The sequence below is a fragment of the Macrosteles quadrilineatus genome, unplaced genomic scaffold (assembly GCF_028750875.1).
Source record: "Macrosteles quadrilineatus isolate MER2022 unplaced genomic scaffold, UCM_ALF_1.0 Scaffold_9__3_contigs__length_116548681, whole genome shotgun sequence".
Taxonomy (NCBI): Eukaryota; Metazoa; Arthropoda; class Insecta; order Hemiptera; family Cicadellidae; genus Macrosteles; species Macrosteles quadrilineatus.
The window spans coordinates 5,159,110-5,231,198 of NW_026542602.1; the positions used below are offsets into that span (position 1 = coordinate 5,159,110).

At 34.5% G+C, this 72,089-nt stretch overlaps 1 protein-coding gene across 2 annotated transcripts; it reads right to left on the reverse strand.

Moving 5' to 3' along the window:
- Positions 1–1,985: 1,985 nt before the first annotated feature.
- On the reverse strand, positions 1,986–58,133 carry LOC129002202 (puromycin-sensitive aminopeptidase-like). Of its 2 annotated transcripts, none has more exons than XM_054429840.1 (18): positions 57,685–58,133; positions 47,587–47,825; positions 37,699–37,846; positions 36,998–37,201; positions 35,916–36,000; positions 34,660–34,791; positions 34,116–34,297; positions 33,760–33,864; positions 32,531–32,774; positions 20,891–21,018; positions 20,184–20,324; positions 19,494–19,573; positions 18,967–19,106; positions 17,826–18,025; positions 14,743–14,850; positions 12,753–12,875; positions 11,742–11,950; positions 1,986–3,607 (listed from the first exon to the last, which is right to left on the reverse strand). In XM_054429840.1, the coding sequence occupies exons 1-18, from the start codon at positions 57,805–57,807 to the stop codon at positions 3,604–3,606; spliced, it is 2,595 nt and encodes an 864-aa protein (XP_054285815.1). In that variant the 5' UTR covers positions 57,808–58,133; the 3' UTR covers positions 1,986–3,603. The 2 variants fall into 2 exon arrangements, with proteins under 2 accessions (XP_054285815.1, XP_054285816.1); XM_054429841.1 differs by lacking the exon at positions 37,699–37,846 and adding an exon at positions 37,892–38,036.
- Positions 58,134–72,089: the final 13,956 nt, after the last annotated feature.

A 72,089-nucleotide genomic window follows, 5' to 3' on the forward strand; every position in this document is an offset into this window, starting at 1 on the left:
TGAAGATTCATTGTTGCGGCGACCATAACAGTATATCTTGTAATTGTGAATACATTGAAAAAGTAGATTATTACAAATATTTAGGTGTTTATTTTGACTACCGAATGAGGTGGTCAGAGCATGTAGATTTCTTAAAGAAAAGGATTCGTAAATACATATATGCTTTTAATCAACTGAGTGTCATTTTGGACGAGGAGGACGTAAAGAGAGCTTATTTCGCTTATGTACAATCCTTGATTTCATTTGGTATTATCTGCTGGGGAGCATGCTATCGCACCACCTTGGAACCCTTGAATGTGGTCCAAAGATCAATTTTGAAAGTAGCTTTTAGAAAAAATAAAAGGTACTCCACTGATGCGCTATTCCGTGAGACGGGAGTATTACCAGTCAGACATATTTTCATTCGGTTTCTTCTTAGTCACACATTCAAAAACTCAAACACGATCCTTACAGCAGTCACACATCAACACTACACAAGATATTCACACAATGTTGGAATATCTGTCCCTCAGCTACATAAGTCAGTTCTAACTACCAACTGTTTTTATGTTGCTCAGATTCTATATCGAAATATAATTCAAAAATATAATATTCAACACATTTTTAGTTTACCCTCAATACAGAAATTCAAAAAACAGATCCTTGTTTTACTGCACACGATTACCAATGAAGAGGCCGAAACTTTGATCAGACCTAACCTTACTTGACCCTGACTAAACAATCCTTGACCCTTCGACCCCCTCGCCCTCACAATGTCTCCTGTCTTAGATTGCACTGGCTTTGGTTGTCGTCGCCGACATTCTCTTATCCGCTAAAAGATCAAGTTAAATTAACAAGGCTTAAAAACCTTCCCAATTTTAGTGTGTGCCCTCAATTTGCTTAGACTGATAACAGCCAGGCCTACGCACAGGCACCTGCCCATGTAGGCCTATCCCATAAGTAAGGCAATTTTATTTTATTTTAGAAATATTGTACTGTTAAGTTGTATAGCTACTCTCTGTTTTAGTTTATATTCTTGGGATAAATAAACGTTTTTCATTTTTTTTTTTTCATTCATTTTGACTGGAGTGGCAAGATCTACTGAAGGGTCTGGGGGTCCTCCCCCAGGAAATTTTAAGAAACTGGCTTTAAATCTGTTAGTATTTTAAACTTTCCAAACTATTTTTACAACTATTTTATTTTATTTTTCTGTAAATTACAAGGTCAAAATGTGGCTCGGATTCCACTACTAGACTGAAGGCCCCTTAGTTTCCATTGGCTGCATGGGCTATTAATTTAACAGTTCTGTCTAAGGAACATGTCAGCCTTTGTCAGTAACGAGACTAAAAGATCGCGTCACTCATCTAGATTAATATTTTTCTTAAAATACTTACCTTTGAATGGTCGCCATCTTCAGATAAAAGTATTATAGACATCCCAAAAACCTTGGGCCTTTTCACGCCACGCAGGCTTGGAGGGTACGCCACACCCACCGGCCCGAACCTTGAGATCTTTTCGTTTTTGAGCAGGTCGTTTTGTTCTTGGGATGTCAATAAAGTAGCCTACATTTCAAATCCGAAATGAGATATACCTGTTTGGATTTTAGTGACTTCTGTGAAGATTATGGAGGTGAGTTTGCAGCGGTTTTTAATCCATGAGTTTGACCTTGTTGTTGAAGCCATGTGCATATTGGTCTCCCAATGGACCTGTCTAACGTTTCATTTTGTTACTTGTACTCTGCTTGACATGATTTCTCTGAACCGGTCAAGAGTTGTGGTTGGTATGGATCATGACATTGATTTATTGAAGTCAAATGGGGATGGCACTGACTTCCTCAACCAGATCCAACACAAACACAAATCCAAACAGGCTTTACAACAGCATGGCACTGCTTTTAATTCCAACATTAATTTTATAGATTTACATAATCACCTTATGCAACTGACTAAACTTCTAGGATTTTTAGAAACAAGTAAGTTAACTGTGAATTGAATAAACAACAAACATTTCAAAAGATAAACACAATTTTAATACAAATTTCACAACAAAATAATTTACAAGCAAATCAAAACAGTTCTGCAACACACACTTGTTTGTACTTAATATAAAATAAATAAATATTGGTCAGTCCAACAGAGAAATAAATAGCAGTGCAAAATTTAATGCCTCAAGCGTTGTTAATGATTAAAACCACTGTTTTCGTTGTTGGTTTCTTTCCTGGGTAATAGTCAAATACTAGATTGAACTCTACTTCAAATACTAGGCTAAAAATGACTTTGATTATCAAATTTCGACACACTTAAATCAGACTATGAGATACATAATTCAGTACATTGATTTTGACTATGAATACACTTCCATTTAGGGGCATTTTTGTTTATGATAGAAACTTATTTCTTGGTAACACGGCAAGATTAAATAGGTGGATTATACAAACCTATGACCTTCTAAAAGATGTACATCAACTTACAAAAATTCAGTCTAGATTCACTCTAAGCACACCTAAATCGAGTATAAAATAGAAACTTTGTATAAAAAATATGACTAACATTCAGTCAAAATGCCAAGACCATAAAGAGCTTCTACCAGCGGTTTGAGATAATGTTTAACAACTAAAAAAGAAAGTAGGCCTCTTGATTAAAACAAACTCAAATTTAAAATATAAATTTCCATTAACATTATTAAAATTACTTGCAGTAAAAGCATTTTCTACCTTAGGATTTAAATCAGTTTAGCACAAGTTTTATGGCATGAGAAATGCATTTATAAAGGTTACTAAAGTTGAACAATTTTTATAAAGTACTAGCTGTTACCCACGAGCTTCACCCCGTTGAATTAATAAAACTATTGATACAGTAATACAAACAAATAATAACACTTGATTTCAATAAGGTAATAAATTGAAATAATTAACAAACAAATAAGTACAACTGAGGTATTTTTAACATTAGGTATATGGAAAGTTCTCTTTAGAAAGGAATTACAACCTTAAAGGGCAATTTATGAAATAATGGATAGTTTTGTGCAAGGTTTCTCGTCATGACGAACATTAAGTATATGGTTTATGGGGGGTGTAGTTTTCTCAAAAGTTCATGGGTACTTTGGGATTTATATATGGATTGTTACTTTATTTAGTAAGCTTTAAACAAAAATTACCTAAAAAGTGAACAAATAATGCTATAAAATATATTAAATGATTCAATAGATTTTTATCTTTAAAACTAAACTGAAACTTTGAGCAAAGCAAAACGCAAACATTGTTTTGTTAAAATGCAAGCCTAGGTGAAATCAGCTTAAATTTAAATAAAAGACAATACTTTTAAGATAAATAATACAATACCTTGATCGTTAACAGCTTAAATTTTATTGCACCAATTACATCAACAATACATCAATACAAGTGATTTTTTTGCAGAAATTAGCAAAAGGTACTGTTTCAAGTCTTTTAATTTAGTTTCAGTATTAGGGATGTGAGCAAACCATAGTTATATGAGAGCTGGTAACAAAATTAGAGCAAATCGTGGTGTATTCAAAAATAAAACAAAAAATAATAAAACAACAAGTGCTAAGTTCTGGGTAACTTTACCCTTGCTCCTTTGGTTTCACGCAGCAATGAATGGCGATTCACCTGCGAACAAGACAAACACTCATCAATCAAAAGTGTCCACAATCTTACCTTATTTAGGGTTGGACTTTATGCATGGATACTAATTTAAGTTTTAACATTAACTTTATGATATTGAAGTAGAAATTCTATCTAAAGCTTAGAGTTGAATGAGTTACTGCTGTCTAAAATTTAATTACCTACGACCGTTTTTTAAAGTAGCCGTTTCAGTTCAGTTCTTAGAATTGAAAAGATTCACATACCAGCATTGTTGTTTTACTTCAACACAGGTAATGGACCAATCAAGGATTGTGAGAGAAGAGGTAAAATTGTAATGCTTTGAACATCAACTAATCAGCTGTTTAGACCAATTTTAATTTAATTGTTAATGTGTGGTGCATTAGTGTTTGGTACAATGTTTTGTTTCATCACATAAACATAACTCTAAGTTATGAGTAGTGATTGTTTGTTATTAAAAAGCTGTCGTAGGCTCACAAATTTAATTGTGAGTGGTGCAATTAGCGTTTGGTACAATGTTTTGTTGAATCACTGTCAGCGGCAATGAGAGGTTATAAACAAAAACATAACCTTTAGGGATATTTAGTAATTAAAACACTGTCGTAGGTAAAGTAGTGTGCGCAACTTCCGTAAAGTAGTGTACGCAACTCATGTAAATAGTGTTAACGACACTCGTAGTTTTTAAGGCACTTGCAAATTTTCTCCTCGTGTCGTCAACACTATCTTTATGCAATCGTTGCGTAAACTACTATAATGACGGTTGTAGAAGTTTTTAAGGCTCGTATCTTAAATTTTCTACTTGAGTCGTTAACACTATATCTACGCGATCGTTGCGTAAACTACTATTTCTCCTTTAATTTTTGTTACTGTGAAATAAGAAATGTTATATCCACATAAAATAGAGCACCACTATATCAAAGAATATAACGCAAACGTTTTATTAACAAACCAATAATATAAAGGACTCTGGTACCATATATCATAACAGAAACAAAAGAAAACAAAAAATAATTTTACAACAGCTGTTGCAAAATTAATATTGAAATAAAACGATAAATACACAGCTGGTGTGGCAAAGTTGACGCCATCATATCAGCCTCCCAAGGAAGTCCAGGAAGCTTGAGTTTTACACTTTGACCAGACCGAGTTGTATATAGACCAGGCCGGGGTTGGGGTTGAGTATGCAAAATTATTCGGACGCACTTTCTCTTTTGATTGTTGTCAAGGACACTTAGGACAGTAAGAAAACGCATGTTGCCACGATCTGCGTTGGTCTAGTACCAATATGGCTGCCATCCAAAATGGCGGACCATCTGACTTGACCTTGATCGAGAAAAATTCAAATAACTCCATTGTTTTTCGACTGATTTTGATAATTCTTTTATAGTTGAAAAGAAGAAGAAATTTGCTTTAAGAGTCTCCATTACACTTATAGTGATATCCCGTATTAAAACGTGATAAATTAGATTTTAATAAAGATTTTACTTTTAAAACGGATTAAATATACGTTGAGGTGATTATATTTGAGTTTTTACTGACGAAATATGTCCGAAATCAACCTTGTAGCTGTTTGGGTAACAAAAACGTAATTATCCTTTATCATTTAAAAACCAAAATCTAATAATTTGTAATTTAATAATCCATATATTATTAATGTTATTAATTTACAACTAAACACAATTGGAGAAGATACGTTTTTAAAAAGAGCTATACAAGAAATGTTTCATGTAACAATTGGGTAAACAGCTTTCTTAGGATAATATCGACCCTGCTGAGTACAAATCTGCGTGTTGCCAAATCAAAATTTGAACCGGAAGTGCCGTATCCAAGATGGCGGCCAGACCATGTTTGCCCCATTACTCTTTTGTTATTTGGCCTAAAATATTGGTTTAAAAATCTGCATAGGGGTTTTCTCAGATGCCAAACACATTGCAATACTCAAAATCTACTTACATCAACTTTTAGGGGCATATATTCCAAGATGGCGTCCCAAAACTCTGTTTACGCATATGTCTCTTCTTAGTTGGCCTAAAATAATAGTTTTAACATCTGCATAGGGATTTTCTCAGATGCCAAACACATTGCAATACTCAAAATTACTTACATAAACTTTTAGGGTCATATGTTCCAAGATGACACCCAAGATGGCGTCCTAAACTCTGTTTTCGCATATCTCTCTTATTAGGTGGCTTAAAAAAACTTAATTACAACAACCTTTGAGGTCATATTTTCGAAGATGGCACACAATATGGCCGCCAAAAAACTCTGTTTCCGTATATCTGCCTTGTTTGTTTGTTTGAAATTATTATTTAAACGTCCATAAAGGCTTTTCCTCTGATGCCAAATGGATTGAAACACTCATTATATACTTCCTACGATTGTGTAGGACCTAGGTTCCAACATCGGCCTCCAAAACTTCTGTCCTCGGAAGTCGGAAGAGAACAAGAAATATGAAAAAAGGCCATTTAAGAGAAAATAAATTGTTAACTGCAATATTTAAAAGAAGATATGAACAAAATGAATGAACCATTTAAAAGGGTCAAACATTGTCGAGAACGGTAGCACAATTTGGTGCAAGTCTTTCGATTCTTCTTGCGTGTTTACATTGTAGATAGATATAGTCGGAGAAATATAGGATTCACTGAGTAATTTGAGACCAGAAAGAACTTGGTGACGTATTAACAACCCGAGTTATAAATCTTTTATTAAAAATATATTTCTAAAAAGTTAAATTTAATATTGTTCTGAGGTTCGTAGCTGGCCTTTAACTCGTCTGATTTTAATGATCAAGAGCTCAAATGAAAGTCCTTACATTACTGAATATTTTAAGCCTAGAACGAACTACAAGCGTCAATAAGAACTGGAGATATAAGAAAAATAGTTTTAAAAAAATTATCAAACTACGAAACGTCCATAAGAAATGTATGGTGGAGAGTTTTCGTTTGAATATATCTTCTAAATGAATAAATATATTTAAAAACGGATTTCGGCATTGAAATCAGTGTAAAAATGTAGTTGGTAATGATGTGTCACAACACTATCATTACATTGAAAAAAAATTATCTATGTCCAATATGGCGGATCCAAGATGGCGGCCAAAAACATGTTCCCTATCAAAATGAAGTACTAACCACCCAATAAATACAGGCGGTGGTCCCAAGTCAATATCTCGAAAAATATGCATAACAAATGCATGTGAAATATGTTTTTTTTAATTTGTCCAATGTTGGAAAAAGCCACCATTTTAAATTATGATTTTAGTGGTTTTCTCGTGCACCGATTTGTGGCAACTTTTAGTATGTCATTCTGCAAACTCAACTCTACAAAATAAAACCATAAAACATAAAACGTTTTCTTGAAATTTTTTTAACGATCCCTATGTAAGTTTGTTTAGTTTGCTTGGACTAATACTTGGATAAACAATTACATCCGAGGTATAATTACAATTATAGTATGCCCCTAATAAAGATCGTGTCTTTACCTAACGACATCTTAGGAGTTTTAGTCACCGTACATTACGTGTTGGAGGCAAGGATTCCTGATTTTTCATAACACGAAAAAGAAGATGCGTTTGAAGCGCCCCAAAATTATGATGGAAAATATCCTGAGGAAAGTTCCACTGCCAAAAGATTGTAACAATTTTTAGCACTGAGGAAAACAAATCTTGCCTCGCCCTCTTCATCTCGCAAAAGTCCATCATAATTTTGGGACGTTTGAAGTGGTTGTATCCGGAGATCTCTCACCTGAACAGGTGGGCAAAGACGTAACCAGCAGGGATGAGGCTATACACCTTTTTTGTTGTTATGTAAAAAAACCGCAACCTTAGCCTCCAAAAGGTAATGTACTGTGATTCATAAGATGTCTAAGATGTGAGATTTGAGTCATTCCCAAAAGCCTCCACAGATATCCTAGGGTGTAATTGTTTATGAAAGTGTCTATCTACAAAGTAAACACGCAAGCAGAATCGAAAGACTTGCACCAAATTGTGCTACCGTTCTCGACAATGTTTGACCCTTTTAAATGGTTCATTCATTTTGTTCATATCTTCTTTTAAATATTGCAGTTAACAATTTATTTTCTCTTAAATGGCCTTTTTTCATATTTCTTGTTCTCTTCCGACTTCCGAGGACAGAAGTTTTGGCGGCCGATGTTGGAACCTAGGTCCTACACAATCGTAGGAAGTATATAATGAGTGTTTCAATCCATTTGGCATCAGAGGAAAAGCCTTTATGGACGTTTAAATAATAATTTCAAACAAACAAGGCAGATATACGGAAACAGAGTTTTTTGGCGGCCATATTGTGTGCCATCTTCGAAAATATGACCTCAAAGGTTGTTGTAATTAAGTTTTGAGTATTGAAATGTGTTTGGCATTCCAAGAAAACCCCTATGCAGACGTTTAAATAATTATTTTAAGCCACCTAATAAGAGAGATATGCGAAAACAGAGTTTTAGGACGCCATCTTGGGTGTCATCTTGGAACATATGCCCCTAAAAGTTTATGTAAGTAATTTTGAGTATTGCAATGTGTTTGGCATCTGAGAAAATCCCTATGCAGATGTTAAAACTATTATTTTAGGCCAACTAAGAAGAGACATATGCGTAAACAGAGTTTTGGGACGCCATCTTGGAATATATGCCCCTAAAAGTTGATGTAAGTAGATTTTGAGTATTGCAATGTGTTTGGCATCTGAGAAAACCCCTATGCAGATTTTTAAACCAATATTTTAGGCCAAATAACAAAAGAGTAATGGGGCAAACATGGTCTGGCCGCCATCTTGGATACGGCACTTCCGGTTCAAATTTTGATTTGGCAACACGCAGATTTGTACTCAGCAGGGTCGATATTATCCTAAGAAAGCTGTTTACCCAATTGTTACATGAAACATTTCTTGTATAGCTCTTTTTAAAAACGTATCTTCTCCAATTGTGTTTAGTTGTAAATTAATAACATTAATAATATATGGATTATTAAATTACAAATTATTAGATTTTGGTTTTTAAATGATAAAGGATAATTACGTTTTTGTTACCCAAACAGCTACAAGGTTGATTTCGGACATATTTCGTCAGTAAAAACTCAAATATAATCACCTCAACGTATATTTAATCCGTTTTAAAAGTAAAATCTTTATTAAAATCTAATTTATCACGTTTTAATACGGGATATCACTATAAGTGTAATGGAGACTCTTAAAGCAAATTTCTTCTTCTTTTCAACTATAAAAGAATTATCAAAATCAGTCGAAAAACAATGGAGTTATTTGAATTTTTCTCGATCAAGGTCAAGTCAGATGGTCCGCCATTTTGGATGGCAGCCATATTGGTACTAGACCAACGCAGATCGTGGCAACATGCGTTTTCTTACTGTCCTAAGTGTCCTTGACAACAATCAAAAGAGAAAGTGCATCCGAATAATTTTCCATACTCAACCCCAACCCCAGCCTGGTCTATGGTCTTGGATAAGGATGACAGGTTTGAAAGTTTAATGAATGGGTTTGGAGTTTATATATTTTGAGGGTCTTTGTCTTTGATTGTTGACTGATCACATTTGTCGGGTAACACATATGCTGGCTTCAAATTCTGCAATATTGCTCAGGATTTTATTTCACAAGAAATAACAGGTTATGGTCCATTGTATGGAGGGTGTTGAGCACGCCACACAGAGTCATCTCTAAGAAAAGTATCTTTGCACTTTCTAAGAACACACATGGCGTGAGGCTTGGACAGGTCTGATTGAAGACACTTGTTGACAGAGACATACAACAAAATCAGTAGGACTTTCATGCCTAGGTTTGTTAACAAATTCTCCTGGAAGTCTCGGCTGCTGTCTAAAAACAATTTATACTGTTGATGCTTGAAGATCCTTGCGGCAAGCTTACAAAAGTCATTCTATAAGTTAATTTTTTCAAACAGATAAACTGTGTTCGACAGAAATCAGAGATTGACATCAGCAAACTCAGTCCTTTGACAATACTCAACTGGGTCCATTTTGTCACCTGTGTGAAAATGACGTTTTGCTGAGCAATGTGTGAGAGCAGAATAGTTAATACTTACACATCAAACACACATTTTACTCATACAAGCAACATTTAAATGTAATAATAAATACGTTGATAGTTTTTGTTGTTGTAGTTTTAATTGTTCTTTAGAAATTGATTTTCTCTCTATTTTAACACATTTTAACTCATCAACTATAAGCTTTGACTAAATGTTATAAGTCAAGAAAAAAAGAGATGTACATAGGTAGGTCACTAATATTTTTATTGATTTAAATGTAATAATAAATACGTTGATAGTTTTTGTTGTTGTAGTTTTAATTGTTCTTTAGAAATTGATTTTCTCTCTATTTTAACACATTTTAACTCATCAACTATAAGCTTTGACTAAATGTTATAAGTCAAGAAAAAAAGAGATGTACATAGGTAGGTCACTAATATTTTTATTGATTGACTCTTGGCCCTTAGATCTAGAGAATGGAGAATGCTGAAGTTTTTGGAAATTTCTTAGAAAAATACATCCATACTTCAAGAGGGATTACATATAATTCAAGATTTTCTCATAACGGGATTTATTCCGATGTCAGTGATTTTGTTATGATTGCGAGTGACAATAATGTGTCTCCAATATTGCAAATGTTCCAATTCCGCTGGTATGATGGTTGGAGATGTTGTCTAAGTGACCGCAAGAATAAGAATAAGAATCTCTATTACCCTTTAAACATTTTACAGTGCAATAGGGGTTCTTCATTTGCTACATTTAATATTAAAATGTAATTAAATATTTCACATAAAATCAAATCAATTTATCAAATAAGAAATAAGTTAATACAGCTTGTTTCTAATCTAAAATCTAGTCTACTATAATATACAATCTATGATAATATTGATAGTGCCCCGATCACGGATTACAGTGATCATGACATAGAACAGACTGAAAATTCAGGGCTGTGCGAATCCAGAAATTTTGGTTCAAATCCGAATCCGAATCATAGCTGTACAGATTTTATCGAATCCGGATCGAATCCGAATATTTTAATTAATCCCGAGTCGAATCTGGGTCGAATCCGAATCTCAAATTTACAGCCATTATCGAACCTGGATCGAATCCGAATCTGAAATTTAAAGCTGTTATCGAATCCGAATATTTAAACCTGTTCAGAGTCGAATCCAAATCCGAGGAAAGTCAGCAGTACCAATTTTCACATTTTTAGACCACATTTTCTGGGGCTGAAATAACTTAGGGAATTGCTTAAAAAAATTCTTGAAATGGGCCAAATAAAAGTTATAAAATTTAGGCCTACCTATTTGAAGTTTTGAAACTAAAAAATTGGGCATAAGTTAGACATACCACCTAGGCCTAAGTTACTCGCTAAAAGTGATGGACTACCAATTTGTGTAGTCTAAAACATAGGCCCAGCCTATTATACACCTCGGTGTTAATCCTCCACACAAGCCTATGTCTGCATTACTATTACAAGTAACAACTCACACTGTGAGGTTAAGTTTACTGATAGCCAAGATAGGGTTCAAATGCGACCTACCTAATGTGCCTAAAACCTAACACCAAGTTGGTCAGGTTCCTAACATGAACCAGTCAACAGCAAATCGGAGTGCACAAGTAGTTTTTTAGTGTCTAAAAAATTATATTGAAAATTATATTCAATCAAAATCTAGTAAATTTGAATATAAAATCCCAACTCGGATCTATTTCCAAGAAATTCGAATATCGAATCCGAACCCGGATCTCTTACCAGTAAATTCGAATATCGATTCCGAATCCGAATCCAGTTAGAAACAGTAGATTCGTTCTCGAATCAGAATCGAATCTCTAAAAAGATTCGGATTTGATTCGTTTTTCGAACTATTCGCACAGCCCTGTGAAAATTGATCATTCTTATTGATATTTGGAATAATACTCACACAAGATTAAAGATTAAACTTTTCATTGCACGAGAAAAAAAAAAATTGTTTTGAAAGTCTGGAAGGGAATGCAAATCTTGTCCTGTCCTAAACTTTTTAATTTGTACTAAGTAATGGCTGGAAAACTTCAGTCCCCATAGTTTGCAATGAAAATCAAGCAATAAAGTATAGCCTAACTTTATCCATCCCTACTTAACTGTGAAGTGAAGTATACATACAGTTTGGCAAGATACTCCTGCATGGACACCTTGTCTCTAGCAAGCCACGCCGCGTTCACTCTGATGCTCTCGTAGGTTTGTTGTATGCTGCGCTCACAGCCCGGCGCGTGTCGATCTGCAAAGAACTGTTCAATCTCCTTGGCCTTCTCTTCGCTCGCAAAGTTCTCCGTCGTCCGCTTAACCAGTCTTGACAACGTGCCACCGCCACCCTGGAGGAAAATAAGTCTAACATTATCTAATACAAAAGGTTGCTATATCTTGCTTGTGAAAGTGAAGCTTTAATGATGAATCTGGCAGGTTTGGAATTTCCACTTATGTACAGTGTGACAAACAATCGAAAATTGAAATGCTTTTTCCAATTATAAAACCATTTGCCTTTTATATATTTAGATACTTGTTGTTAATGGTTCAGTGAACTGGAACTCTGAGTAAAGTTCAACAACACTCTTTAAGCAATAACATAGTAGGCCTAGAGCTAATTGGTTTTACTCATTTGGGGGACAACTTTAACTAAAAAAGAATAATAAATTCAAAAGTATTTATCAAACGGATCCAATATTTTAAGGGCTGAATAGCCAAAGGTGGACAGCCCATTAAGAAATAGAAATAAGATATGAACATAAACTGTTTAAGAACTTAAATAAAAGTAAAAAATGATCAAATACTTAAATGATAGCAACCCAAGCTATTGTCGTGTGTAAAGAAATCATGGACACAATTGAAAATTTTTATTTAAATATAGTACGAAAGCAGATGAAGAACACTCGAAAAAGAAGATAGTTGTGACACAAAAAAGATAAGCCTAAGAGAATGGTAAAAGAGATAATTCCTAGAAAAATTAAAATGAGATTGACGAAGGGAAGGAACCCACGGAAGAGTCTTTGAAGGAGATGAATAAATAAGGTTATCAGTGGGTGAAAAAGAGAGAAATGGTGGAATAAGAGCATGAGGAATATACGAGGCTTAGTTGATATCCAGACCTATGAAGACGGCAAGTATTTACTCCATTACCTCATATCTTTTGACAAATGTGTCCCAATTATCCTTGATGAAGTTCCAAGCCAGATCTCGCCCTTGCTTGCTCATACCCACAGAGATGATAAAGTAGATTGTGTCCTGCGCTCGCACATCAGGCTGGAACAGACCAATCAAATCAAGCGAAATAGAAACTTGAAATCTTATCATAAGGTGTCTACTAATTCCCATTACAAATCTGTTTAACTTTTCAGTGACCTAAATATCAATGCTGGCATTTAAATTTTTAAGGTTTCCTTCTTGAAGTGTTTGAAAAAAATATAGCTATATATAGGCCTAACTTACCAAAAGTTCTTTAGAAATATTTACAGGGCTGTGCGAATAGTTCAAAAAACGAATCGAATCCGAATCTTTTTAGAGATTTGATTCGGATTCGAGAACGAATCTACTGTTTCTAACTGGATTCGGATTCGGAATCGATATTCAAATTTACTGGTAAGAGATCCGGGTTCGGATTCGATATTAGAATTTCTTGGAAATAGATCCGAGTTGGGATTCGATATTCAAATTTACTAGATTCTGATTGAATATAATTTTCAATATAATTTTTTAGACACTAAAAAACTACTTTTGCACTCTGATTTGCTGTTGACTGGTTCATGTTAGGAACCTGACCAACTTGGTGTTAGGTTTTAGGCACATTAGTGTAGGTCGCATTTGATCCCTATCTTGGCTATCAGTAAACTTAACCTCACAGTGTTAGTTGTTACAGTAATGCAGACATAGGCTTGTGTGGAGGATTAACACCGAGGTGTATAATAGGCTGGGCCTATGTTTTAGACTACACAAATTGGTAGTCCATCACTTTTAGCGAGTAACTTAGGCCTAGGTGGTATGCCTAACTTATGCCAAATTTTTTAGTTTCAAAACTTCAAATAGGTAGGCCTAAATTTTATAACTTTTTTATTTGGCCCATTTCAAGAATTTTTTTAAGCAATTCCCTAAGTTATTTCAGCCCCAGAAAATGTGGTCTAAAAATGTGAAAATTGGTACTGCTGACTTTCCTCGGATTTGGATTCGACTCTGAACAGGTTTAAATATTCGGATTCGATAACAGCTTTAAATTTCAGATTCGGATTCGATCCAGGTTCGATAATGGCTGTAAATTTGAGATTCGGATTCGACCCAGATTCGGCTCGGGATTAATTAAAATGTTTGGATTCGATCCGGATTCGATAAAATCTGTACAGCTATGATTCGGATTCGAACCAAAATTTCTGGATTCGCACAGCCCTGAATATTTATCATTTTAAGCCAAAATATTTTATCTTAATAAGTGCAACATCCCAGCTACACATTTCCCCTAGTGTAATTTTTTGTTGACATCAAATTTCTAAATATCCCCATTAAAATATTTACATTTGTACATAGAAATAACTTTGATCCTAATTAAGTTTTAATAAGTTCAAGTTATTTATTATTGGAATATAATATACCTAGTTATTTATTATTTGGATATTTATTTGAATGCTATGAAATTACTACAGTAATTCCGAAAAATCATGTTTCCTGAAAAAGTTTATGTGAGGCAATATTTTTTTCAAACTCTATTTTCTTCTTTCATCATTTTTATGTACCTCAAAAGATATTTCACTTTATACCATAACCCATAACATTAAATTGCATTTTGAAAAGAATTGTGAGCAAATAAATAATTTATAATATAAGATTATATATAACATTACATGAGACATCTCCTAAAATCTCAGACTTGCACACCTCACAAATCACTAACTGGAAACCCAATGCCGCTAAATGTCAGCTGCTGTGACAAGTAATTCACAAACAATCTCATCACCTTGTACAGAATGTCTGTTGAAACTCAAAATAGTGCCTGCCTCATAACCATAAGATATGATGGTGTACTACACATACTCTGCGGTGTCACACCACAAAATAAATTAAAGACTAACTTGTGTAAAATCAAAGGATTTTATCCAGTTGATGTTTGCAGATGTTGTCTTACCGACAGAGAGAAATCCAATACTTTGCTGAGTAGTTTTGGGTCCTTGAGGTTACCCAGCGCACTGCTTATTCTAGACTTTTCTTCATGAAGGTCAGCCTCTTTGTACAGCTGAAAACCAATTTACATTAGATAAAGTTTACTTAACAATTAGCTTTTAAAATAAAACAAAAATAATTAATAATCACAACTCAAATCATAATAATAAGGGCAAAAACTTGAAAACAGGACAATTGCTGTCCCCAGCTAATTATCTCTCTTCTGTCATGTATTTCTTACTTCTAATGGTTTTAAATAATTTATCATACTTTACTTTATATAAAAATGTGTAATTTGTATTTGTTTTTGTTGTATTTAATAAAGAAAAGTGTGTTTAAAAAGTTCATGTTGTCTACATTTAATGCAAAAACCCTGTCCCCAAGATTAGAAGTTGGATACAATAACCCTACCTCTTCAGTAGTATTAAGACGATATTGTTGTAATATTTGGTTTTAAATTGATGAATAATGTTAAAAGATTATAAAAATACATCAAACGGACTTTTTAATTAAATATAACGGCAATAGCGGGCGTTAAAAGTCGCGTCCCCAGCCGGGAACGTAATGCTGGGTTCGAGGGTTGGGACCGGTTCTCGTCGGGTCATTGAACCTTCTCGACTTCGGGTGGAACAAGACTTCGCCCTCTCTCGGTTCCTTGTTAGATGTGGGTGTGGTAGGTCAGACGCGATGTGACTCCAGGCTTTGCAGGTTAACAGGTAAGTCGTTTTTTAAAACCTGTTTTGTTAGCGTTAAGTTTTTGCGTAATGCTCGGTACCCTTGATAACTGTGACAATAAGGTGAATAAGTTATTGAAAACTAAGAAAATATAAGTAAAACAAATATTAAATCAAACATAATAGCTTGCAAAGGGAACTATGCCACCATGTTTCGTTTTAGTCAATGACGAGAGTAAAAATGCTAATATCGGTCACGCTAATGTCGGTCACAAAATCTGAGGATCTGAGGTGTGACCAGCATTACTTTTCGTACATTTTGTGACCCAAATTACTTCTCTTATGAGATTTCAATGTCGAGAATTTTTTTTTTCCAGTAACCCACGATATGATTGGTGATTGCTTATATTTATTTTCTTTATGATAAATATTCCGATTGTGGAGACTATATGACAATCTGGGCGGCCAGAGTTTGGCTGCGAGATTAGCGAGAAAATTACGAACCTCGCTCAGTCTGATGTGACCTATCATTAGCAGACGATAAAATCAAAAGGTGACACAGCGTTACTAATATTATGCATTACTGTAATTAACAAATTGCTGACACCTCTGTTGTGATGTTAGTTAATGGATCCAGCTGAAAATTTGTTACCTGCATTACATGTAATGTCAGTCACGTGACCTACATTAGCTGTAATTTGGGTCACTCTTGTAATGGTGGGTCACAAAGTTTTTGTTGCCATATAATAAAAACCACTAATTCAAATGGTCGTTTTATAATTGGAAATTGTACTTATAAGTAAATTATTTGAAAAAAACCAAAAAACAACCTATAATAAGTATTGTGTGTTGGATAAAGGAAAAAGAGAGATCCTGAAATCATGTCCACAAATTTATTACAGTTTTATTTGAGCTTTTAACATCAAATATATTCATAAACTATTATATTTTTCACACTTGACTGTTATTTGGTAACCTAAAAAGCTAATGGAATCATAATTATCATAATTCTTTCAAGCTAACTGTGTCAAAACTTAGGATTTTGTGTGTGACCCACATTACACAAAAACCTGTCCCCAAATTTCTCTTCTAGTAATAATTAATTATATAAATTAATTTCAGACTTAAAAACATTATATTTATGAACTACAAAGACCAAACTTTCAAAAAATATAAGATTTATTAATGTAGGTAAGTATAATTTTTTTCAAATGCTGGGGACAGCAATTGTCCTGTTTTCAAGTTTTTGCCCATAAATGTAATATTGCGGGACATTTCAGGTGCGAAAGAATAAAATCTAAGTCATATGAATGATATTTATTGGCATGTAACGTACAGGTACAAGATGTACATACAGATGTTTTTTCAAGAACAAAACCATCCTTTATTGGTATGGTCCTTAAATGTTTATTTGTACTATTGAAATTGTCCTTATTGAACTATTTTGCCTTCAAATACTACCACAATATTAAATGTATGTAACAATACCTACAGTAGAACGTCGATAATTTAATTGGGACCGGACCCCATCCAGATTATAATCAAATCCGGATTTTCAAGCCTTAAAACTAAAAAACTGTTATATGTTAACAAAACCCTGAGAATTTACCTATATAAACAATAGCAGTAGGTAAATACAAGAAAAAACTTTAATTAGTTCAGTACTGCACTTGATTTAAACTGTAACAAAAAATAATAAACAAAGAAAACAAGACAGTTCATGTACAGTAAACACAGGCACGCAATAAATGATCGACAATACAGTACTAATACAGTACAGTCAAACAATAGGCCTAACTTCTATAAGCCACAAAATGAGCACAAACAGTTAACACGGACACACAACATTATGATCAACCAACGATACTGATGTACGCTTTTAACTGCAAAAACAATAACTAAAAGCAGACGACACAGTGTTTACAACATTCAGTTGCGAGGGGAACTACAACTACAGTAGACTAGACATAAAATGGCCGCCCGATAGATAGTGGTTGTTTGTTGCTGTGACCTTCAGACACCCCTCCCCTCCCGTTCCTGCACACCACACTCCCGCCCCCAGCGCTCCCGCGCAAGTGCAATAACGAGCCACGCACGCAACGCATCAGTCCATTGTTACTGTGTACATATTTTAATTGTCAAGGTAGCAAATCCGGATTATTGACGGTCCGGATTTTTGAAGTCCGGATTATTGACGTTCTACTGTAATTGAAGTTTTAGGTTAAGCCTGGACTCTAATAAAACCCTAAATAAGATTATGGATGATTATGACATTTAACCATGAAAAAACCCGTGGTGGTAGTGAATTAACAGAAAAGGTCTTACTTTAAAAATTTTACAAAAATACCCAATACACCCAATACAGTTTAGTTACCTTGATCATCGTGTCGTACACTTCCTGGCCACCTTCGGACAGTACGGCTCTGTAGACGACGCCACGCAGGTCCGGAGGGATGGGGCTTTCTCCGCTGAGGTGGCGAGCGAACCTTGCCTTGCTCTCGGCTATCACAGCCTGGTCTCCATACGAGGCCAATCTGTTAAGCACCAGCGATCGCAACAGTGTATCCAGATGACCTGAGTAGACAAGTAAATGTTCAACAATGAAGCTATTGACAGCGCAGGAGTCCCTGGGAACCCAGGTTCAATTCCTACCAATCGCCAAAGGAACCAGCAACTGATATATTCTGATCCGGAATATATTTTTCATGAAAATTTCCCAAAGTTTCCGGACCTTTCCATTTCCACTTATCTTATCTTACTAATATTATAAATGTGAAAGTTTGTGTGTTTGTTTGTTTGAAGTTCTATCACGCATTAACTACTGGACGGATTGGGTTGGAATTTGGCATGTTGATAGCTCACATTCCCGATTAATATATAGGCATATTCTTATCCCAAAAATCCTTTCGGGCTCTGGCTCTGCCCCAGTGGCTCTGTAGTTCCCTATGTTAACCTTATGAGTATTCTCAAAGAGAATTAAAGAATTTAGTCAGCTGTTTCAACAAAAAAGTTGGTTCTATTATATACAAAAGCATTAAAAAGTTATAAGGTTTACCAACAGGGTGCAGCACTATATTTATTTTGCATTTATGAAGACAGCTAATTTGAACTAAGCAGCACCAAAAAACTGTGATACGCAATGAGAACTAACCGTCAAAGTAGGATTGTTTAGAGTTATGTTTATGTTATTAACTTCATGAATATTTTGTTATATTTTGCAAATCTTTGATACTTTATTTTTCTCTATTGTTTAGGTGAAGTGGTAGAACAATTATGTCTATGGTAGATGTGTAATACTATAGAATACTGTAAATTTAAAGAAGTAAATTTTATCAAACTATGTCCTCCCTCATTGCAAACGCAAAGCTTGAGTATATCTGCAAAAAACATTTTATACTTATATGCCAACCCCGTACGAAGGACGGGTACTCTGCTAGTATGTAATATAGACTTGTGTGTATTCATAGCACTATTGCAGAGACGCTAAGCAATTTTAATTCAGAAGTTTTACTTACTCTCCTTGGGTTTCGCCTCCCATCCAAGTTTCGGTCCAATGTTCTTTAGAAGTCCAAGTCCATAGAGTTTAAATTTGTCTTCAAAGTCAGTATTGGACAGAAGAACTTGCAGTTTTCCTAGACAATTGGCAATTGTGCACCTAAAACAACAGGACTCAGTAAAAGTTGAGGCTTTTTAAAATCTTACTAAGCCACAAAGCCGTCCAATGTAGTAAATAGTTAATTGGGAAAGCTATTTTGGCATTTGGCAATCTAATACATAGAATGGGTTCTCCAAAGATAATTGAAGGAGTAAAAACCATCAGTAAGTTGACTTCCGGTAATTTGTATTCAAATCAAAACTGAAGCCAAACCATGAGATATATTTCTTCCACACAGCTGAATCCAAAGAGCTGAGCCAGTGAAGCCCAGCTTTGATTAATTTATAAAAACAACAATCCATCACGTACATGACAGATCTATTATATTATTTTTATAATTAATGAGCTATAATATATAAATAAAATAGCCATATTCAATACACTAACCAAACTGTGTAGTTGTCTTCTTGGTCCATGGCTTCCATAAGTTTTAACGCTTCAACAGATTGTGTTTGTCCTGCTTGTACCTTAAGATTACAGAATATAAATAATCACTTTGAAAATTTCTTAATCACATTATCTTACATAAAAATAGTACTTTCGTATTATACAGAGGCCACTTATTTTACAGGGCGCTGCGGCGGTTGTGTTATCATAAATATATTTGTAGGACTTTCCTCGTTTTGTTATGAATCGAACGATACCAGATGAGTCATAAAAAATTTATGATAACCCAACCTAACACAACAGCCGCAGCGCTGTCTAAGAGTGGCCTCTGTATTATTTGTTGAAAGTACCCAACAAATAATAGAGATAGGTTAGTTGAAGGTTTTTACTGGTTTTTACTTTTGTGACTTTCATGATGACTAGAGTAATTATGCAATTACGATCCCATTAATATTTTATTATCACGATAATCGTTTTGTCAGCCACTTTATTTACTAGGGTCACTATGCAATACCAAACCCATTTAACATTTTATCTTATCTTGGAAAGCCTACTGCCATAAAACTGTTTATATAGTTTCATATTAAATAGTGATGGGCGTTTCTGATTTTATTGGTTCAGAACTATAAAATCAAAAATGTTCTCTAAAAATCACTATTTAGTTAGATCTAGTAATCAAATGATTGTTACTAGAGCAAAGAGATCGTCCAGCAGCCCCAGCCTGTCTAAAGGAGGCATGGTCTTGTCTTGTATGGATGGTTTGAACTGTTCCAACATTGAGGCAGGATATTTGGTCCGATAGTAGCCAACTGTGCCTGGATTCAGCTTTACCTGCAAAAATAGTAATAAAGGTTGTAGTTAGTTGTGTATTGTACAATATCTATGGGTTTTCTTACACTGGAATTAATGTTAAATAAATATGTTGATGATTTTTATTTCATTGTTTTTTTAATGCGACAAATTTTGCAGGAAATATAAAAACCGCATGCAAATTTTGTCTATGAAATTTTGAATAGGCCTACGATTATATTTTCTAGGTGAATTTGCGGTATTTAAGATTAAATTTCAAAAAATCACAGCAAAAATCATTCAAACCTTTTCTAACTTATATTGAGCAATAGCTAAACAACAATCCACAAAAAGCACGTTATTTAAAAATATGCCACAGCATAACGCCGTAGACAGAGAAACCGATGTTATAAAATTATCATGTGACGTTGCATGTAACATTAGCCTATAAATAACCCTACACCTAAATCACCCTACCCCTATAAATAAGCCTATAAATAATAGGTACTTTTAAAATATCGGTGGCATTTTAAAACGTGTTTTATTAGTCCCTAAACAAAAACTCAACATCAACTTCGAACATATCATCAAAACATTCAACAACTTACCCAGTCTGTAGGAAAGACATCTTGCAGTGTAACTGTGAGTTCTTTTTCTCTCAATATGGTGGTGAAGCAGGACTCTGAAGGAGAGTTTGACTTGGCAAAACTGATCGGAACAAGCCACAGCGAGTTGTCTACAAATGAGAGAAACCGATTGAGCATCTTATATGGTAACAAACTCAGAAACCTCATCAGCAATAACTTACCCCAGTAACTTACGGTTGATGGTTTAGGGTGTAGGTCTAGACTACACTAGACTGAGTCTAGGCTACACCCTGAACCATCAACTGCGCCGTGATAATAAGTGTTCTTGTATGGCCACACGGTATTATTTATTCGTTAAAATTAGGGGTGTGCGAGTACTCGAATCTTCGAGCTTTTTGGTCGAGCTTTTCATTATTCGGCTCGGCTCGAGGCATTTTGAAAAAGCTCGAAGTTCGAGCCGAGCTTTTAATACTAAGTCAAAACTAAAAAAACACTTTATCTAACACAGCTATTCGTATCGTAATATACAACGCAGTGCGAGTGCGTGATTGGCTCGTCGCTATGACGACACATGGTTGCCGTGACAACCCTGTGCGCACTGAGCACTGCGCCTTGTGTGGGAGGGGAGATTATACCAACAAACTATTTCAGGAATTCTATTTTGGGACCGATGAAAGATAAGGAAGAAACAAAAAGTGGTCACGTGTGCAAATGTAGTGGGCGACACAATAAGGCTGTAAACGAGTATCGTCATGCCGTTGTTCCTTGTTTGTTTACTTTTTCAGATTCCTTATCAAACGCCCCTATCTGCTATCTCTCTTTCTCTCTCTCTGTCCAGCATCTGGTGCTTTGCGGGGATACTTGTTTGTATGGTCACTTGTGGGAACTCTCCCATTTTTAGTGTTAGAAAGAATCTAGTGAGAGAAGATTGTTAGATAAAATTTTAGCAGTTGTTTTTTGTGGCCCTCTCTCAAAAATTCGTCCATTTACCAAGTGCCGATTTTTGTCCTTGTGGGGCTATAACGGTCACAATGAGAGAGGATTTACGAGGATATGTGAGAGGAATTAGTGGGGATATAAGAGAGAACATTCAGAGGATATAACGGTCATTGTAAGAGAGGGCATAGTGAGGATATGTGAGAGGGATATGTGGGGATATAAGAGAGGAATTTATAAGGATATAAGAGAGGAGCATGTGGGGATATAAGAGAGGAATTTATAAGGATATGAGAGAGGGGCATGTGGGGATAAATGAGAGGGTTTTGTGAGGATATATGAGGGGGACTTGTGGGAATATAAGAGAGGACTTTATGGCGATATGAGAAAAGAGTTGATAGTTCTACAGTTACTTGGGTTTGTGCGATGGTGATTATCCAGGAGACACAAGAGAGGGCGTTATGAGGATATGAGAGCGGATCTTGTGGAGATATACAAGATAGATATTTGTGGGGTTATGTAGGCCTATAAATAGTTTTTGAGAATGTTAGACGGTGAAATAGGATATCAAGTAACTTTCAATGGATATAAGAGAGGGATTTGTGGGACTGTAAGAGAGGACTTTACGGCGATATCTCAGAGGGTTTTGTGGAGGTATGAGAATGAAATTAGGAGGACACGTAAAAACAGTTCATGCTAAATGTTTAAGGGTAATATAATTAATTGAATGGTCTTAAGAAATGATTTAAACACTAGACTAATGATTTATCACGCTTTATTTTCATCAATTTTACAGTATGGAATAGAGCTTTGGGGCGTCACCTCTGATTCGTATCAACTTTTTAAACTTCATAAAAGAATACTTAGAATAATGTCTTTCAAACCCGTAAAACATTCTTGCAAACAACTTTTTAAAGAACTAAAAATTCTAACCGTCCCTAATTTGTATATTCTTAAATGTTTATTGTATGTGAAATCAAATTTCGAAAAACCCCTCAGTGAAAATAATTGGCACAATTATAACACTAGATTTAATAAAGATTTTCAATATCCTATACACAGATTAAATGTTGTGGAAAGGACACCTTCTTATATGGGTAAAAGATGTTTTAACTATTTGCATGGGTTCTACGAATCGATAATAGGATTAGTATCTTTTAAGGAAACATTGTTAAGTTTTTGTTGGAAAAGAATTATTATAGTATAGATCTGTTTCTCAAAGACAAATCAATGTGTATTGTTTGTTTTTTTTTGCTATGTATTTATTTTTACCAATAAGCTAGTTTATCTTAGTATAGTTTGACAATGTCGGCTGTGCCAGAGCATTTGAAAAAACGTTATGTGACAATAAAGATGACTTTGACTTTGTATAAGTATAAGCAATGGTTTAAATAAAAAAAAAAAAAAATACCATGTATACATACATGAATATTCATGTCCGTACCCCCGTCATTGATATTATTTATGTGAGGCAAATGTTGACACCACTTTACCTGGAATATATTCTTATATTCCTTAGACAACGTTATAACTGAAGATTTAATTTTAAGTTTTATAAAATTTCGGATAAATGTATTCTAATGTGCATACAATTTTTTCAATAGTAACATATTTTCATCATTTTTATGTTGATATTATATAATTTCATATGCAGGTTAAAATACGCACCATGTGAGATCCCTGTCTCAGGTAGTGATATAATGCTATTCATAAAAGTCGTCACTTCAAGTTGATACCGCAGCATAGTGTTATCATTCATTGTGGTGTTGAGCTTAACTTGTTGATGATATCGTACTTCCAAAACTAACTTAATAATAAACTTAATATAATATCTTTGAAAATCTTACTTTGGACGATCTTTACTTGTTGTAATTAAACGATTACAATAGGCTCGCATTCAAGCATGGCCGCCTCCAAAGAAGGAAATATATGGTCTTCGAGCTTGCAACACAGCAATCCCAGTCATCCCACCAAGAGGTTACCTCCCGCTATCTCCGAGTCCCGCCACCTCCGTGTCCCGCCATCTCCGAATTTCAGAGTGACCCCGATAATCCTTGGTTACTATTTGCGTTAAGACTTTCCGTCCTAACTTAACCTAACCTAACCTACAGTGCGTTCAAACAGCCGTGGCACCTGACCGATTAGGAGACTCCATAAAGACCCTTGGGGTCTCCCAATCCATCAGGTGCCACGGCTGTTTGAACGCACTGTAACCTAACCTAACCTAACCCACGGGTTAAATTTTCATTAAATCTCCCATCCACGGGGCTTCGCAGCCGTGACTACCAACGCAGGCAGTGACGGGATTATAAGGGTCACTCAAGAATTCGGAGGTGGCGGGACAGATTTGGGTTCGGAGGTGGTGGAACGCGGAGATAGGGAGCACACGCAACAAGACACCATCAGGTGCTTTTTTCTGCAACCCATATTTCTGTGGATATTTTTGCAGGAAACTCACATCGAACCAGCTGGAAAGAATTTTTGTGGTGTTGCTAATTCTAGATGGCGTGAGGGCCTAAAAGTTCAATTTTTGATGGCTTCAAAAGTAACATTACTTGATTTATCTATTCTTGTTTCTAATAAATTTAAGTGTCTATTTTTTCCAGTATAGCAAAGAATGGCCTTTTTTATTACTATGGAGTGTATAGCAGTAGCTGTAACTAGAGTTATAACAGTTTTTATAATTAATATTGCAACATTCAATAAACATAAAAAACTGGATTTAATAATAAATATTTATACTACGTCAAATTTTGAAATATATAATTACGTTTTTAATATTAAAACAATAATCATCAACTACTTTTTATACTTATGTAATTTACTGGTTTATGTCGTTAACTTCTTTTGTTTTTGAAGTAATTTGTTAAACTGCATAGACAAATACGACATCATGAAAAATACAAGGTAACTAGACTGTTTATTCAAACCGTCTGAAAACATGTTGATAATGATTGATATATTACCAGATTACTCTCTAAGGATTAAAATAAAACAGTTTCTTTCAAAAATCATTATTGTTTCAAAAATTACATTATTAATTAAGTATAATATATAGTACAAATAGTGTAGTATATTATTAAATAAATTACTTAAACACTGTGGCATGAAAATATACTGACAAACAATACAGTAATGTAAATTGAACTTAACCTAAAAATTGGGAATAAAGTATAATCATCTTACTATAGTAAAAATAAGTAAAAATTTTCGGTGTAGCCCTTCATAAAGTAACTATAGAATTTACCGGTAGAAATTTAACAGAAGAATTAAGTTTCAATTATTAAACTGTATAAATAATAACTTTAAAAAAATCTAAGGGCACAAAACAATAACCTTAATAACGTAGTGTTTCTTGTCTGTATTGGGCAACGCTCACATTAATTATTCAGATGTCTTTTGGGGTTAGTAAAACGTTACGCATGTTTGTTGTGAACTGTTTGTATATTTCATCGTTTGACAAGCCCCAAAAACATCTTGAGGACCGAGGCGATTATTGCTTAATGTAAGAAGAAATAATTCTCTCCTCTAAAAGACACGTTTAGAATAAAACCTAAAATGGTAGTGGTAGAAAATGGCCATACAAACATAAAACATATAAATCATAAAACCCTAAGGCAATAAGCCAAAAAACCTTTGTAAATAACAGTAAACATTACATTGGGTTTTTAAATTCATAAACAAATTCAACTCATACAATGCAGCACCACTAAATACGACAGATAATACCAACATGTTTAAACTGGCATTATAAATAAACCAAAACATAATACAACACAGAAAACACAACTAATGTGATAGTTTAAACATTACTGTTGGTGTATAAATTCATTAACGAATCATACATTGGAGGACTATGAAAAACGACAGAGAATACCAACATGTTTAAACTGGCATTATGGATCAGTTAAAAATGATAGTTAAAAATTCCGAATTGTCATAACATCGTCCGTCGTGACTCGCGGTAATAACGACACTCCGATTGCAGTGTACATTACATAACAAATTTGATAACGAAAATTACAAAAATATGACGGCAAATAAATATCAACATTACAATGGTTGTGCCTATTGAAAAATTCTCTAGACAATATATTTATTACGTAAGCCGATTATTTGCGTCAAAATTGTAGGCGACTGAGAAGTCCTAGAATGACGGGAGAGGGCTCAAATTAAAGGTCACAATACCGAGACGGCAAAAAATAGTGAAATTCCCAAAATTTTAACACAAAATTACATATGACGTAAATTGTTCTCCATAAGAATAGCATTAGAAGTAATTTAATGCTGGTTTTTGTTTACTACAATAGGCTACGGCTGATCGAGGCCTGAAAGAGGCCTCGTGCTTGTGGCAAAAAATACAATACATATAAAACTCTTGTCCCCATGTAGAATGTAGCTCGTAAAATTGTGTTGTGTTGGAGATTCAATGGAGTTCAAATACTTTTAAAATTAAAAACTTTGCTCCGTTTATGTTTTACTAGCTTTGTGCCCGTTCTACGTACGGGGATCTTATCTTAGTTGAAACCTTCTTATATTAAGAACAGCAGTTGGTTCGCATAGTTTCAGATATCTGCATAACAAATATTTGCATAATTCAGCTACCAATGCGTCCAAGGCAAAAGAACCAGAACCAAAAACTAACGTTTACAGTAAAAAAAAAAATAATATTAAATAGACCAATTACCCTATATGCGTTAATCAAGGTTATTGATCTCTTATTGGTTCTGGATTTTCTCGTAAAAGGTTATCGGCAATCAATGTTATTTCCCATTAATTGCTTTATTTGTAAACAACTTTTAAGTAAACTTATCGGTGTCAGTTTGAAAAAAAAAACAACCTTATACAAAAAACTTTTTGTCATTTAATAGATTACGTATTCTCTAAACAATGATTGATATATTTATTAACATTAGAAGGAAACGTGACAAAAATCACACAACGTTGGGTTTTTGGACGTTTGTAATTGTATTTCTTAAGTAGGTAGGCCGTGTATTCTAGGGAAAAGTACCGGTTATCAAGGATCGTCGTCAAAAAGTTTGTTATGAATAATTGGGTAGGTGTACGTACCCAAGGGATGGGCTATGGGCCTATTGGCTGTATGGTCCAGCGATTGCATCACACGGTGAGTATGAACTATTGACTATTAAAGTCAATGGTATAGGAACAAAAAGTGACAAATTGGAAAATCGAGTTTAGCATCATCCGTAAACCTCAGTTACAATCACCAACTGCAGTTGTGATTTTTTACTTTACACTCATTGAAGCGCCGTCAATGAATGGAAACCTTGTTTCTAATTTATTGGTGTCGATCATTAATAAATTAGTTTCCCAGCCGTAAACAAAACTGATTCAAGGTCTTCTTTCTGGTTATAAAAACTCAAGAACAATCTTATACAAAAAGAATCTCTGGTTCCTGACCTGGATGATGCCTAGTTATTTAATTTCATTTACACACTACTTTATTGCACTTGCGATTAATTAAATCGGTTATGCAAGAAAAACGTTTTTAATCTCACTTGGTTGGGATTTGCTTTTAAAATGTAATCGAAAATGGTTACGGTATTTGTAAACAACATTTGTAAACATATTAATGACAGCTAGAAAAATAATCTTGATCCGAACAGCTGTTCGTTATTTCATAGATGATTATGTGATAAAAATTGGACGAAAACTTAACAAAAATCACACAAAACTGCATTTTTGAACGTCAGTAATTTTATTTACAAAGTAGTGAGGCCATATATTAATGGCTAAAGACACTCTCGCCAATCCAGTGAATACATTAAAATGACTTGGATCTTGATAGGTACTCTCGTTTTCCTGGAAAGGATAGCGTAAAATGCCATCTTGAGTGTTACAGACGGACAGCAGACAGACAGACGGACAGAAATAAAGAGATAAGACTCGTTTCTGCTTCTTTAATCTTCCCAATTTTAGTGTGTGCCCTTAGTCAAATTTAGGCAAAGTAAGGAAAATTTTATCTTAAAAAGGTTGTACTCTAATGCTGTATAGCTACTCTCTGTTTTAGTTTATTATTCTTGGGATAAATAAAAGTTTTTTATTTAGTTTTTTCATTTCATAATATATAAAACGTAAAAATAACCTAAAAATATATTATTCTGAGCAATGTACAGAAAAAAAACAAATTTTTTATGTATATTTTAGATAGATTGGACGTTTTTCTTTAAGCTCTAATAATATACCAATAATAATTATATACCAATAATGATTTTAAAGGACAGAAATATATTATCCATTCAGTTTTTCAGTTATATAAAAGGTTTAATAAAATAGTAATTATGCGTAAAAATTTGGATTTTTACACCACGCCACGCTTCATGATGTCTGTTCAGCAGCAGCACAACGAACTCAGAGAACAATAACTGTACACAATTACAGCCACGTGCTTCTCAAAGAGTGTCATGTCTGGCACTGAAGACACAAACCATCCCCACAATGTACCATTTGGTAAAATTCTCTCTCTAAAATTTAAACGAACCAATCAGAATTGACATCCTCATAGGGACCGCAGATATTCTCTTATATCCCCACAGTTGATCATGAGGTACAGTTCTCTCTCTAAATTCAAAAAGGACCAATCAGGCCTCGTATCCCCATAAGGACCAAAGCTTTACTCTCTTTTCGGAGAGAGAAAACCGGCATCAGCGCAGCTCTGGTGGCCGCAAAGGCGAACTAAGTGTAAGGATCATAAGGTGCCATGTGGGGATATTTTCGTTTTGCGTTGAAAGTGGGCAATTTATGCATTATTTTGAACAAATAATCCATTCCAGCCAAAAAAAAGGCCTGGTCCTTATTGGGATATCCCCAGAAGGACCAATAGTCCCACAAGTATACTTCAGGACGAGCGTATAGCCGCATAAGTGACCAGATAATCGTTCTCCCTCTCTCTCTCTCTCTCTCTCTCTCTCTCTCTAACAATGTACTGATTAAACAGATTGTGGTTGACGACTTTTCTACTTATAAGATTCCCTGCGGTTATTTTAGTTCAATCAAACCCATAACCTTTCTAATGTTTATCAAAATAATTAATTAATCTGTTTTGTATTTTATTCCCTACCAACCCCTATTTACCATCTATATTTTATAGAATAAAATGTTTGTTTATAAAGTTTGACTGGTCACACAATTTTGTACCTATTTTATTTTGTTTAAAAGTAGGGGTGTACGGATATCTGAAAAATCGGGTAACCGGGCCCAAATTCAATATCCGACACTATCCGTTATATATCCGGCTTTTTCGGATAGACAATATATTTTGACGTTTTGGACAGAAAACTAAATCTCCATAGCCACCATTAGTTTCCCAGGACAAAATTACAGCAATACGTTTCCAACGACCTAACAGCAAACGGCAAAGAAGCCGTATGATGCAATACTGATAACTAGTTTAGTCCTTATCGGCTGTTTTGCTTTACGATTAGATTCGTCTGGAACGAACGGACATAAAGCAGAAAAGAACTACCATGGTCAAATGAAAGTCAACTCGTGCTTGTCTCCCTCTTGATACTAGGGGCGCTGCGTAATAGTTTTTTTTACAGTACTGTTTCAAATTCAAAGTAGAAAAATCTAGCCTACTACTGTGAAGTTACGTAAACAATACATTTAATGTTTCCCAAAAAAAAGTGAGAAAAGAAACAATAGAAAGGCAACACAATAGAAGGGTGGGAGGGGTTGGGCAATGACCTCGAAAGGAGCGCGGGTATAGTGAGTCAAGTAGGACCGGAGGGGGAAGGGGTGGGTAAGACCTTGAAGCTATATATAGACTTGCACTACTTCCCTAAACCTAAAGGACTGGCCGGCGAGTGGTATTCCAATCACAGGACAAGATACGTTGTGTTTCAGGTATTCATTGCCCGGTTTGACTTTGGATTGTCTTACTGTGTAGAAACTTTGAATAATAAAAAATAAAGTTAGAACTAACCACGATTATTTAGCATTGATTGTGTACATATTAAATGATTAAACTATAGGGACCATGGATATATACAAACTTTTGTTGTGATTGTAATTTCAACATCAAAATACAATATTGCACAATCGTGATATTTTAGGTCATCGACCTTTATTATGCATCCGGTATTGCTGTTTCGGAAGAGAAGCACGTTGATAAATTATAAATTGATATTCCCGTAGTTAAAAAGAATTATTTTGTAAACCTATAAAACAAAATCATAAAATCTTACATAAAGATAACAATAACGGAGATTGTAAAAAAGGTATAAAGATAACACGTTATTCTTTCTCTTTGTTCTTATATTTCTTGGGTTTCCCTTCATCACGCATTCAACAAGTTGCCATGGTTACTAATCACCCATGTCGTTATCAGCTTTTGTGACATAGCGCACAGCAGGGGGGTAAAACTTGACGAAAATCGGTTAATTTTTACCTATTATTTAATTACCAATGAATGTACTACTTTATTGGTATTTGGTACTGTATTTTAATAATCGGTCAAAATGGCCGATTTTTGTCAAATTTTACACCAAATTTATTGAAATTTCAAGGTGAATATTAATAAAACAATTATTACCAAACATTTGTATTCATTTAAAAGATTGATTTGTGGTATTGGATTCCCCACTGAGTGCAGCCGAGCGGCACTAATGAGGGTCGGACCTTCTTGGGGGTGAACAATAGACGGCTTATCAGACCCTCCCCTCCCCCGTGGTCTGGAGAAAGCTTGTAAACAAACTATGTCACAAGCGACTTGACATTAGGCTGCTTCAACTATAATTTTGTCAAATGAACTGTGATGTTTCAAAATCAAAAACAATAATTTGGGACCAGACTGCTTAACAATAATGGACTGCAATTATTGTTGAACATACAATCCATTTTTAACAAACTAAGATTATACGATTCAAATACAATTATAAAAATTATCTTGGTATTATACTTGGGGTAATGAAGTTATGTAGGCTAGTGTAATTCTCAGTTCATCAAGGTTCTACTGAATTATGTTTGGCAGTGAATAAGTGTAGAATGCAATTTATTAATTCAGGGATACACACCTTTTACACAGTTATAAAGTCGTTAATTAATAGAAATAGTTAATTCTGGAAAATTAAAAATAGTGATCGCATTCATAAACCTGTTGTCAAAACAGCAACACGGGTGTAAGGGTTTATTGTTTTAGATGCAAGGGTGTTTCAAGGACAAAGTACAGTGTTGGGCCTCCCGGCTTAGGGGGGGAGGGGGGTGGTGAGACTGTGTGAAGGGGAGGAAACTGGTTTTGGCTATTTATTGATTAGTTCCCTGACCCTTCTAGATAACAAAATTGAGTGACAGTATTAAATCATCGTGTACTTTATTTCATTTCTTGTTTACTTTGTGTGTTATTCTATTAATTTTAGTGTTTTGGTCTATTTCCTCTATGTCAATTATATCTTTTTTAATATATAAGTTTACTTTTTACTTGTCTCTCCACCTTTTTGGATCCAAACCAACCATATTCTTTTTTTGATTAATACGATTCATAAAACAAAAATATTTTGTGCATGGAAAACAAAAAGAATAATCACGTGTTTTACAATTTATTTTGTATTTATTTATACAAAATAGAATTAAATATTCATAGTAGTTACAATATACATTATGTAATCGAGTTGCTAGTTGTTTTGTCATCATTCAATGTCGCGTCGCTGTTCTGTTCAAGAATCAAGAAGAATCAAGAATATTTATTTGCCATTAAATAACAGAACGTTACTGTTATGAAAGACAATCTGATTGTCTCAGTCTGCACTGCATATCTCGTCAGGCCTTCAATCGATATCCTTTTATTTCTTGCATCTTAATTTAGTTCAGTTCAGTTCTTATCGTGATTATCTACTATTTGATGTCTTGACAATTCTCAATGTTTTTAAACATATTAAAATAACATTGTGTTTATTTAAAAATTGACAGAACATTATTATTATTATGCACTTTTTAAGAAAAAAAGTTTAATAACTTAGATAAGGTAGGTAACGCTAGGAAAAGCTCGGCTCGAAAAAGCTCGAGCTCGAAAATTTTTTAAAAAGCTCGGCTCGGCTCGGCTCGAGGTTGAAAATCACTATTCGCACACCCCTAGTTAAAATGTTTACTTGTGAATCGTGTATATTTTTAAAGACTTTATGACGACCTCCTAGGAGTGACAACACGTCTTAAGGCTTGACAATGACACCTTGAGTGTTGAAACCGGTCGCCATCCAGACGACCAAGGATTACAATGGCAACAAAAAGTTATCCATGCTCTATAATATTGTTAAGTAATCCTGAAGGCAACACCTCAAAAATGAAATAAAAGGTTGACCATTAATTAAGGTTTCCACCGAGGTCTTGTCAGAGCCAAGCAAGCTATTTAAAATCCAAGACCAATGTCACTTTTACTTCATTCACTACTATTGTAGCTGGGTTCTCCCGTTGGGATGATTAGTCTCGTCATAAAAAAAAAACTTTGTTTAAAAGTCAATTATGGCCCACACCAAGTATGAGTAAAATTCCTTGTGTGCTGATTGGCTTGTTTCAGACTCTCCATGATCTGCAGGCAAAAGACTGACAGCGGTGGGCCAATACCATGGAAAACACATCATGCACATGTTAATACCGCCTCCTCTCTCCGCCCATGTTTAACCTTAGTTGCTTCAGACCTTTTAAACAGTGGCTTGGCTTTCTTCACAACACAAGTTCTCCAACTATACAGATAATTATATTTCCACTCACCTGGCTGTGCCTGGTTCGGATCGGCTCTGAACTTGACCTGAGACACTTTGAATGTGCGAGAGTTGCCTTCCTGTCCCACAACCTCAACAGAGATGACAGGGAAGCCCATCTGTTTGGTCCATGTAGACATGACGTCACCCACCGGCTTCTTGCTGGCTTCCTCCAGCGCAGCCCACAGGTCCTCAGTAAACGTGTTGCCATACTGATGCCTCGTCAGGTACAGGTGCATGCCCTTACGGAAGTCCTACAAATGAAGATAATGTTGTGAAGAATAGAATACACAACAGAGGGAGGAGAGGTAGGGAGGAAATAAGAAAAAGATATATGAAGAAAGAAGAAAGTAAGGAGGAAAGAAAAGAATGAAGGAAGGAAGACAGAAAGGAAATCCCTTTCATTGTTTAAACATTAGGTTGCACAGGCACAAAAACACCTAGATCGTTCGTAGCCCTTGTATGCTTGTGGATGGTTCCTAAGCCATAAACAATTTGAGGTTTTACACTCTTAAGCAGGGATGTGCAAGTGGCTCGCTTAAAAGCTTGAGTAAGTGACCATCAAGTCCAAAAATTGAGCACAACCTTTATTCTAGCGATTGTAAGTGTCTGCAAAGATTGAGCAATCGGAAATTTATTATCTCCCTACAATCATGGAAGAATAAGTCTCCATGATGTTTACAATTGGACCACGATTGAACGTGACTAAACAGTTTATGTTGTACCTAAATTCAAACAATTTAAAATATTGGTATAGTAAAAATAACAGACTTTACATGGAAAAAAATCTAATTTTCTCATTATTGAAGTTTTAGACGGTGGACATGATTAGCAATATGATCAACATGACTCTAGTCATTGAAATAAAACATGACCACTAAATATCGACGATGTTTATTTAACTAGGCTATGTTAATGAATGTTTTAGAAAATTTTTTCCCATACACATTATAGCCTACAGTTAATATTCCATTTACATGGTTGATGAATCCTGAGCTAAATTTAAAGAATTTAATAAAATAAATAAATAAATGGATCATCAATTTTACATTGAGACACACATTATTTCATTAAACAGGTACATCAGGTTACAATCACGTTAATTAGGTTTACAAGATTTCTTTGGTTAAGTTTTTGTTTACGTTTCAAAATTCAAAATTTTCGGTTTCGAAGATCACTAGTGTATTAGGCCTACTAATAATGGTAGATTATGAGTTCAAAATACAATTTTGTACATACTTCACCTCCAATGTAGTGATAAAGCATTCTGATAACAGAGGCTCCTTTGTTATAAGAGATGTCATCAAAAATCTCTTCAATTTCATTTGGGTGACCAACAGGAACCTGCAAGAATGTAAAATCCTGTTAGAGGAAGAAATTTTCACTATATATTCATATTCACAGTATAATTATCAACTTGTTGATATACTTTGTGACACTATTCATGTATATATTTCTAATGTACTTGATGAATAAAGATAATTTGAATTGAATTGAATTGAATTGTTTGTTGCAATTATTGCAGAACACATCTGCAAAGAAAACCCGAGTGAGAAATTATCACTTTTGCCGTGATTTCCAAGGAGTCAACAAACCTCAATAGGATGAGAGTTATTGAGACAGTCCAGTTGGAGCGCAGGTATGTACATGTCGGTGACAAACTGTGTCCAAATGTCGTACTCTGGGAACAGATGGGCGACACAAAGGAACTCAACAAATGAGGCGTAACCTTCGTTGAGCCACAAGTGAGTCCACCACTCCATAGTAACTAGGTTGCCTGGGAAACAAACACAAGGTGAGAGGAATAGTAGTGAGCAAAGTAAAACAAACAACCACTTTGTATGACAACTGTTGAAAAAAAATTTTATTTAGCTTATTTTATTTAATCACTTGTCGTGTACGTGTGTGTATTACATTGTAGGCGTCATCCGCTCTTAGAGGAGGTATTAAGAGTCACAAAACGATACTAAGGTAAGTTAACCTCTTATTTATATGTTAAGTGATTCGTGACTACACAAAAATGAAATTACCTTGTAGGCTTGAATTTAGATAAGTAGGCCTATAAACTTTAATCCAAATTCAATCAAACCTTACTGAGCACAATTGTAATGCTAAGAAGTCTCACACTTGGATATTTACCAAACCACTGATGAGCCAACTCATGTCCGACGACTAAAGCGATGAACTGTTTACGAACAGTGGAAGTATTCTCTGGGTCTACCAATAGACAGACCTCCCTGTACGTCACTAGACCCCAGTTCTCCATGGCTCCTAGAAACAGAAAACACAACAGATAAAACTAAGGCAGAATACTGAAAATCTGTAATGCGTTCTGTAAAGGAGTTGTAATCTCAGATTATGTTAAACCGCTGTTGAAGGGTCATCAGCTCCAAAAATATTTGTTCAGATACCAAGTTAAGTTGATAAAAAAACACAAGTCCAAGCTACCGTGATCCTTTGATTGTTACAACTTTGTTTAAGCCTTTACCAGAAAAAAAAAACTACTATGCTATGTTGAAGCAAAAGGATATGACACATATTTCTTAAATTTGTATTTTTCTACCTCATTGGCACTTTTAAATTTTTGTAGGGGAACAGGCAAAACAATGGTCTTGTTACTATATACAGTGGAACCTCCTTAATCCTAACTAATTAGGACCGCAGGTTGTTCGGACTAGTGAATAATTCAGATTACAGAACATATTGTTGTTGTTACATAACAATAGCTAAAATAGATGTTAATTGTTTTGGGAAAATTGAAAAATGCTTTATAAAGTAAAATACAGTATTAATTTAATACAGTAGTAAACATAGTGAATAAACAGTACTGTACATTACAATGGAAACAATTACGTTGTGTATATAAAAAAATACAGTATACAATAAAGAACCACTGTACTGTGTATAGAGTACAGCAATGAGGCGTTCTGATTAGTGGACGTTCGGACTACGGGGGTTCGGATTAAAAAGGTTCTACTGTAATGTCATTAATGTCAAACTTTTGTTAGATGGCATTATTAATTGATAGCACATTGATAAATGAAACTTGGGTCTACGTTCTAGATACACTACGCTTGGGATAAAACCCAAGACCTCCAGATTCAGAGGTGAGCACTATACATATGTTTTACGTATATTTTAAAAGTTCAATTTGCATATTAATTAATTGTAAGTTTAATGTACTGTAGGAAAAACATAAATTGTGATATTTATGGAGAAACATTTGCTAGCTAATTATTGTCGATGTATTTAATTAAAACTTAGCGTGTTTTAAGAATAACTAAAGCAGATTCAATAACACCTTCTTAAACATATTTTTTTTATTAGTCTGAATTGGTAAGATACCCAACAGTATAATTAAGTTAATAGTTTCCAGGAGGAAAATAAATATTTACCAGCAGAAAAATCAGAAATGGCAATCAGGTCCATCTTTGGCAGAGGGTAAGCGATGTTGAAGTAGTCCTTGTAATATGGCAACACCTACAAACAAGTTTATTATGTAAATAGGCCTAAACATTTTTTAATTAAACAATACAACACTCTCACCTTATACAATGCATAGAGGGGAGTCTATTTCCGGCGCACCCCCTAATCATAAGAGTTTAGGACGGCTTTCCCAAATGTGTTTGAATAACACTCTATATAAAAATACCACTGGCATTGACATGGGAAAAAATACCCCTGTAGCAGCAAAGTTTTAAATGAAAATATTTTGATCACAATAATTCATGGTTCACTGGGTTGAAGCGGACTTGGGCTGGTACTAAAACTCATATTTAATCACTGATGAACTTAGCAGTGAATATTTGCCTAGGCCTACACAGTAAAACATAATTTCTGTGTATTTACTCTCCTGTTTTGTATTAAAGAGGTTTATGAAAAAGGAAATAAGATTTTAGAATCGACACAAACTAAAGCGTGAACAAACTAATGTGCTATACTTTATTAGGTTTGCTACAATAAAGAATCATTAGAATATGCCGTATGTAAGATTTTAAAGCATAAATGGAATTAAAAAATTGGCGCATTGTATTCAAGGTTATAAAATAAGACTGAAATATTAAAAAAAAAAAATTTGTAACTTTGTTAGCAAAGTTTTTCCTTATGAAAATAAAATCACTTTCAATTTCAACACTAGGCCTAGACATGCAATTTTTACTATGAAAACCCCTAGTCAACAGTTTAGTTAACATTTAAGTACAGTTATCGTATCTTACCCTTTAAGCTGCCAGGATTATCTATCAATTTAACTATGAGTATTTTTAAAGATTTTCCCCCTCATCTTATGAAGAAGAAATATCCATATTAGACATAGAAGTTTAGGTTAAAAATAACACAATGCATGATCAAATGAGTAACTCACAAATAATCTACCCATCAACTGATTACTTTGGATGGATTTGAGTCACTCATTATGGCCAATTCAGCAAAAATGCAGTCTACCTTTGGGGCTTTGCTGTATGTTAATGTTGCTTACCTTAGTGGCAACATGCAGAGCAAACCTTCCTTGCTCCTTCTTCCCCACTGGGGTATAAACTCTCACTTTGACTCCGTCACTCGAAGTGTCTTCTATGTAGTCAAAGTCTCCAACGACCACTGCTACTAGATAAGTCGACATTATCGGGGTCGTTCCAAACTTAACAATTCTCTCCTCTCCTTCAATCCTGTCTTCAATTTCTGGCTAAAAGACAAAATAACTCATTGGCAAAACAAAATTTATTTCAAAACTAAAAAGACGAAACATGGTTTGAAATATTTTATGCACAATATTTTATGTTGAATTTAATTCACAGATTAATTTAGCCATGCAGCAGAAATGTTATTGTTATTAGTAAGCCTACTAATGTAAATGTCTATTACTCTATCCAATGTGAAAAAGATGAATTTTTTAAACAAATTAAATAATTCTGACTGTCCTGAGTTCAAAAACAACGTTATGAGTCAGAATGCACCTCTTAGACGTGTATGGTTTGGTTAAGGACATCGTCATTGGCATTAGAAATAGTCAAGTCTAACAATTCCAATGCGCAGTAGGCTAGCGCCAAGGAGCGTGTCTTGCAGTCTCTGCAACACGTATCTCCCCAAATTGTCAAACTTGGATTCCAGGTTACAGATATCTCTGTTAGATTTATGTTTTTCAGTAATAAAGGATCAAAGATTATATAGATACCAGCTCACCATATTGGACAAGGCAACTTTCTGTTGTGGTACGGCGAGGGTTATGTCAAAAGTGGCTTTTATTGCAGGCTCGTCCCAACAAGGGAAGCACCTCCGAGCGTCCGTCGACTCAAACTGCGTGACGGCCGCGTACCTCTCTTCCTCGCCCCTGCAACAAACACAAAACATACACGACGTTTACAGTGTTACCTACCATGTTGGAAATGACAGTACGAGAGATCACTGGAGCAGCCACAGTTATGTCAAAAGTCGCTTTTATTGCCGGCTCATCCCAACAAGGGAACATCTTCCTAGCGTGAGTGGAGCAGAGAAAAGTGACCGCAGCATAGCCTTCGGGTCTAGTAAACAAATGTTTGCAAATTACTCGGTACCATTGTTTAGATACAGGGGCGTTTCAAAATGACAGAGCAGAATATTTATTGCAATGAAGTAGGCCTATGATTTACGTGGTATTGAAGAACAAAGAATTGAATTTCACTGTTCTATCAGCTGATTGACAATTATTTCCTAATGTTGTTTATTTCCATTACAGTCAATTTGAAAAGCGTTGATTCCAAAAAATCATCTTGTGTTATGGAGTTTTGGAAACATGAGTCAATGATTCAAGTGCAAAGAAAGTTTTCAAAAGGCACTTTATGAATGACACAGGAGCTTCCTGGAAAATGGCCATGTACGTAACACAATAAAACCAACACCGGATGACCTCGGGCATCTGATGAGAATAAACACACACTAGACATCTGAAAAGGCTCTTCTATACAGGGTGTTTTTTTAAAAACTTGCATCTTTATTTATGTAAAAACCGCAATAGATAGAAATATGCAGTTTGCGGGAATCATCTATTGAAGTAGGGGGCCCAATTGTTTTGAATTCAACGTTACATTCACATTCCCCCCCTTTCCCCCCTGCCCTCAACTTATTTTTTTTAAATAGCAAGGTACCCCTTGTGACATATTAAATGAAAGAGCATGAAAAAAGAAAATGTTTGATGAAAAAAAATTAAAAATCGGTTCATAAATTTGCGAGATATTTCCCCCCCCTTCCCCGGAACTTGATAATTTTTTTAATAGCAAAGTACCCCTTGTGACATATGAAAGAGCATGAAAAAAGAAAAATCTATGACCTAAGAAAATAAGGTTATGGTACTCTTCATAAATGTTCAAATCAATTAACACGTTGAATGTAGCTGCGTGATGGCCGACTGCAGCCGGTGGTCCAAACATCTAATGCGCTGCATGTGTCTTGTGGCCAACCGCTAAGAGTTCTTAAAGGTCAGTTAGTTGTTATTGCATGTTTTTGTGTTTATTTCAATAAAAGTTGTTACTTAGTACGCCTACTAGGTTTTTTTGGGTGATTTGGTGTATAGGTTATAAAAAGTAAAATTAGTGAAAGTAACTTATTTCTTACGATGTTAAATATATACTTTTTGAGTAAACTTACAAACAATAATAACATAATCATGAAATAGGCCCTGGCCAGCCTCAACACCTTCCCTCCACTCACCCCATCACACTACCAGTTACAGCATAGTGAAAATATCAAGTGCAAAAGTGGTAGTGAAAAGCAGAGTACAAGTGATACCCAGGGTAATAATGATCTGCCAAAGACTCCCATTTCTGGCAGCAATGAGAATGATTTTTTATAGATAGGAAATAATTATTGTCAAAAAAGATACATTCAATTGATAATGAAATACACATAAATAATAGTCAAAATAACATGGATGATGTTCATTTAACTAACAAAAAACGACTGGAAAGTCAAACTTTTATGAATTTGGATTTTGAAAACCCACTAGACATCTCTGAAAATGTATCTTTTTTGCCAAATGACTGTTTGAGGTGTAAAGATAGTACTGTAAATAATGTGAAAATGTTCAAAAATAACCCCTCCTCTCCTATTGTAACAAACAAACATTCCTCTAACGTTTTAATTCTCTATCAAAATATCCAGCATTTTTCATCTCGTACTTTATTCCTTGAAATCATTTTAGACAAACTAAAGCCCCATTTTGTTATTCTTAGTGAACACAAGCTCAATAATGATGAAATTAATTTTGCACACATTTCTAACTATAATGTTGTAAGCTATTACTGTAGGAAAACCTACTTAGGTGGAGGTGTTATGATTCTTTCTCTTGACTGTAACCATATTAAAGTAAAAAAATTATAATTCCTGCAGTTGAAAATTTGGTTAAGGATAAGTATTTTGAATGTTGTATGATTGAGGCGAGAGTTAATGATTTCATATTTTTATTGGTTGGTTTGTATAGAACTCCAGGATCTGTATACGAAAATATTTTTCTTGAAAAATTAAATAGTTTGTTAGGCCTTATTTTTGAAAAATATGAAAGAGTAATTGTGGCTGGAGACATTAATATTAATGTTAAGTTTTCCAAGGGCTATCAGATATTCAATAATATTTTAAATGAATATAATATGCAATATTTGGTAGACTTTCCTACTAGAATAACATTAGAGGGTGAAAGTGGTATTGATAATATATTTACTACAATTCCTAAAAACAATCTTTTAGTATCAGGCCTAATAACTGAGCTCTCTGATCATGACGCTCAACTCTTAGAAATTCGGGACATCTCTTCTAAACAAAAGTTTAACAAACCTACTATTAAATCTAGTAGAAAATTCCTTCCTGAAAATTTAACCAAATTCAAAAATTATCTTGCACAGGAAACGTGGACTGATTTATATTTAGCGACTGTAGAGGAAAAATATGATGTATTTTTTAATATCCTTATGTTTTATTTTGATAGTTGCTTTCTTAAGTTAAAGTCTCGTGCCTGTTCAAAATAAAAATACCCCCGCCGCAGCAAACCTGCCGACTAAGCGAATTTCCATTTGTCTGAATTGATTTTCAGTTAAATATATTTTAATAACATTAGGTTTAACGAGTACCTAGGTTTGCTGCTACAAGGAAACTAACAAAGTGTGTTTTTTAATAAATATTGATAGCTTAGTACAAAATAAATAAATTTGCCAAATTTGATCAAAATATATCCATAAACAAGCAAACTACAACATTTGACAATATTCTCCATAAGAATAACATAGGAATTTTGAATTTACAATTTTTTTAATTTTCTCCATTACTAACAATCGAACAAAAATACTTTTATATACTAAATTATTTGTTTTTTTAATCTCTTTAAAAAGGTCTAAAGAGAAATCGGGAAATTTTGTGTTTTGAGGGTCAAAAGTGAGAAAAACAAATTTTTACCCCATAAAACCCCCTGTAAAGCCCCGTTCCCATGGTCCGATTGTGCTGGTTCGCGAACTCATTCAAGTTTATCCCGCTTTACACCTTTAAACAAAATTTCATCAAAATCGGACAAAAATTACTCAAGTTATCGCGTTCACGGACGTATATATATATATATATATATATATACATATATAAAAATTTGAACGAATGGTGTTTTTGGCCTCTGGGGACATCAAAATGAAAAAGTAAATCGGTCCCGGGTCTAGGTCTTACTGTGCCACCTACGGTAATAGCTACTTCCCTATAGGGAAATTCGCTAAAATTGGATAACTCAGGAACTTAAGTTAGCTAAAGATGAAATAATACTATTAAGCCGAGAAATTAGGGTAAATAAGGATAAGTTTTTAATAAAAAAGCTAAAAGACCTGAAAAGAAGCTACGCAGCCCAATTAAATAGTGCTAAACGACATTATATCGAAAGCAATATAAGAAATGCCAGTAATGTCTCAAAAACTACTTGGAATATTATTAATAGGGAACTAAACAGAAACCGAGTACGTGAAAATGAAATCCAATTAAAAATTGGCAACTTTGAATACACTGAACCCGATGATATATGCGAAATATTTAATGATCATTTTGTAAGTTTGGTAGATAGGATTGGGGACTTGTCTTTGGGAGCTCTTGGTGCAATCTCAAATCCTGCAAATTCAGTAAAATTTTATTTAAAGCCTGTTGATGAAGCTGAAGTAGACAAGATTCTTTCTTCTTTTGAAAACAAGTTTACTTGTGGTTTTGATGAAATTCCTATGCCTGTTTCAAAAAGTGCTAAAGATGTTTTAGCTAAACCATTGGCTCATTTAATCAACTCTTCTTTAATTTCAGGAATATTTCCAAGTAAATTAAAAATCTCTAAAATTAAAACATTACATAAATCTGGTAGAAATAAGGACCCTTCTAATTACAGACCATTATCTATTTTGCCATGCTTATCAAAAATCTATGAGCGTGCCATGCATTCACGATTAATGAATTTCTTAGAAAATAATAGCTTATTTGATACTGAGCAACATGGATTCAGGCCCGGTAAATCTGTTGTCACTGCAACAATTGATTTGATAGAAACTATAATTGATGCTATTGATAAGGGTGAGAGCACTGTCAGGGTGTTTATGGATATTAGTAAAGCATTTGATAGTGTCTGCCATTCAACATTAATTTCAATTTTAAAAAGTTTTGGTTTTGCTAACAATGCTTTAAATTGGTTTCAATCTTACCTTGAAAACAGATTACAATATGTGGAAATTAATCATATAAATAATTTCAACCAATTAAGAAATGTAAAATCCTCTTTGAGGTGTATCAAATATGGTGTACCTCAAGGTTCGATTCTTGGTCCCATTTTATTTTTTTGTTATATTAAAGGTCTGCCAACAGCATTAACAGATAATATGGCAAAATTGTGTCTATATGCTGATGATGCAAATTTGTTAGTTTCTGGTAAATGTTTTAATAAAATACAAGAGTCGGCCCAAAAAAATCTGTTATCTATAAAAAACTACTTAAACTTCAATAAATTATTTCTCAACTTTAATAAAACCAATTGTATGTCATTCAGTACAGCACAAAAGAAAAATCCAGAATTCTGTATTTAAGTAAATGATCTCCAAATTACTCAGGTAAAGGTAACACAATTTTTGGGTTTATTGCTTGATGGAAATTTATCATGGTCACTCCATACGGATAAATTGTTACATAAAATTTCCTCGGGTTTATTTGCCTTAAGAAATCTGTCAAAATTTTGTTCCCTTGAGATAATGCTTAAGGTTTACCATGCACATATCACCTCACACATTACATTTGGTATTGAGTTATATGGAGCTACAAGTAATCAAAATTTACAAAGTATTCTAATCCTTCAAAAAAGGGCAATAAGAACCATGTTAAATCTGGATGATAAAGAATCGGCCAAAAATTGTTTTCCTAAATTAAAAATTCTAACCGTTTACAGCTCATATATATTGCACACTATTATGCATGTGAGGGCTTCTGAAGACAAGGTGCCACTGCTGGGGGATAATCATAGGTATAATACTAGGCATAAAAATTATCCATCCGTAACACAACACAAACTGGAGTTTTATAACAAGAAACCAACAGCTGCAGGTATTAAGTTTTTGTACCATCTACCAAAAGAAATATTTGATATAAAAAACATTAGGTCTTAAAAAAAAAAACTTAAATTATTACTAAATGATGGAGCATTTTACTCATTTGAAGAGTTTTACAACATGTAATTACATTAATTAAATATCCTGTTTTAGGCCTATTTAGTTTAACCAAGTATTTTTAATCAGTAATAAGCTGTTTTGACGCCATTCTGTATTTATGCATATATTTCATGTAGGTATATAATGTATAAATCCTGAATAAAGCTTTTCTGATTCTGATTCTAATAGTATTCTAGTAGGTAAACGATAAAGATTAACACCTGTAGGCCTGTTTACTCTATCAAAGTATTAAATTTATTGAAATACACATATTGTCATTCACTTCATACTTTTAAGGATAAAAGTACAAAGAGAATAAGTGTGTGGTCAATCATTCAGCTAGTGAAGGTAAGTTATAGGTTAGTATTTATTATACAACTGTTACGCAAGTACAATTGCACGTGCAAGTAACTTAGTAGAAATTGCAACATGTGTACCAAGGTCAAAAGTCCCTCTTATTTTCTAATTCCCTGTTTAATTTGCATTTGAAAATATTTATGCTAATATTATACAGTACTGTATTTGCATTTACTGGGCATAAGTTTTATTTCAGAGAGGCTACCTTGTTAACCAAGCGTGAACACTGAACAGGGATTTAGTGTTGGTAATTAAGGATGAAATTGATTAAATATTTCCCTATTAATAGGTATAATTAATTAAGGCACCTAAAAATAACAAAACAGTGATGTGAATGTTTAATACGGTTTCAGATTCAACTTCAAAGTGGTTTTCAATTTAAACCAGATTCAGTTTTAGTTAAACATGTATTTCTTTAACTAGGCTTATAGAGTTTTCTTAAGGGAGTTTGTCATCTATATATATAATACGCTAAGCCGATTTTTGTGAACAGAACTACTCCCTCATTTTTGGACCGATTTTGATGATTAAAGTGTCAAAAAAATTGGCCTGATCTGTAGTTTTGCAAAGTGTTTTTCGTTTTTTGATATCTTTATTAGTTTGGTCAGGATCTTCCATCAAAGTTGGGTTTTCTCCCATAAGATTAACATGGAGGAATCTAAATATTTATTGGAAACTTTGTCTCCATTAATTTGAGAGAACGGCTGGGCGTAGAAACTTGGTAGAGGTGTCCAAAGAAAGGCCTTGGTCTGTAGATGAGTTATCAAAAGAAAAACGAGGTTAATTCGCTTAGGGCTCTGCCCCAGAAGCCTTTAAAGATCCCTCCACAGATTTGTTTACACTTTGGTCATGTGGATGATACTTTTTAATAAAACAGCTGTTATTTTTAAAATTGTGTTTTAATTAACACACATTTATTGGGAGTTACTGAATTGTCCAAAAGAAGTATTTGCAATGTTATTTTCTGATTTTTAAATTGATTTTTCTCTGTATCATTTGTGTTGCAATATAAAGTTCCATTACGAGATGAGTGGAAAATCATTTTATCACAATAACTCCTACAATTGTATCTTATTGAACTATCTTATATCTATTTTACGGGTTGGTGTCTGCCTTTTTCACACCTTTTCCCTATATTTTATCATATTATTTTAGACAGTTCATCATGAGATTATTGTCATACATGCTTTCCATCATTGGAAAAATCTTCGATTGTGTATTACAATACAAAATAATACAAGTGCAGAAGAGCACGGTGCCCATTTGAGCCGTGTCCATATTTTGTTAAATTAATAGTGGTTTACAGCAACTGGATAAAACATTTTACAATATTTATGTAGAAATATGTGCATATTTAGAAAGTAATTAAGCTGGAAAACTGCAATATACTGCAGACTTTTCAGAGAGGTTACTTCGATGTATTCATTAAGCTTAGTGAAAACATAATATAGATATGTGTAAAAATAAGAACTTGAACTCTTAGAGAGCCTTTGAATGTTATTAGACTAACGAAAAGGGTTGTGCATGTTTACTAGCGCTACTCAGCAACAAAAACCATTTAATTTATCTCTAAAATATATATTCTTAAAGTGCACTGAGCAGCAACCTAAAAAATCTATGTAACTTACCCATATAATATAGTTACAAAATGCTCATACTCGCATTGTGACATTTATAATTCGGCTTTACATTTCTCCAACAGAAAATTCATCTACGGAAGAATTTTATTGTGCTCTTACTATGTCATTTGCATTATTTGTTGCCAATGAAGCTGCATGACCATATAAATGAGGAGGCCCCTAACAGTTCAAGAATAAAAGCCAACCTCACTTCAAGTATATTTCACTACACCTAACATTCCGTAGATTATATTGACAACTTTATGTAACTGATAAGGCTGAGACAACTAACTGACATCCCCCATGTCAAGGAATTCCAGCTATAACAGTAACACCACAACCAATTTCTCAAAACTGTGCTAGAGTGTTATTAATCGGCACAGAAGTACGATATGAACTGACGCGACGTGACGAAGGAAAAATCAAACTTACACCGTAACGGATATACCTCCCTTTGAAGTTAGAACGTGTCATCCCAACAGACAGATTTTTTTGTTCAAATAAAATCATAGATTAATCTGTATTACACTGATGAAATCACGGAAGTGTTTAACTACAAAAGATTCACCAATACGATTTTAATACTATTTAAAGGTTCTTCCAAAGGAAGAGATACCAGATAGCATACTAACAACTACGATGACGTAGCCTACAGTATGGGAAATATTTTATATTTTATTCATTGAATGATCAACCATATTTTGTAACTAACGAAATTAATATCATTATTGTTTTTACACTTATCAATGCTAAATGCTCAAAATATGTATAATTTCACTCAATTTATCGCAGTTAGATGAATTAGCGTAAGCCTCGAAAGTAACCGTCGATTTCGACGGGTTTCACCTAGTTTTAAAATATTACAGGTTATTCAACATTTTGTTAATTTGCTCTAAATAACTATATAGCCTATCTAAATGTGTTTGTAAATAATTTAAAGAACATAGGTTGTGCTCTTTAAGTAATGAATTCCTGTAAAATACAATGGGAAGTTGTCATAAAAACAAGAATTATTTAGACAGGGGACTGATAAAAGTAGTGTTAAGAAGCCACAGAAGAGCTATTATGATAAGATAACTACAAGTTATGATGGGGCTTATCTGCTGAATAAATAAGAAGTAAAAACTAACTTAAATTTTAAAAATAACTCTAAAACATAGATCAAAATGATAATAAACGGTATAAGTAAACTGACATATACTTTTCCCATAAGCTTGTATTCAAACAACCTTTATCATGGGTAAGCGGTGGGAGTAACTATGATATTCTAGGGATAAATCACAAAAGTTGCATTAACTTGTGAAATGTAATTGTTACAGCAATGGTTGCACTATTTTTTATAAGAATTATAAGGACCATAACACATTAATTTTGATCAAAACCGGCTTTATTCCTAAAATCTTATATTTTGTTACCGGTACTTTATGTGGTTGTTTTGGGAAATTACATAAGATGAATACCGGTAACTTTGGAAACTGTAATTTTTACAGAAATGAAATTTGCAAAATTTTGTTCAGAATTTATAGAACTATAGGCCTAACATAATACTCAAGTTTTATCAAAATTGTTCGGGCTGTTTTTGAGAAAATCAGTTTTTTTAAGTTTTTATGAAAAAATCACCATATAGCCTAAAAAAAGGAATTAAAAAAAAAACGCCCGCAGATATATTTGTCATGGCTTAGTACCTACGTACCAAATTTCATCAAAATCGGTCGACAGGTGTGGTCTGTAGCCAGCTCTGTACACACACACACACACACACACACACCGTAGACATTACTTTGATTAACACTTTTTTGGGTTTAGGGGGACCCAAAACGGATATATCCACTCAAAAGTCAAAACTAAAACTCAAAAAGTTTTGAGTTACTATGTACAGGCGGAGAAAGTAAAAATGGATTTGCCTATTGTAACTTAAGTCAAGTTACTGTGTAGTGTCAAACATACTGCATCATGTTTTCCAGAAATGTATTTAAAAACATTTATCTTATAAAACACTAACACAGCCTTTAGAACAACATTTTTTTTTTTAATAGGTAGCGACTTAAACAGTTTTAAATATACGTTTTTGATTAACTTTTCAGGTTTAACAGATCTATGAATAAAATACTTGACACCTGAAACTACTGTGTAACAATCCATTGATTAAGATTAAACAGACCAAATTAAATAAAACTGAAAGAAGTCTGGTGAGTACGGTAATTTAAGTTTAAACCTACTATTAAATTAATCAAGCAACGAGAAAGACTTAATTTTTAGTAGCCCTTGCGTTAGGGCAATAGGCCAAGTTAAATACAACTATGACATTAAATTTAAGTTAACCATTGCCTAAAATTATAGGCCTAAATCAGTCTCAACTCAACATGTTTTAATAATAAAGAAAATTATACGTCTATAATCGTAAATTAACCAAAACTTACAAAGTATATTTGCTCCTGTAGAAGCCAACCATTTTGTCATTGAGAGTTCCGCTGAAATGAGTCTCCAAAACGGCTTCTCCGGCAGCGAGAGATTGTCCGAACTCCAAAGTAAGCGTTTCATTTTCTACAGAAATCTGTCGCTTCGGTGTCAACAAAGATCCGTCTGCAGTGGTCAATACCGCATGAGAAACATCTAACTCAGCAGCATTCAAGACTATTTTGTTTGTAGGTTCATTTATCTGGGAAAACATGTTAAGAATCAGTTTCTAATAATTTATTATGGTAAATATTTCATTTGTCACATTCTTGCAAACAGCTTAAGTTAACTTGTGACACACCTTTATTAACAAGACTAGAGTAATCACTCCATTATTAGATGCCTTATTAATATTATATTGGCCTACCTAATAGGTAGTAGGTAGCCTACCCTCTCAAATAGATGAATGGGAATGTTATGCCCATGCGCTACAAAAGGTAGGCCTATCCATGGACCTATTGCGAGAATTTCACAAGATCCAAAAATATAATAAGTTCACAAGGTCTAAAGGATGTTTTTTTTAGTTAAAAAATTTAAAGATCATTTACCAGTTTAAAATAGGCCTAAATATTTACATTGTGAGTTAACTTATGAAAGAGACTGTCGAATACTTTTTGGACCTCGTGAAAATAGTGAATGTGAGAAGATCAAAAAGTAGGAAACATTTTCTCTCACAAATTGAAGGCGTTGTTTATTATTTTTATCCGTGGCTGGGAACACGATAGGCTTGGCTGTCCCAACTTAACACGACAAAACATTAGTCTACACGTTTACCAACTATATAGCCTAGTTCGGCCGCTTAGAAAACGACCTGCGTGCTAATGCTAAACCAATGCTGGAGGAGGTCGCTTTCTAAGCGGCCGAACTGTAGTAGGCCTACTGATGTTTAATTAACTTACTAATTACCAATTGTTACTAAATTACTAATGTTACGTAGGCCTACTAATTGTTGAACATCTTGAATTTTGATCAAATTTGCATACAACTTAGGCAAAGTTACTAGTAAGTTACGGTAGTACCTATTTTAAGCTCTGAAGTATTTTAAGATACCGGTAGCCTAGTCTTAAAAAAAATTCAAAATTGCATTTAAGGCCTATGTTAAAGAATGTAGGTTGCACTTTAGTTTACGTCCTACATTCTACATAAATTTAAACATTAACTACCAGCTGATTATGAAATGAAACTGATCTAAACTAACCTTACCTTAACCAAACATGAAGTATGTGAGTAAATGTAGGACCTTTTTAAACTACGTAACGTCATAAACAAAAAGAATTAGGCCTAAATAGGGCTATAGACCGTCAGCCGTGCAGTGGTTACCACAGGTTCTGGCACACACTGCTGGGAGCGCCGTGTAGTTACGTAGCGCATAGGCCGTAACTACATGGCGCTCCCAGCGGTGAGCCAGAACCCATGGTAACCGCAGCACAGCTGACGGTCTATATTTAATTCTTTTTGTCCATGCTAACGTGCAGCCAGAATGTAATCTAGCAAGTAGGCTACACTATAGGCCTAACAATTTTAATGTGGGATGATGATGAGATCAGCAGTTATGATAAAAATACTTGACGATGGTTCACTGTTTCCAAGCATTTTGGGGCAAACAACGTGTAAGTACTAGGTAACAGGAGCTCCGCTCAATCCCTAAGTTAAGCTAATCTAGGCCTTTGAAGTTAACTTACCGGTAGTCCAAGAATAACTTAAACTTAATAGGTACCGGTGTTTAATAATGAATACCCTAGTAACTTATAGGTATATATTGTCCTATGAACATTTGGCAATATATTTTAGATCTAGGCCTACAACGCGATATCGTGAATTTTAATTTTAGATGTCTACTCACAGTTTTTTTACGTTAAATCCAAATACCCCTGCCGCAGCAAACCTGCCGACTAAGCGAATTTCCATTTGTCTGAATTGATTTTCAGTTAAATATATTTTAATACCATTAGGTTTAACGAGTACCTAGGTTTGCTGCTACAAGGAAACTAATAAATTGGATGTTACCGGTCTCCAAACATTGGAACTGAAATGGTTTTCCTGGAAAAACTTAACAACCTACTCAGACTGCACTCGACAAGAGCTGACCAAATCGTAATTTTGGGTGATGCCAACTTTAATATCTTGAAGCCGGAAGAACCAGGAGTAAAACATCTTAAAAACATTCTAGCTGAACATGGCTGCTACATTTAATACTTTTCAATGAAATGGCGACCATACAAAGTAGGTATTTTAAGCCAAGTATTTACCACATTCCAGTGACAAGGAGAACACCGACCTCAACCTCAAGTATAGATGGATGGTACTCCAATATCCAAAATTATGAAATTGAGACTAAAGCGTATAACACGACAATATCTGATCACCACTATCTGGTCTGCAAAGTAAAAAACAAAAATAAACCACACCAAGCAACATATAAATACACCAGGAATTTGTCTAGGGTGAAATTGGCTGAACTGAGGGATCAACTGAAACAAGTTGATTGGGAACCAGTCTTCCCACCAACAACAGTGGAGGCTAAATACAACAACTTTATAGAAATTATTCTACTTAACATGGACCACGTAATGCCAAAAGAGCCTAAAAAAATCAACAATTCAAATAAACATGTCTTCTGGGACAGTGAGCTAATTAACCAAAAAAACACTTTATGTGCAGCGCAGGATCAATATCATAAAACAGGATCACTAGAGGACAAGTGCAAATTCCAAGAACTGAAGAAGAGGTATGATTTTGAGGTAAAAAGTAGAAGACAAAAGCACACCAAAGATAGAATCACACAAGCCGAAAACAAAACAAGAGAATTGTGGAGGACAGTGAACAAGGAAAGAAGCAAATCATGTAACCAAACAAACCAGATTACCCTAGTCAACAATAGTAAAACTATCACAGATCCATACCATGTCAGTAACATTTTTAACAAATTATTTGTTCAACAAAGTAACCAACAGCATACAGGCACAGGTGCACCACAAAAGGAAAGCAATACAGGCCTACCCCCGCTTTCAATGTTCAAAACCATCTCAGAACTCGAACTCGACAAACTCTGGAACAAAATAAAGTCCAACAACTCAGCTGGTTATGACGACCTGTCTGGGAAAATCCTCAAATTTTGCAAAACCGAACTTCTAAAACCAGTCCACCACATAATAAATTCGTCCATACAGCAAGCCGTTGTCCCCGGTAAAATGAAAATTGCCAAAATTTACCCAGTATTTAAAAAGGGCGAAAGGTTGGACCCCAATAATTATAGGCCTATCTCAAACCTACCCACCATCTCCAAACTGCTTGAAAGGACAATCCATAATCAGCTAATAGCCTACTTGGAAGACAACAACCTACTTTCCCCTTGCCAGCATGGGTTTAGGAAGGGATTTAGCACAAACACATCAATAGCTAAGCTATGCAAGGACAAATAGCATCTGGGAAGGTAAAAAAAGTAGTGATGGGCCGATTCCGATTCTCGATTCCAAAATACTCTCGATTCCGCCGGAATCGAATCGAGCAATCGATTCGAATCTCCGTGGGTTTGGGATCGATTCCGACTCTCTTCGATTCTTTGATAAAATTGGTTAAAATAGGCTAAGCCATAAACGTCATATAAAGCAACAAAGAAACAAAATAAATTCAGATTGCTAATGATTTGCTTGCAACTCTGAGCAAACAACAAGTCCTGGTCGTATCGTCACTAACTCAGCAAGACTAGAGCGAGCGTATTGCAAAAATAATAGATGCGAACTCAATACAGATAGAAGCCTACAATGAGAAACAGTTAACAGATGGGAATTGGAGATTCGGGCAAACTGGACTGGAGCGAGTAAGCATTGCGTCACAGCTCACAAGACATACAAGGAAAGGGATGAGCATCGATTTAGATCAACCAGTAGTACCAAGGCTACTAACCACGAATACTAGAAAAGTAGAAAAATACCGGTATGGATCATAAACATAAACAAATGACATTTTTGCCCGAAAATACACATTATTTCACATTGCTTAAATTGAACTGCCAAAACATATGTTCAACGCTATTCGTAGAGGATTCGGGCCAACAACGTCATTTGTTTATGTTTATGATCCATACCGGTATTTTTCTAGTATTGGTGCTACTAACTGAATCATTGCATCGCTACATCGATGTTATCAGTAACCGATAACATCGTTGTGAAAACATCGATGTTTTTGGGACTAAGACATAGATTTTTTTCTTCAATTTTTCGTCTGGTCTCTGTACTCTCCAGTAGGCCTAACGGAAAGCATCGATATCTCAATTACACTTGGTCAAAAACATCGATGTGAAAAACAACGAAAATCTATAGAAAAACATCGGTGATGCGAAAACATCTACTATCGATGCTCATCCCTAAACAGAGCTGAGTAAGCTGCCAATTACTTACCAAACTTAGCTTACTACCATTAGGCCCGCCGCACATTGAAGCGAGGCTAGGTGCAGGCGAGGCGCGGCTATTCTGTAATACACGTATTTAAATGGAGCACCGCACATTGAGCAGAGGCTGCGCGCAGCCTTCGCACAGCACAGCTGCAGCCTCTGTCAGGCCTCTGCGGCGTTGTAGTTGGAATACAGTTTTCCTGCACCTCACTCGCGCCTGCGTTGGGTTTCTAGTGTTTTGTGAGTGAAAGATATAGCAATTGAGCATTTAATTCAGATGGCTATATGTTGTTGAGCTTTGCATTCCTTTCCAATAATGCCACTTTCAATCAAGTTATGGATATCATCAAACTGTTATTATGTGTTCACACGAAAATATTCTCTAAAAGGCCGGTCTGGCAGTTCAGTAGTTAAAACTCCATGGCTTATAATCTTTATTTCATGCAAACACGTTTCCAAAAACATTTTTTTACATTTTTCGGATAGCGAATAGAGTCAAAATAAATTATTAATTTCACAATCAGAATCAGTAAAGGTCCAAAGAATATTTCTCTACTCGCGACAGTAGGACCAAAGCTAGGAAACCTCTGTCCCGCCTCGCTTCAATGTGCGGTGACACGAAAAAGTCCTCGCTCCCGCCTGCACCTACCCTGCACCTCGCCTGCTCCTTGCCTAGCTCCAATGTGCGGCGGGCCTTACTACCAAACAAATGAGCTTACTACCATTTATTACCAAAGTATAACAAAACACTTCGTATTCGGTCCCGAAACGTCACTACTCAACGAGACTAGAGCGAGCGTCCTATAGCCTAAAAGCGACTTGGGCTTGGGCTTGGGAATATAATTTTGTACAGTGAATTGGAAGGTTTTAACTACCTATAAATGTTCAAGTGCGCGAAATTGTAAATAAACTTGTTTAGTGTTGCAATCAACGGGTAAATCTTCGAACACTGGGTATTTTAATGGCCGATAGGCAGAGTAGTTTTGCAGGTTCCGTTATTGACTTTTTCTACTTACTTTTGTTGTGAATCGTGTGACTTAAATGCAGATCAGATACCAAATATTAATATTATTGATCTATTGCTTAAGCTGTATAATTAATTATGTTTTTGTTTCAACTAGGCCTACTCCTAGAAGTTTATATAAGGTTAGGTTAGTTTGTATATAAATTAAAAATCAAGAATTGGATAGGGGCTGATTTTTTATAATGATAATGAATGATTTTTTATAGGACATATAAAAGTTATTTTATAATATTCTATGGCTAGTATTTTACAATAACCTTGTAAATGTGTATTGAATGTGTGACATTCTAAATTCTACATATAGATAACATGCTTGGTAAGCTTGTACTGATTTCACAATTTTAAACACATTCATAAAACATAATTGAATTTGGAATCGGAATCGAGTCCGGAATCGAGATTCGAATCTTAAATTTAAGAATCGGAATCGGAATCGGAATCGAGAAATTTTGGAATTGGCCCATCACTAAAAAAAAGTGCAACAGGAATTTTTCTAGACCTGCAAAAAGCATTTGATAACTTAGACTGGAATATTTTTATGAGCAAACTGCAACAATTAAGCATTACAGACAAAGCCCAGCGTTGGATTGTAGACTACCTTACAGACAGACTCCAGTTTGTAGAAATTCAGCACCAGCAGAAAAACACTGTTTCAAGCATTAAGTCAAGTTTGAGGAAGACTACCAGAGGCGTTCCACAGGGCTCGATAGTCGGTCCACTGTTTTTCCTGATATCAACAGCCTACCAGAATCATTCAACGGCAACATAAATTGTATATTATTTGCAGATGACACAACCATAGTAGTACCCACCAACCATCATATTGACAATAGTAACCTAGTAAACTCAACAATTGACAGCGCAACCACTACGTGCAATTCTATGAAACTTAACATCAACAAAGCTAAGACTGTCCTCGTAAACTTTACTCCTAGCAACAAAAACGAATCTGGTGGCAATTGGCATGACCTCAGCATACCCCTATCACGCTCAACAAAGTTCCTCGGAATATATGTCGATCAAAATCTCAGCTGGCAGGACCACGTTGACTACCTCTGTGGGAAACTATCTTCTGCACACCACGTTGTTCGAAGAATTAGAGCCATCGCCAATGAACCTACAGCATTAATAGCCTACCACTCCCTCTTTTGTTCACATTTGCGTTATGGGATTGCTGCATGGGGATCCACAGCGGACAGGAACATGGAACGCATCCTCACCATCCAAAAGAAGACCATAAGGACAATCTTTCAACTGCCAAATCATGAACACTGCAAGCCGATTTTCAGAGAACACAAAATCCTTACAGTTATATCCCTGTACCTGTTGGAATCCATCACACTTGCAAAACAATCGACACCTACCCTGAGATCAGAACAACATTCATACAACCTCCGCAACACACATAACATAGACCTGCCACAACATCGATTGCAGAAATTCAACAATAGTCCTCACTACTCTGGCTCTTACTTCTTCAATTTATTACCACCACAACTCAAAACCATCAAAAAACCTGTCACCTTTAATAGTAAACTAAAACAATAGAGAGATAGGCCATACTACACAGTCTTCGAATTTATTGTGGAGCACACTTTCCAACACCTGAGACATGAATAGGCCTACAAACCCATCATTCCCCTGAAGTTTGATCAGGAAGAAGTTTGACGATTCCTTGATCCCTGGATTGTGGAGAAGACACAGGATGGTAAATGGTAAAAATGGTAAAGTGTGTTTTTGAGTAAAATATTGATAGCTTAGTACAAAATAAATAAATTTGCCAAGTTTGATCAAAATATATTCATAAACAAGCAAACTACAACATTTGACAATATTCTCCATAAGAATAACATGGGAATTTTAAATTTACAATTCTTGTAATTTTCTCTGTTACTAATAATCAAACAAAAATACTTTTATATAGGCCTAATAAATTATTTGTTTTTTAAGCTCTTTAAAGGTCTAAAGAGAAATTGGGAAATTTTGTGTTTTGAGGGTCAAAAGTGAGAAAAACCAATTTTTACCCCATAAAACCCCCCGTAAAGCCCCGTTCCCATGGTCCGATCGTGCTGGTTCGGGAACTCATTCAAGTTTATCCCGCTTTACACCTTTAAACAAAATTTCATCAAAATCTGACAAAAATTACTCAAGTTCACGGACGTATATATATAAAAATTTGAACGAATAGTGTTTTTGGCCTCTGGGGACATCAAAATGAAAAAGTAAATCGGTCCTGGGTCTAGGTCTTACCGTGCCACCTACGGTAACTTAATAGCTACTTCCCTATATAACTTAGGGAAATTCGCTAAAATGCAATAAGTTTTTGTCTGAGAGATTCCTATGTAAGTGGCCGTAAAATGAAGGTTAATATCACGAATCGGCTGCACTTTACTTTAGGTCCTACACTCATTCAAATGAAAATATCGATCGATATAAATCGATTGTTTCATTCGATATATCGTTTGGTTAGTTAGGTATAAGGTTAACCTAACCTAACTAACCAAACAATATATCGATATTTTCATTCGAATGAGTGTAGGACCTAAAGTAAAGTGCAGCCCACAAATCTAAGGTTCATTGAGCGGTACTGATGGTAGCCTAATATGGCGTGGTCTGGACGGGTCCGTTTGTGGACTGAGGACTGAGAGAGGAGGAGAGCAAACAGCTGTTTGTACTCAACTTTAAGGTTAATGCGGAATGAAATCAATTCGTTTTGAAACCAAATAACTTAAGTTTAATCGGTTCTTATTTATTTACTGCTTGAGATTCATTTATGATCTGAGACGCAGTGAGCGTATCACGCCTTACTACATTAATTCTAAACTATTAAAGCTATGTGACCTTAGATCAATTAAAATTCTTTTGCTAACCTATTCAATAATAAAAACAAATTTTCCAAAATATTTTGTACCGTAGATGATTTTAGATTTGTAGCTGAAGAAAGTGTTAGATTTTCACGCTATGCTTCATTGACTTTGCGTATGCCTCATCATAGGACTGCAGTTTACGATAGAGCGTTTGTTGTGACCGCTTGCCGACTTTGGAATGACCTCCCCTTAGCCATCAAATCCCTTGACAACCGTTCCCGGTTTGTGGCAGCGCTAAAAAATATGTATTTTGAACGTTATGGCCATGGTTGGTTTGTCCTAGGGGCTTGTACGCGTGGTTGGTCACTGACAGATGTGCTTGGTGTGTGTGTGTGTGTGTGAGAGAGAGAGAGAGAGGAAGATTATTTTTGTACAGTTTAAAATGTAAGTTATTTTCTTTTGTTAAAGTTTCTGTATCCATGATTTAGATTTTGTTTTTGTTGTATATTAATGTAGGCCTAAGGCCCCTATTACAAGAGGTAGCCTGGCGACGTCGCCAGCGGCAGTAGCTGGCGACGCACTGGCCACCAAACCTATAACCAGTTGAGTAGCCAGTTGAGTAGCCAGAATTTTACCGCCGTGGCGCCGTTGTTGTGAGTGCTTGTCTTGCACTTGTACTTGTTATGAGCGGTGTTTACAGTGAATAATGAGTGATTATAAGTATCTTCTCCTTCTGTTACTTCTGAAGAAAAGGAGGCAAAGGAAGAGAAAAATGTACGTTCATCCAATGCTTAGTGCAAGAGAATCAAAAGGGTTATATTACACCCTTTTTGATGAGCTCTGTGCGGACAATAAAAAATGTTTCAATTAGCCTATTTTCGTATGTCACAATCCAGTTTCTTCGAGTCATAAATAAGGGGGTTGGTAAATTAAGGGTTTTGAAGTGAGGTTAGATTAGGTTGGTAAAGGTTTGGTTGAGCCGACTCATTAATTTATGCTAGGCCTACTTCCAGACTGTTTTTGCACAGTTAAGTGGGCGAAACACAATGAAATAAAGATATCAAAATGCGTGTGAATAACTCAACTCAACAAAACTGAAGCTTAATAGGTTATTAATTATTTAACTGTAGGCTACTCACTTAGGAATCTCTCCGACAAAAACTGATTGAATTTTTGGATTCAGCGTGAAAATTACTGTAGCCTAAGTACCGGTAGACATGTAAAAATTACATGATATCGCGTTGTAGACATATCAAATAATTACCGAACATTATAACTTAACTTACTTGCATTAGGAATCGTCAGTTAGGGCTAAGCTAGGCTAACTTAGGCCTACAGATTCTGCAAGAAAGATCACAAAGCTAACTTAGGCCTACTAACAATCAACATGCTTCTACAAAACTCTCAACGGTTCTAAAAAAGTAAGTTTAGGATAGGCCTACCCCTAAATAAATAAATACCAAAGACTTAGGCCTAATGTGACTAAAGCCTCGTTTACATTGGTCAAGTTACTTGACTCCAGTAAACTTGATTCAAGTAACTTGACCAATGTAAACCCCGCTTAAGCCCTATGTAAGCCTAGCATAACCTTCATACAGTAGGCCTAGGCTATGCTAGGCCGATCACTAACATTTTCCAAAATCGCAAACGTTAACTACCCCTAACTTGGGCCTACCTTAACTTAAGGCCTTCAAGTTAGGTTAAATCCAAAAGCTTATTATAGGCTAGTCCTGCATTCCCAATTATTTTGTCATCATAAGTTAGGGTGACAATTTCATCCTAAAGTTAGGATTTACCTATACCTACACAAGCTTAGAAATGTTTATTTTGTACATACCACAATTTTCACTTTCTCTTTTCCTTCAAATGTAAACTTTGATAAGTTAGGTCTCAAGAATAAATCATAATTCTTAGGAGTCACCGTTTTGGGAAGCCGCTCGAAAAATTTCTTTTCTGGCATGATTCTTTGATTCTGTGTATGAATTGATCGACGCACAATATCACTGGTTGACTTAATAGTACAATTTAAGTCGTCACTAGAGGTGAAGATGTGCACTGCTGGAATAAATTCTTGTAGAAGTGAAGTTAACCTAGGTTTACACCGCCGGGCAGAAGGACTACAAGAAGACTTCAACCCTTGCCGCAGTACTGTTGTTGTTCCACTGACACGTATTCTACTTTCTTGCTCCGGCAGAATATAACGGAACCAACAAAAGCCGTCCGTAAATAAAACCGGTTTCTTACAGCTCTTGATAATGCCGGCAACAAAAACAGCGAACTTAAATGTTGTCATGTGAACAGGTACAAAACAAAAAATGCTGTCTCATCTTTCAGATGATTGATGTCGCCAGCGTTGACAACTTTGGAGTCTTTGGTGGAGTCGTTTGGCAAAAAACAAGCCAATTAAGGCAATTCCGTTACATGTAAACATGGAACCATGGATTACTAATTACAAGCATTTTCTTAATCAATGATTTTAAAATGTAATTTGTATTACAATAATTGTATGCAGCTAACGTAGATCATAAAAAATCTTAATACAATAGGTGAAGAAGATTCGTCAAGTTAATATGACTAAAATAAAATTATAGGTAAAATTTCCCACAACTGACTAAGTAAAAGCATGTAAAAGTAAATTCTCGTGATTGACTGGCTTATAATATGTGTTGATATGTGTTATATGTGTTGCACCTTGTTTAAACTGAAATTAATAATGTAGCAATGCCAAAAAAACAATAAACCTACCGCAGCAAACCTGCAGACTATGCAATTAAATTTCAATTGTGAGATTGGATTTGTACTGAAATATTTACATAAAAAAGTATTTAATTATTTCCCATTTAAATAACACGAGATTAAATGGTACTTACGTATTATACGGAGGCCACTTATTTTACAGCGCGCTGCGGCGGTTAGGTTAGGTTGGGTTATCATAAGTTTTTATGACTCATCTCGTTTAGTTCGATTCATAACGAAACTAGGAAAGTTCTACAAACATATTTATGATAACCCAACTTAACCCAACAGCCGCAGCGCGCTGTAAAATAAGTGGCCTCCGTATAATACGTAAGTACCGATTAAATCTAATGGTTAATTATAAGGACTAAATTCGAGTGCCTAAAAAAGACAATTAAAATTCGAGCTGGTGTGCTGCTACGGTTGAGAATGTATTTTTATAACCAACATAACATATTTAGCAAAATTTTATCAACATTGCACATTAAATACATTTTAAACAAAATAAAATACTTTTTACATTAAATCAAATACTTTTCCATAATCAGGCAAACTACAACATATTTCTTTTTATCCATAAGAATAACATGGAAATGTTGAATAGTACTTTACATACTTTTTTAAATTTTATTTGTAACGTCCAGTTTTACAACAATTATGCTTCAATATTATGTTTTTAAGCTCTACACGATGGTTGTATTTCAAATTGGATATTTTTATATGCTTTTAAGGGTGAAAAATAAACAGTTTTTGAAAATTTCAAAACCCCAAAATACCCCATTCCTATGGCCTGAAGTTGCTGGTTCTGGAACTCATTAAAGTTTATCCCACCCTACAACTTCAAGCCAAATTTAATAATAATCGGACATAATATTATATATACATGAAGGAATGTTTTAGCCTTTAGGGACATCAAAATGAAAAAGTAAATCGGTCCCGGGCCCAGGTCTTACGGTGCCAACTATGGCAATAGCTACTTCCCTTTATAGGGTAATTTGCTAATTTTTCATGTTTACTCATTGTTCTTAAATTATTGTGGACGGACTCATCAGTTTTGATGTTTATTTGTTTTCACGTCCAGTGCCTTTGGATGACTGAAATCTGTCATCGCATGCTGATTGGTTCCTGGAATCTGGAACCCAATTTCAGCTGTCTCTAGTAGACATTTCTGAATTTCGATATGACTAATCAAAGTCATTTTAAACTTAATAAATGTCTACTAGAGACAGCTGAAATTGGGTTCCAGATTCCAGGAACCAATCAGCATGCGATGACAGATTTCAGTCATCCAAAGGCACTGGACGTGAAAACAAATAAACATCAAAACTGATTTTCATGTTTGTTTTTCCGCTGCTATCAACACGTTTAGTTTAGGAGTCACCAAGAAGCCGGTCCTGCTAGAGGACTTTCACTTTTTGTCAATGTTCCCAGCCGTCTGCTGTAGGGTATACCGTTAGGTAGAGAGGGAACCCTTCAGCCTCAGACTAACCCTGACCTTCACTATAATAGTGCACCAAACAAAATAAATTACAGGAGGAGTAGATAAATACGTTTCTCTGATAGTAAAGTGTTTTGTTGGTTAAAATGGTTAGAGTATCATATTTTAGCAACAGACTATAGCTATACTGTATAAAATACAACTATTTCTGGAAAAAAATACTTAGGTATTTGGAACTTTCCCTTACTAAACAACATCAAAGTCTCTAAGTGATATTCTTGCAGCATTGGCTTTTTATCTTGGCGAAGCATCTGAACAATTAGGAGTCTACGACAAAGGCTTCCACAAGACTTGCTGGACGAAGCTAGAAGAAAAATTGAACATGTTTAAAATTACTACTCTACAGTATCTGAATTTTTGACGTTGCAGGGGTCTTAGGACTGAGCGAACCCACAATGTTACCACTGTCATTTTGTTAATATTAGTTCAAACTTCTTTGAATAGTTTCCGGGGTGTGGGTAATAAATAAATTAATTTTTAATTGCATTATAACATAGCTGATGAGTGATGACGAACAATTAAAATTATTTCTAGTATTTTTGAACATTAGTATAGTCATTTAAATTTTATTGAGTCTACTCATTATTGTTTCACCCCTTTTCTTGAGCTGAATTTGTTTAAGCTCTTGCAAGGATTTGACTTAAAAAAAAAAAAAAAAAATTGGACTTCACAGTTAGTTGTGGTCTATAAAATTCCCAACAATATTGAAGAAGATGATCAACTGATGGTTTTTTATCAGCTTTCCTGGACAGTTCTCAGAATATTTTCTCAAGGAGTAGAAAGTAGAATGTCCATAAATGAATAGTGAAGACAGGACATACATTTAGACGTACTCAGGATTGTCAATGGTTTAATTGGCCTGCTAGTCGTGAAACTTGAACATCCAACATATTTTCGTCATTGATGCCCCAGAGAGATATGCTTTTTACAGCATAAATGTGCTTCTTTTTATTGGCTCACAAACTCATGAGTCATACCTTAACCATAAGTTTGCATGAAGTTTTTGCTGACAAGTATCTTTTCGTTTCCTTATTAGGTAGCCTATAGCCTACTATATTGGATTTGTATGGATTCCAATTTTCCAAACCGTTATGTTTTTTGCGTCATACATAATCCTAAATCGATATCCTTGTGTGTAACGTCCCTCGACTACTATAGATAAGTATTGTATTTAACTAGTTTGTACAACGTTGTATAGATAGCCAATGGGGCTCTAGTCGTGCCACAAAGGCAAAACAACTCCACTGTAGACGCTTCGGGCAGACAGATTCGTGTGTAACGGTCCCCAAGGTCGGCCGTGCTCCGTGCTAATAAAGCACGCAACACGCAACACGCAGACACGCAGACGCAATCGCATTCACATGGGCATACGCCCGCCGTCGAGTCGTCGATACAAACATTGTTTAGAACATGAAGGGATTTCTATATTGCTTGTGGTTAAAGTCTAACGGCTTAAAATCCTTTTATAAGGTCCTTCAGGAGATTTTCTTTTGCGTAATAGGCCTACTTTCCAAAAGACTTTAGAGAATAAGCTTAATTTTCAACGTAAAATTTTTTAGACATTTGGTTACAGTATAAAATGGTCAGACAACTTTTATAGAGGTAAGATGGTGGCCAAACAGCTTTTTTGTTCCTAGGGAGTAAAAATCAGCTGTTGTAAAAAGTTCTTCGATTGTAAGTACTTGCATAAATCGAAATTATTTATCGATTGATTTAGTTGGTTCTTGATTTATTTTTCCATTCTTGTAAATAATTACACATATCATATCAATTACACATATCGTACATTACACATATCAATCGTGTAATGTACAGTAACACAATTGTAATAGACGAATTAATAGTATCGCTTATTAAACAGCAGCTTATTTGAATTAGCAATATTGCAATCAAGTTGGAAGGTGTTTTGAGAGGTTATACTTACATTACAAGTATTTTCGTTTTCTACTTTGCTAATTAAAGTATTATTATGACGAAAAACATAGTTCATCGTTCATCACACGGGAAAAAAGTGGTTTTTCAAGGTTTTTCAAGCCCCGCTCATTTTCCCAACTTGGCTTCGCCTCGGTCGTGAAACTTGAAAGTAATATACTATTATTGACGTTTGTTTACTGTGAGTTAGAAGCAAACTTGTTTTTATACTTCTTAAGACCTTAAGTCACAGGAGTTTATCGCTAAACAACATTATTAAAAGGCATTAGGCTATTATTGTTCACGGCATATAGTCTACGGATAATTAATTACTGTTTTTACCTAGAAGGTTGTGTTGGTGGCCAAACAACTCTTGTACGTTTGTTTACGGTAATTTGATGGCCAAACCCAAACCATTATTTAGGATTATACCTTTTATGTTTGAATAGTCAGTTGTTATACGAAGTTGTTTGCTTGGGCTTATCCCAACTCCGCGCAGTGGTCAGAAATCTGCCAAAACCGACTGTCCAACTCCGCGCAGTGGTCACTTCGGATCCCTCGCGGCACATGTCCAACTCCGCGCAGTGGTCAATTTAGGCTCTCACAGCCCTGAGGACCCCCCCTTACCTACCGTATGATGTTGAAAAAAAAAACAACTTTTACAGATGCGTGAAGGTAAAGATTTGGCTAAAAATCTGTTAACGTAATATTTGACGTAGGACTACTATTAGCCAGATATGTGCATATTTCATATTTTATAACTTTCATTATTTGTTCATAAGAGATACTAATACAACTACAATAAAAATAGTAATTATTGCTATTACAATTACACACGTAGAAAACGCAATAACAATTGAAATGTAAGTTATTTGTTTAATAGTAGTAGGCCTACTAGTTAAGTCGATATTCCAATTTTGTATTTCATTACGATATCGCATTCATTGTCATTGCAATTAGATATCCAAAAGAAGTGGTTCTATGTGTTTGCGTCAATCGAAAGTAAAAAATCAAACCATTTATACCGGAAGGCTATATCATGAACTGAGGTACTGTAACATATACTCCGTTCAAACAGCCGTGGCACCTGAGAGATTAGGAGGCCCCAAGGGTTTTCATGGGGTGTCCTAATCCGTCAGGTGCCACGGCTGTTTGAACGGAGTTTTTTTTATAGATTTATTAATGCATTTAGGCCTACTTAAAATTACCAATGTACATATTGACTATTGAGTCCAAAATTAAGGATTTTTGCGATGTTTTGTTATTAGTTTAGTGATTTTTTTACCATTTACTAAAGTAGTTTTAAAGGACCATTCTTCTCCACCCTTCTCCGGTTCAAACAAACTGAGTCTTTTTTGTTTAAACTAAGTCTAGATCTTAGGATGAAAATACACTTAAACCCCAAACCTTACGTCTGCAAGTAAAACTATTCAATGACTCAGACATCCAAAGCTTGTCTATTGATAAGGCGAACTTTACCCTTTTATCGATAACTTTATCACCAGATACTGAGGCAAGTACGAACCATAGAACATCACCTCATCATTGCTTAGAAAGTCTTATCAGCAATGATGTCGGCTCTTTGAACTGTGGACAAGTATATTTATAGTATTTCTTTTTATTTTCAACTAGATACTGTAGTAACACCGATCCAGACTACAATTCTATTTTCTATAACTGATAACACCAAATTTGATAGAAATAGATTAAGTTACTTTTAATGACAATTAAGATGTTTAAAACATAAATATTGAGTGTTCAACTTAACCCAATTTATCGCTTTGTTTTCAGATCAATCAATTTATATTGTTTTCAATTTATTGTCTAGTGCAATTCGAATGAGTCTTATACCTAATAATATTCACGCAAGGTTTGGAATTGAATGTAAAACTAGTCTATATTAATAGACAAGCATATTTCTTTAAAACCATTTTCCATATCGTGTCTATAGCAAGACAAATCTACGCATACTGTTGGACAGATATTTTCCTGTAGATGTGCAGAATCCCTTCTTAAATTAAAATAGGCTAAAAAATAAGCACAAAAATTAATTTAAAATATTAAACAATTTACATGGGCTTAAGGGTTTCCATGCTGGTGACGAAATAACAACAAAATATAAACAGAAAAATCTAAAGAAATGGAAGAAATGCCAATCACATGTTTTATTTGAGAAAAAAGAGGTGAAAAAGTTGTCCTATTACATATTTTTGGTCGAGTTTTCGACCAGTGGACGACCACTAGTCTATACTGTATAGGACGTCTAGTCTCAACATTCGTTTCAGTAAGGTCCAGAGGCGGACTTGAATTGCAAAAAAGAATCCTTTTACACTTAATTCCCAATGAACTGTATTCTTTTTTTATTTTGTACAAAGTTTACCCTTTTCAAGATCCATCCGTAATATTTGAATTTTTTTTTTAATATACAATCATTTTATTACAATAGAAATTTTACAAAAAAGAGTAGAGGACTGTAAAATTAGAAATTAACAATTAATTTTTAAACAAAAAAAAATTGGAATCCCAGCTCCATCTTCAAATTTTCTCGCTGACCGCCATTTCTTTATTGTTCTCCTCAAACACATACTGGTTGACCTTAAAACAGCACAAATTGTTCTTGATCTTATCCAACTTATTACTAAACTGTATGGTTTTTTCCACTTCTCTGAGTTTTTCAGCCATAACCCTTAAACACATTTGGAACTCATTCCCAAAAATTCCATCAACACTTGTAACAAGAGGAGTGAATGATGCATGTCGTTGTTCACAAGCTTTAGTATATTTTCTTTTTTTCATCTTCAACTTTTTTAATTACTTGTTGATGAGGGATGGAGACATAAGATGGAGCATCAGTGTCAACGACACGAACATCAAACAATGCCTCCATCTGAGTCTCCCATACGCCTCTACAAGCTAGATCAGCTTTAGTGCAGGTTCGTTGAGATGACTGCCTTCTGCTATCAATGGGTCTTTAATGCAGTTTCCCCAAGCTTGTTCCCGCATGCTACCTATTGTGTCTCTTACTTCATTGTGTCTTTTTATTATCAGACCACCATTTCGACATTTTAGAGCATGCTCTGTATTGAACTCATTTCCGCATCCTTCACATTTTAATGGGAGGTTTATTGGTGTTTTCCCATAACGTAGAGCAAGGGAATCTCTAAATTCTTGTGGGGACATGTCCAGATTAAGTTTCTTCAGAGGCAAGCATGATAGCCAGCATCCATGTTTTGCTCTAGGTCCTACATTGCGCATTATTAGAAATTGGTCTGCGTTAAACACATATTTTATGCAGGTAGGTATTAGAGTATGGGTATTTTAATAAACCTTACGCAGTAAAGTCTTAGCATATAATTTTCATTGAAATCCTTTATTTTTTTATAAGTATAAGATTCATATGTCACATAGTAAACCATTACGTACTGATAATTAATAGGCTACAGGTCTCAAAATAATTTTTTTAAGTCACATAATAAAGCTTTGTGTACTCTAAGATCTAAGGGTAAAATTCTTATAAAAATATTTTACATACTGTTAAGTCAGTTACTCAGAACATACGTCTCATAAACTCTATCTTTTACTGTATGTTCTGGCAATTCTTTAAATATCACTCTGCCGAACAGTCTCAATAGCCCTTTCAGCGGCACTGAAATAGTATATTACGTTACTAGTCCTGAAAATAGGTGTTTGCCGGACGAGTGTAGTCGTTCCCGTGCGAGACGAAGTCGAGTACGGGATTACCATACGAGTCCGGTAATCACATTTTGGACGAGTGACGTACGATATTTTACGCCATACTACTAAATCCGTACGAATCCTTATATATTTCCACCAACTTAAGGACTAAAAATCACTAGTCATAACCTCTAAAAGAGGTTATGTTTTTGTTTATAACGATTCATTGCCACCTAAATACAGTATAATCAGCTGATTGGTGTCCGGTAAAACCCATTGCAGTACAGTAGTACGCAATGAAACCCCATTTGAATAAGCTGGCGGCAAACAGCTGTTTTCTGGATTAAATCCTTGCGTGGGAAGTTTGTCAAAATAATGTAGTGTGGCGTAAAAATGTAAATCTTGTCGGTACAACAAAAAGATTAATCAGTATATAAAATAACTTGAATGTAACGGTAAACCTACAAATATAAAAATCAACGGAATTGTGTTCAAAAATGTAACAATGAAATGTGATTGATATAAAAAAATTCAATAGTTATTCATTTGAGACATCACAAAATATATAAGATCTTATCTAAATCAAAGCCAGAGGCAGTATTTTTTGTACTAACTGGTGTTCCGATTCAGAATTTCTTTATGTTAACGTTGTTCTATGGACAAAAGCACTGCATCCTTCGTCTTTGCGGCTTGTTAATTAATTGACCATTCAATAAATGATCTTTACTTATGAACCAGCTGGTCTTAGTCAGGAAAAAAGCTACACAGATCACCACACTCCATTCTACCATAGATTTATTCTATTTGTCTATGATCCTACCCTAACCTTGCAGTCATATTCAGATTAAAAGAGCTGATAATTGATATACATTTCACAAATATGGGTTTTCCGTTCAAGACTTCACATTTGGACACCTTAAGAAACACATTATATGAAACAAAACAATCGTCCGATTTGTAACAGTTTATTGTAATTGCAAATTCCTTTTGTGTTCATTCTAAAAAAAAAAAAAAAACTGAAATCCGATTTTAAAAAGAGGTTTGTAATAATCGAATCACAACTTAACTTGTAATTATGGTGTATAATATTATTGTTCAATATTGGAACGCGATAACTGTTTCATTTCACTTAAACATAATTTGGCTTGTATCATTATGGCGGAGCGTATTTTACTTGATGTGTTTAAATTAACCACATTTATGTTCCTACAGACGTTTTAGTCAGCAAACAGCGAGCAATGCATTAATTCCCACATTCCGAATGCATCATTAGAATTTTATTATACGAATCCGATTGCCACACAAACGGAATCAGTGAAATTCGATCGGTTTAATTTTTTTAACAAAATTACCTAGCTTTATGTATTTAAAAATTTCCTTAGTTTACAGTACTTCCCTGGAAAATTAAATCGGAATCGGTGTTAATTATAGACCACAATGCTTAGCCATTTAAGTATACCTAATACTGTAATTTACATTCACTTAAATAATATGATGTTGAATCCAACATAAATATGGAGTTATACAAATTTAGCCTAATATGCACTAGGTAATGACATTTGCTTCCTTTTACAGTAGATTGAGATCAAACAATACTCCCTAGTCCATTACCATACGGATAAGTGGACAACTATTATTTTCTGTCCAGTATGTATAGTGCGTTTGATGTTTAGCATTTCTCATTATTTTACCAACTTTTAAGCTGATACAACTAAATAGTAAGAATAATTATTTACTTGTAATATGCCACTCCATTGCATTGTTGAAGAACCGTAATAAGAATGCCATTACGTTAAACGCAACTTGACATTTGAAATATAATTATTTCGGTGTTTGTAAACCCTTTATATTTTACAATATGATAAGAGGTACACGTTTAGTAATCAAAGTTTTAACATTACTCTAGCGCCTGCATCTGTTTGGATACAGTTTGTACAACAGCACTGCGTTGTGGTTTGCAGTCCAACTATTTTGCAGGCGTTAATTAACTATCCTTCCCCGAGGAATTTCATTTGGTTTTCATCAGCATTAGCTTACTTAAATAACACCAAAGCAATAAGCGCAACTTGGTGAGGCCAACCTACTATAACTCAAACATAATCAATTTGGGATTTCCAGTACTTACTGTCCACACTTAAAAATACTACAAACAAATAACTATTTGGCTACACATTTTTATCATGGAAAAATAATCGAAGAATCTTATATTGTTTTTTAAACATTGCCTCCCAGTATGCATTTATTTACAAATAAATAGTTGTAACGTCATTAGAATACATTGCTGGAATATTAACACCAGAGATAAAATGGTTCAGCACTCAGAGTGTTTGTATTATTTAGGATAGTAGTAGTTTACTATTTTGTTAAAACATTATAAGGACAAGCATTAGTCTAAAAATATATAGTTATATTCAGTCTAAACAGATTTTGTTGGTTGAATAGCAAGAATCAAGTAGTTAGTAAGAAAATATCTACTTAAACCAGACAGAACTAGCCTAAAAATTGTCTGTTTTACAAATAAGGATAATAAATCTATTAAATAGATTATTAGTTGTAATGCGTTAGATTATGAGCAAAAGCCATATTTTATTGTAAATAAAATAAGTGCCACAATACTTATTTAATACTGTAAAGGATATTATTAGCCTTTGTAATTAGTAGTTGACGAATGAAGACACTATGTACAACTTTTTATGTTTCCCGATCTCAAATTTCGAACACGGATTGCAGCAACAATAAGAATAACACTTTATTTCCTCCGTATTGAGGGAACCGCGGGAAAACCAGATGTGAAAACTGATGAAACAGATGAGACTGCTTATGAACATGAAACATGTATTATTATTGCCATGTTTAATACTTCTTGCTGTGTCGTACTGCTGAACAACTTAAACGTAATAAAACAGAAATATTATCCAATTGTATTTGGATTCACATACCACTCATTAGTTATGGTCTTTATATACTTGGATATTCCGTTATTTGGTTATTCAGAACTCACTCTTCTACAGAATATTATGGCTATTTCACCCAGTTAACCAAAACTTGCTACATTATATACTAGAAAGGTTAAAGGACTCATCTGCATAATATGTCAACAGGTGTGTCTTGATTTTAAAAGCAAATTACCAAAAAAATTATCTGTATGTTAAATTACCGATTAAAGTAATTTATTTTAAATGAGAACATAAATTACGTTAATCAACAACAGTAATTAATTTCGAACATTAATTAAATAGTGAAGTTGCTGTATTACGTCATTCTGGACAAAAGAGTGGCCGGTTACATTTTACTTCTACAAAAACTTGGCTTTGGGCCATCCCCACTTTAAATAGTACAGTATGTGGTTATTTAATAATAACAGCATTGGTGTGGACTCTGAAAGTAAAATAAAAATACAAAAAAAGCAATAAAAAGTGACTAATTCATTATACAAGACAGATTCTCCAATTGATTGCTAACTGCTACAGAAATAGTGGGGTGTGTTAGAGACACATTTGTTTCTAATCGTTCATAATTGGAGTGCCAAGAAGTCTGAAGCTTTTACAGTTTACTGAGACCAACCTTTTCTTTACAAGTTGAACAGACTTTCCTTCTTCGCTTGGTAAAGCATCTATTTACCGCACCTGCTTGCTTTCAAACACTTAGCGTTTAACTAAGAGATATGAAGTAAGTTTTAACAAGTGGTAGTTATTTATTAAACAACATTATATTGCTGTTCTGCATATTGATTATATTCATCATTGTGAAACTGTAATCTAAAAAAAGTATAATGTATAATATTCTTAAATGATGTAAGGCTATTCTTATACATGAGTTTACATCTTAATGATGTTTGATTAATGTATTGTATGAATTGGCTGCATTTGATACATCTTTTTATGAAGAAACTATAACGAAATAAAATATTATAGTCTAAAAAGGGAAAGTATACCTAATATGTTTATGCCATACTCTATTACAGCGATAAGAGACGCATTAATTTATTGTATTTTTATTATTATTATTTATTTTTTTTTAGAGGTTGGCGGCCTCTTTTAATCTTGCATTTTGCCCGTCCATATAGACTAACCGCCCATGCGTGGATCGTAATGTAATTATTGTGTCTTAATAATTTGATGGACAGCTTATGCAAAGAATTTCTAGTAACCAACATTTTAAATATTATCTATAAAGATGTAAACATGGTTGTTTGAGTACAGAGGAAGGACTTATTCCAATATCCAGGCTCGAGTAGACCAATGGGTGGTTGCAGAGAGAGTGTTGACATTAGGTATGGGAACTAAATGTTATTTCAATAAAATACAAAAACTGATAGAGATATAAAAAAATAAAATAGGAAAAGAACTGAGAGTAGTTCAAAGGACCAGAGGCGTAATCTTAGGAATTGGAAGTTTAGAAAATAAAAGAATATGAGAGAGATAAATTCAACTCACTTTTATAATGGTTACAAACGAACATAATTGTTTAATTTATACATTTTAAATACAACATAAGATATTATTAAAACATAACAGATAACAAATAATTAGAACATAGCATAACAAATGCAACACAACAATAAGTAGAAGGGAATATTTTAATATGAGTACAAAAACGTATTGCTGAGAAAAGCAATTAAAATACTTTAAAACAAAGAACAAAGAGCATTTTAAACCAAATTTATAACTATACTGAACAAAAATCAACTACCTTTAGTTACTCTGTAGCTTAGCTTGGATTGAAAATTCTAAAAACAGATTTCAGTAGCAACAACTTATGAGAACAAAATTTTTTTCTCTGTATTGATTTGAACCACGAGAAAGCCAGATGTGTTCTCTTATTACTGATGAATCAGATGAGATTGTCGATGGACCTGCATTATATTGCGATGTTTCTAGCATACTTAATACTTCTGTTACTTTCAGCTTAGAAATGCCGTTATTTGGTAGATCGTGCTTGAGATTTACTTATATTCAAAACATACAGGGTAAGTCACTCAATTAATTAATCATTTCTGTATGAAGAATCATTTTCAATGAAAGCCATACAAAAACATTTGTTTTTCAAATAAACTATCATTTACAACGTAGTTACTTAACTGATGATTATTTAACGTAACTATGATCTACAACTACTAATTAGAGGTCACAATTATTCTTAATTACATTTATAGCTTACCTCCTCACGATCTCGAGCCTGCAATGTTTCATTTGCAGTTTTCTACGAGAAACTTGTTAGATCAATTGGATACAACCATTCAACCACTTTTTAAGAGTTAAGCCTGCCCTAGGGGTTGTAGCATCTCTAGTCACAAGATTTGTAATAATATAGATTTGTACTTAATCCAGGATCGGACACTTCCCCATTTAAAAGTGTTATTATTCAATAAAAAATAACATTGGCGTAAAGTAACTTATCCAATATTTAAAAAGGTTCTCTAATTGCTAACTGCCGAAGAAATAATGAGGTGTGTTAGAGACAAATTGGTTTCTAATCGTTCATAATTGGAGTGCCAAAAGAACTAGAGCTTTTCATGTTAACTGAGACTAACTGTTCTTTAATTCAACAGATTCTACTTCTTCGCTTACTATAGAATCTATTTCATCACTTGTTGGCTTTCAAAAACATAAAGTGTTCAATTGTTTTAAGGTTGCACACAATGTTATAGAACGTCCAATTGACAAAATCTTATTAGTTTGCAAGGCAAACCACGATCAACTACCTTGAAATACTTTGTAACTTGAATAGGGAGTTCTGATAACAGATTTCAGTAGTTATAACAGAATAAAAACTTTAATTATCTCTTTCAATTTTATGTAACGCCAGGAAACCCAGATGTGTTCTTTCATTACATATGAAACAGCTGTGAATCCCAACATGATTAACTGCGGTTTAAGCTCAAGTTTAGTTCTTGTGGTTATTACTGCCTCATACAGCTACGACATTTTAAAATTTCCATTACTAACGTAACTTGTAAGATGTTCGGGTCCAAACCCCTCTGAACACAAATAATGGCTTTTAGCTACATAATAATGTCATGAAACGCTGTTTTGGATCTAACTTTATGTTTTTGATCCTAAAAACATAAATGAAGGATAAATCAAGGACAGCTCTCAACAACCACTTTCCAATATTTTACAGAACAATAACAATAATATTAACAACAAAAATTACAAATATTGTATTACTTAAATTCTAGTTATTGTTTAAAGGATAAAAATTTAATTAAGAATTGCGTATGACTAACACTTGTAATGCAAGTCTATAATAGTATTTCTAAATTAAATTCAGATGCAGATATCTTGGTAAATCATGAAAACGTAGCTTTTATTGAAATTAGAACCTAATGCAGTTCACTGGGCATTTACTAAAAAAAGGTTCTTTTTGTAAACTTCAACGACCAATTCATATCAACCTTTGAACCTGACTTGATATTTTAA

Coding starts and splice junctions, on each gene's coding strand:
- LOC129002202 (XM_054429840.1), bottom strand. CDS start 57,807: ATGCCAGAAAAGAAATTTTTCGAGCGGCTTCCCAAAACGGTGACTCCT. Junction 37,847..47,586: donor TACAGGAGCAAATATACTTT/GTAAGTTTTGGT, acceptor TGTTTGTTGCAG/GGGCGAGGAAGAGAGGTACG. Junction 21,019..32,530: donor TCCGAACCAGGCACAGCCAG/GTGAGTGGAAAT, acceptor TCTCATTTGTAG/ACAACTCGCTGTGGCTTGTT.